General features: G+C 42.1%; 2 long non-coding RNA genes across 2 annotated transcripts; one reads left to right on the plus strand and one right to left on the minus strand.

The window, feature by feature from the left end:
- The first annotated feature begins 4643 nt into the window (after positions 1-4643).
- Positions 4644-5818, plus strand: LOC134435751 (uncharacterized). Its single transcript, XR_010032084.1, has 3 exons — positions 4644-4769; positions 5380-5477; positions 5654-5818. It is a non-coding gene; the product is annotated as an uncharacterized LOC134435751 (long non-coding RNA).
- Positions 5819-6846: 1028 nt separating this feature from the next.
- On the minus strand, positions 6847-7891 carry LOC134435752 (uncharacterized). The gene is made up of 2 exons (XR_010032085.1): positions 7680-7891; positions 6847-6980 (listed from the first exon to the last, which is right to left on the minus strand). It is a non-coding gene; the product is annotated as an uncharacterized LOC134435752 (long non-coding RNA).
- Positions 7892-72089: the final 64198 nt, after the last annotated feature.

The following is a 72089-nucleotide window of genomic DNA, read 5'->3' on the forward strand; positions in this document are numbered from 1 at the left end:
AGGTATCCCTCTCTTTCTGACCTCGCTTCAGCACACACATACATAGACACACACACACACACACACACACACACACACACACACACACACACACACACACTCATACACATGCAGGCACGGACGCACGCACATATGCCTCACACACACACACACACCACACACACACTGTGGATGCAAGTCCCTGCACATCTTATCATATCTCATCATATGATAATGGTGACAAAGGTACCAGGCAGGTACATGCTTGCAGCTGCCTAACTCTCAACCCATTGTCACCACTGTCACACAAGATATGCAAGGGCCTGCTTCTGTACTTACGTATGTGGCTGCGTTTCTTATGCCATCCAGGGATTCAATCATTTTTGTGTAGAAGTATATGTGAGGATGTGACACATGGACATGCATTAATGTGCTACGTGCCACGCGCTGTACATTAATGCCACCAGACACATGCAGGCATCCTGGATTCATTAATGCAACAAGACACATGCATCCTGGATTCAGAGAGAAAACGTCTTCAGGGTGGGCCAACTGGGCAGTTGCTCGGGGGAGCACCCAAGAGGAGGCGTCACCATTGCGAACTCCCACCCCTCGATATGTCACGAAAGACACTATAAATATGTTGAAATAGTTATAAACGTATTAAACAGTTTAAAAAGTGTTATTTCTACACTACTACTACATTGTTGTAATAATGGCATTACTATTACTATTTCTTGTTCGTTTTTTTTTTTTAGCATCTTTCACTTTTTTTTGGCAGGCACATTTCCTAGAGCGAAAGTCGTTGTATGACCATCTTGATAAGAATTTGTTAAATTTGTTGCGGCCGCATCCCAGTGTCTCATCCCGGTGATCCTTTTCTGTAGGCAGATGACCTACGCAAAGCACATTAATCCAAATGTATGTACTCTCACATGCATGGGTTTTTTCATATCAACAATACCATTTATATGCACACGCAAGTACACAGGTACTCAAAAAAACTCCCTGAGAAGCTAAGATGCATAAATAAATAGGCACGTAAATATGCAACACACACACACACACACACACACACCTCTTACACTCTCACATCTACTTACAAACACCAATAATGCAGAATGAAATACACTCGGACAGACACTTTAAAGATGATCAGTCCTTTACACACACACACACACACACACACACACACACACACACACACACACACACACACACACACACACACACACACACACACACACACACACACACACACACACACACACACACACACACACACACACACAACATATACAGTATATACATGAACACCCCTGAAGACATTTATTCTTTGAAGCCGGTGTCTGATTGCATTATACTCAAGCCTTCCGTCTCCACTTTATCACGCTCAGTAATTTTACCGGAGGGTACAGACACACACTTGGTGTGTGGTGGTACTGATGACGTGTGTGTGTGTGTGTGTGTGTGTGTGTGTGTGTGTGTGTGTGTGTGTGTGTGTGTGTGTGTGTGTGTGTGTGTGTGTGTGTGCGTGTGTGTGTGTGTGTGTGTGCGCATGTGTGCGTGTTTGTGCATGTTTGAGTATGTGTTCCAGCACAGCAGGTGTGTTGCAATGGCCAATGGGAATTTGCATCGACTAGTTCCTGTCAATACTTCAAATGGGGCTCCCACTGTATTGGGCCATTATAAGCCGTCAATAGCCTGAGGGTACAGAGATATCATTAGAAAACAATCAATTAGCTCTCCTTCCCCTCCCTCTCTTTGATGAAAAGACAACAAAAAGCAAGGGAGCAGGAAAAAAGATGAGAGTGAACTATACAACCACAGGAGTCATGGGAACACATTTTGACCTTAAGACATACAGCCATTCCGGAATTGACATTTTTCATCTCCTTGCGTCACTTGGACGGAGCAAACACAGATTTCAGCACCACGCACATGGACAGCTTCAGACACACCCGTTGAAGGTGTAAGCTCGCGTCACTCGGAGCAAACACATATTTCAGCACCACACACATGGACAGCTCCAGGCACACCGTTTAGGCAGAGAGAGTAGAGAATTAGAGTAAAGAATATCTGGTTTAGGTGTAGGCTCGCGCGTGGACAGCTCCCCACAAGAGTAACGTGGTGACTAAATGGCGGTATGATTAAGTGTGGAGGTGTGTTGGAATGGCAGTTGCCTCCCGGCAGATGAAGGTGATTATTGTGTTCCAGCTGCATCATGCATTACTGAAGTAAGAGCTATGTACTTGCATCTGACGTCTGCTGGATGTCAGCTGGACTTTCCGTGCATTTTTTTTCTTTTTTCTTTTATAAATCGGTCCTGCACGCTTTGTGCTGCAGCTGTGTAAATCACAAAAGGTAATAATGCATTGATTCGTGATTTTTACAATGGAGCGTTGCACCATATTCAAAATGCTGCACAGGGTCATTACTCAATCATGACCTGCTTGCTTGTATGCGTGTGAGTGCATGTACTGTCACTGAAAGGCTGCATTTGGTGGTGATTCTTAGTGGAGATTTGTCATTACTCTCGAGGCAGGCCCACATGCTTGGTGAAGGTGTTGTACTGTATGAATCATAATGAATGTCATTGTGTTGTATGCCATAAGAATGAAAAGCTTCTTTCTGCACTAATAGAGCTGAGACATGCTACTTCCGTTTTCTGAGATGCATTTCTGTGCCATCATCAGGGGATATTGTTAATTTATATAAAAATGGAGGTTTGGATGAATGTCAAAGGTGAGCGCTGCAGTGTTGAAATCATCAAAGAACAATAAGACACAATTCTGTGATCTGACCAAAAAGGTAATTAGTGGGAAGGATTGGGTTTAATACTACACAAAGGCATATGGTTATTCATTTTGTATACAGCGACGATTGGATGAAGTGGCACTGCACTGTGCTACCAATTTCACTAAATACGTTTGGCAACTTGCCAAATCTAAAATAATGTAAGCTAAGAATGCAGCTGCCTATTATGCTCAACACGAATATGTATTGTATGCTAATGGAATTTGTAGCTGTGGTCTCACTTGTGAATTTATGGGATGCCAAGCTCTCACAGAACTGTGAGCGTGAATAGCAGAATAGTTGGAATACGTTCATGTTACATAAGATGTACAATTCATTTAGAATGGTTTATCTACAACTTAAGTGTCCACAGGAGTATTCAAAATGCTTCACATAATTGCTATACAATGCATGGCCATGCAGTAAGAATACTGCAGTGTAACTGACCATAGAAGCTTACATGTTTCACCTATACCTTAAGATTGAACACACTGTGGCTCTCCAGTTCTGCATCGCTGATACATCCTTAATTACTTGCTCCCTGCTAAATAAACTCACTCCCGAAATGCCCTCCTCAAGCAATGTTAAGAGGTGACACGCTGCATGCATAAAATTATATAGCAGCTTGTTAAAAGACTACTAATCTGAATTATGGCTGAGATATAAAATCTATGATCCCACAGCCCAGCGGCTTTGGGATATACTTAAATGATTTTCTTATCTCTCTAACAAATAAGAGAGACGCACAATCATGTCAAGAGCGTAAAGCAATACTAATTACAAGGGGCGTCATATTTTCTCATCCTATAGATTTAAAGTGATATTTAAGAGTTTCGTTGCAAAATGACTTACTGTGTGAGATTTTTAGTTGTTTATTTCCAGAATTCATGCTGCCCACTCACTAATGTTACCTTTTCATGAATACTTACCACCAGCATCAAATTCTAAGTATTCATTATGACTGGAAAAATTGCACTTTTCATACATGAAAAGGGGGATCTTCTCCATGGTCCGCCATTTTGAATTTCCAAAAATAGCCATTTCTAGCTGCAAAAATTACTGTACGTGGACGTGCAGTACCTTTTTTGACCATTTCCTGCACAGTGTCCCTTTAAACACCGTTTTTGACTTTTGCCTTTTATTATTGGAGATACCCTTTCATCAGTGTGTGAATTCTTGCCATTCAAATATTTCAAGAACACACTTTTTGAACATAGCCTACCTTTATAAGTAGCCTATATAAAATGCATTTTGAAATGTAATGCAATTTAATCCCCATTCAAAAATGTAAATGTTCCCAAATGTATTTGACATTTTGCAATGAACCTCTTCAATTCACCTTTCGCAAAACCCCTCCCACAAACGGCTGCCAACCAATCCGAGCTCAGCAACAGTAACTAAGGAATTCTGGCAAAGTACTAAAAAGAGGTCTTCTGCTCCTCCAAATGTATGGTCCTACCTAACTTAAATGATGGTCTGGGATATCGGAACAGAAGGCCTATTTTGCCTTATTTATCCATCATTTGCATTGACGTCACAATATTACGTAATCGATTTTGCTGGACGGCAGAAGTACACATTCGTACATAGGAATTATATGCAGACGAAGACAACTTTGACCATAAAATACCAAAGAAACACGTAGTTCTTGTATTTTTTTAAACGGGATATGTACCTGGCGTTATCAGGCTATGTTGGCCACGGTGGATGTGTTCAAATCATAGATTTATTCAAATGTATTCTGCTCCACTAGATGGCATACAGGGACGGGCGGTACGAGAAACTGGGAGAAGAAGAGAAAGTTGTTGCTTGCTTCCAGCCATGAACTTACTCTGCCTGCGGAATATTTTTTTTCATCCCGTGTTTATTTTCTTCAGTAAAGTTGTGAACTTAAACCAAACCTCTGCATTGGCAAAATAAGCACATTTATGCACCGTTTCTTCATTGGTGGCTGGGCACCGCGGCTGCATCCTCTTCTTCGTGGCATGGCACAGGTAAGATAATGCTGCTAACCTAACTTACTAGGCTACAAGACGCACGGTACATTTTGTGTCAGGCATTTCGCAAAGTGGTGTTTTGAATAGCATATCTTTTCATCTCAGATGTATCTTGTAGGTTTACTTGAAATCTCTCGCTTCGTTTCATCCAAGTGGATGTCATTGTTGTTTCAGCCACGTCTTCACAATGTAGGCTATTGTGAAATATAATTCTATATCTTATCTTCTGTTTACATATCCAATATGTTCATTTGTACTGTATTATTATTGACCACTTATGTTACCAGTCCATCACTGCTACCTGTCCTGTCTTGCACTTTCTGTCTGTCTGTAATTGTCAGTCCTGTCCTGGCATGGTAGAGAGAAAACGTCGTTTCCCTTGTATGACCATAAGTGACAATAAAAGCTGACTTGACATACTTCAATGTTTCAAATCGGTGTTGCATTACATTGCACATGTAGAAACACATAGGACAGAATGTCGGTTACATACTTTGATTAAATAATTTTGATTTGATTAAATACATCGTTTGAAAAGATGACCTTCACAAGAGAAAGAAAAGCACAACAAACCTGTTATTTATCTTTTATTGTTTTTATTGTTTAGTAATTGCAGGTTCATCAGTCAGGTGGTCAGCACCCAAACTAAAACCATGAGTTATGGTGGCCAGGATGACGTCCAAGAATTGCATCCCAGCAGCACAGGTAAATACATGACTAGTAAGTTGGGATGAGTGTTATTTTCTGACATTTTACATCACATTTTAATTCAGACAATATTGCCAAGGGAGTTAATTATTCAGTACTGTACCAGTACATTACAATGCATGGCTAGATTCATTTTAAATAGCATGTTTGTCTTTTCTTTTTTTTCTAATTAGATGGGGGAGCCAACATGAAGAGGTGTCCAGAGAGGCTTCTTCCTCTTTGGCTTTGCAGCAGCACCAGGACCTCACCATCAGTGATGCTGTTCCCCTCATCCATCGGGCCTACCCTTACATTCCTCCCCTGATGCACTGATCACTTGTACCAGTTGTTGGAGTTTTCAGAAGGGCTCTAATCTCCAAACATACCGGTACATTAAATAATGGGTCAAAGTGCCAAGTATGTTTTCTTTTCTACCAGCAAAACTTAATTTTCCCAGCATTTGGCTGGTTGGCTGGTGAGCCCTGGTTGTCATTGATGGTGAGTAGCTGTGATAATAAATAACTGAAATGATGAAGTCCATCCAGACATGTCTTGCTTATTTTATTGTACTAATACAACAACGTAGAACATTTTCTGTGAAAGCCCAACTGGGAAACTCCAACTCCCATTGACATTGTGACACAGCACACAAGTGTTCACTGCACGAAATTGCATTTATGCTTCACCCGTGCAAGGGGGCAGCCCCCAAGGGAGCAGTGTGGCGGTACCATGCTCAGGGTATCTCAGTCATGGAGGAGGATGGGGGAGAGCACTGATTACTTAACTCCCCCCACCAACCTGGTGGGTCGGGAGTCCAACCGGCAACCTTTTGGGATACAAGGCTGACACTCTAACCACTTACCCATGACCGCCTGTCAATCTTCAGTCTAGTCTAACTAATTATATTGTCTCCACTAAATGTATATCTCAGGTGACATGGGTATACTGGTATGGGGATAGTGCTGTATGTAAATAATATTAACCCATTTTTTAAGAAAGGTGTCCTCATCCTATAAAAAACCCAAATAACTAAATAAGTCTCTGAAGCACATACAGACATTATATGAGTTTTAAAAGCTAAGACCATCCTCTTGCATTAGAACATGTTAATTCAGCTCTAACATACCCACATTTTTAATCTAAAAAAATCTAATATGTCATGCCTAAATGCTGTGTCGCTCCAGGCACCTAGGTCAATACAACGAGTACACAGCATCCAGCATCAATGGGTTGACTATTACAGGCCTAGTTCAGATAACCATTTATTAATATAAATAAGTACTTGCGCGTCTATTGTACATGTCCACCCCACAATATCCCCTCCCATCACCTACAAAACCTTGAAATGTATTTGTACTTTGTGTCTAAAAATAAAGTATTTGAGCCATTGAATGAACTGATTACTACATTGAGTTGGTGTGATTAAGAGGTTGAAATCGGCTAAACTTGACTTGGTGTGCTGGACCTCTGGCTCTTCCATACATCCAATGTGTCATGACATCAGATCATCGCTCTTCTCATCTGGAGAAACAGAAAGATAACACTTAGCTGACACTTATCCAAAGCAACTTCGTTACTCACAGTGAATTGTTAACTGTCCCTGCAGCATGGGGCTTGGTGCCTAGCTCATAGGCCTACTTCAGCCTGGATGGGAGGTGAAGGGAGAGGTGTAGGATGGGATTTGAACCTGCAACCCTCCAATCGTAATACCACTTCCCAATTAAGCCTCTGATGTGTGTGACTGATTTCAGAGGGCAGACAATTTGGATGACAACACAACAAAGTGGTGGACTTCATATTATTGACAACAACATCGACACTGGTGGGCCTATGCATGTCATTATAAATAGGCCAGCATGGATAAGGTGATTGGCATTTCATGACAGCATCATGCTGGAGAGTAGGCCTACTACTTGGGAAATCAGCGCTAGAGATGTACACATGGTTTATTTTTACATTTGAACCTTAACAGTATGAACGTCATAGCCTTGCTATTTCACCAAGAGCTTTATGAATTCCGTGTTTATGTTACAGCCTGCAATATCTTAGCATACGTCCATCATAGCGTAATGATGCTGATAATTAACGTTAATCATGGAAAGCATCTTACATTGACCTCACAGAAAAAGCCACTGAAATTGCACATTAGACTTAAATTAACTAGCGTTCGCGAATTAAGAGACAAATGATGATACAAAGGATGGCAAATGAGAAACTTACCGTGGTGCTCACCCAGCTACTTGAGTAGGCTAGTTTGATGGTTTTCCGGTTGGTTGCCGCGATTCACCTCAGCTTTCTCGTTTTATTTTGAGATCCAGTGAAAAGTCACGCCTGGGTTGTAACCCTATCTGTTTTTGTAACAAACAGCACAATGGGTGTTCACGGTGTTTAGTTTATCGGCGATCTAAGTTACGTTATGAGTTACTAAACGTTGCGAGTCCCATTAGGAATCAATTCATTAATGCGGCACTCTTGCCGTCCAGTAGCCGTCCACTAGAACGTTTGACGTCACATGCAAATCATGGATAATGAATTGTAGTTTATATGTTCTGGTGCTGCATTGCTTTTTTAATTTAATGTGGTACTTGGCATCTGCAGGGCCTCCGGCTGATGAAGGCCTACTGTGCAGTGGCAATTGAGTGCATGGAATACTTAAGAAAAGAAACCTTTCCTGAGCCAGATATAACATGTTAAATTATTCTTAATTAAATAAATAGTAAAACAGAACAGTTTTAGTGAAAATTAATGGAATCGCTAAGAGGACCAAGAGAATGAATAGCCCCCAGGGGATCACATATATTCTGTTGCCACATTAGCTATTACTAAATGTAGACTATGTGGGGTAAGATAATCACTGCATGTTGGCAGACTGAGGTGCCGTTTCCACGTAGCTGGATATTTTTATATATGGATATTTTTTTCTCCTGGTTGCATTGGTTTTGCATTGGTTTTGGCCTTCCGTTTCCACGTATCAGATATTTAAAATCCAGGTATAAAAAGCAGGAGAAAAAAATATCCTGATACGCATTTGTTACAATGGAGGATGTATTTATATCCACATGTTGCGTTTACACCTAAACAGGAGGAAAAAAAATATCCTGCTACGTGGAAACAGCACCTGAGACTGTATGGTCAAAGTAAGCATGCATGCATCTAACTAACATTGCTCTCTTCTTATATATGTTTTATCTGTTCTCCCTATGAATTGAGAATGCTGCCTCACATGTTGGCAGAGAATGAGCCATCTAAAGTATGTATGCATTTCTCTCTTGTCGTCCCCCTATCACTGTCATTCTCTTTGTGACTGCTTGTCTCTGACCTCTCCCTCTTGTCTGCCCCCTATTATGCTCTGTCATTCTCCATGCCGGTATACTTAGCACGTGAAGTTGTTTGCTGTACATGAACAAATGTGTGAAAGAAATGATAGAACATAGAGAAGAGGTACACTGTACCTTGACATATAATGTGTAAATGTGTACTGTACATTTGTATACTCCTACCTGTATTATGTGTGAATGCACAGTTTCCCACTCACTCTATCCATCCATTCCGCCTCTCCCCAGCAAATCACTGAGTCAACCCAACCAGAGAATATAAAAGCTCACTCAACCCAACCCACACAGGCAAGGCCGGATTAATGCACAGGCTAGATTTGGCTGCAGCCTAGGGGCCCCCACCTGCCAGGGGGCCCACAGTTGGTCGGTAGGGGGATCTAAGTAGTTGGAGACATGTAACATTGATAACTTAGTCTTCCATGTCAGGTAGACATATTCATATTATTATTATTATATTATTATTCATACTCCTCTTGGGTTGTAATTATGATGCCGTCTGTCATTTTGTTACAAAATTTGCCTTCCGTTAGGGCCTACAGCAGCCTGTAGTCTAGGGATCTTCTTAATCCAGCCCTGCCTGTAGCCTTGGACATCAGGTGCCGTTCTAAAAGAATAATCTTTTCGCTGACCGCAGATCTTGTGTGGGTGCCTCACTTTCATCGACATGAACGTTCACCAGCTATGACCTCACTGGACTCTTGGATTGGACTGGAGTGGACTGGACCGAACATCACACACCCATTTTACAGTGTATATTAACCCTTATAGCATTTACTTGAATAGCATACACAATGGAGTGGTATTTATCCAATACTTAACAAGAGAAGAGCCCTTTAAGTTGAATTTAAATAGCAGAACGGTAAAAGTTTTCTACACAGCAGAACCTAGACACTGAGGAATGCTGCTTATTGGTAAAGAAGAAAAATGCTAGAATATAGAAAATGTTTTATAGCTTGACAAACAAACAAACAAATAGCTCACCATGACACAAAATATGAATTGATGCGTTTCTCATCTTTTTTTCATGTATTAACCGCTGTACACAATACTAGTCTGGTAATAAGACAAAAGAAAAAAGATAGCTTTTATTTGAGCTTGAAAATTGTTAAAATACCATGTATCACAGCCATTGTGTCCTCGATGGTCCATCGATTTAGATGTTTTTAAGACTGACTGTGAATTGTCAGTGAGTGAATGGAGGTAGAGATATAGGCTACTGTATAAAGAAAAAAATGTATTCCCTCTTTTGACCGTGAACATGTTTGTGAGGTATGGCTGTCTACAATGCAATCCATTTCATGGTCTTTATTCAACATTGTTAATGTATAAGGGTGGTTGACAAGACGCCTTAGTTTTGTAGGTTTTTAACCAATGTTACGGAAAAACTTTATTTTTCCTTTAAAAAACAGATGTCAATGAAAGAAGATGTGGTACATTATGTTTCATATTAGTCTTAGATGAGAAGAAACATTTTTGTTAAGATTTATGTAAAGGTTTATATGTCAAATATCCTGCCGTGTGACTGTAACATTAATGAAACCTGGAATATAATATATATTTAAAATAACCAACAACATTTTGAATAATGAATGACGCATTTTGCATGATTGCATAAATATTAACTTTATATTAAGATATGTGAATGTGAAAAAACTCAAGACAGTAATATTAACTACAAGTTCAATTTCGTAACACAAATTGTGTCCTGTGGCGTGACATGTATGTCAATGTTTGTGAACGGGCAGCTATAAGGCCAACTATAAGGGTCTTAAAGACTGGCTCCTAACCAGTCAGTACCTCAGTTATTGGAGAGTGCTGTGGAAGTTTAAGGTGACTATTAACCTCTTATTATTATATGGTGTGATGTCATCGGTCGAATGCTCCATTCATTTCAATGGGGCTCCCCAACGTTCGCACGTCTGATATTTGAAATAACGGACGGGTTGGTCTATATCAGACCGCTGTCAATGGCAACAAGACTTTTCACTGCTAAAGCGACTTTTCAACAAGACTCTAATCAGCTGCTGTGATAGACAACACCTGTTGTCTAGGCTACCTGTTGCCTAGCGGTGTTCCACAATGGCACTGTTTTGTTTTGCGCAGCAACAATCTTTTGACATGAAAAAATATAATAAACTTAACATTAAATAAAGAAATGTCCCCGCCATGTGCGAATCATTTAAGTATATCCATATAATAAGCGGGTTAACGTTCGGCGAGTCGGTCGCTTTGTGGAATAGCAGCACTTCAGAGAGAACAAGACCCCTCCGCTCCGCGTCGGGGTCTAAAGATTCTCTCTGTCGTGCTGCTATTCCACAGTAGCGACCTTCTCGCCGAACGTTAACCCTTACTTATTATATGGTTGTGACGTCATCTGTCGAATGCTCCATTCATTTCAACGGGGCTCCCCAACGTTCGGACGTCTGTTATTTTTCGATAACGGACGGGTTGGTCTATAACAGACCGCTGTCAATGGCAACAAGACTTTTCACTGCTAAAGCGACTTTTCACTGCTAAAGCGACTTTTCAACAAGACTCTAATCAGCTGCTGTGATAGACAGCACCCGTTGTCCTGGCTACCGCTGTCAATGGCAACAAGACGTTCACTGCTAAAGCCACTGGCTAAAGCGAATGTTTCATATCACTCCGCAGGGGGTCCGGTCTTTTGTCACTCTAATCAGCTGCTGTGATAGACAACACCTGTTGTCCTGGCTACCTAGCTGTTGCCCAAAGAGGCTTGAGACAAGAGGGCTTACTCACGTCATAACAGCGTAGTAGGAAATGATGGCGAGGGGAGTACGGAAATGTTATTCACTGTGGAACAGGTCATAGGACAGCGTGAATGTCTGTCAGCTGTCCTTAATTACCCCCAGCAATTACTGCTGACCAACAGCTGCCGTTACTTGGCCACAAATTATCCATCATGGTGTCGCCCCCACTGACCATGTGCAAGGGAGTACGAAAATGGCATCCATCGCACCCACTGACCAATGACCATGCGCAAGGGAGTTAATTTTCCATCCACTCGTGTCCTCAGGCAACGCCCCCGTACTACACCGTGGCCAATGCATTCCCCGCCAAGAGATTGTTCTTTCTCTTGAGTTTCTTTGCTGTTGCCTAGCGGTGTTCCACAACGGCACTGTTTTGTTTTGCGCAGCAACAATCTTAACATTAAATAGGTCTAAAGAAATGTCCCCGCATGTGTGAATCATTTAAGTATATCCATATAATAAGCGGGTTAACTTTCGGCGAGTCGGTCGCTTTGTGGAATAGCAGCACTTCAGAGAGAACAAGACCCCTCCGCTCCGCGTCGGGGTCTAAAGATTCTCTCTGTCGTGCTGCTATTCCACGGTAGCGACCTTCTCGCCGAACGTTAACCCTTACATATGTCTTCATATTGCAATGTTTCTGTCATATGGTGTCCTGTGGTGTGACTGCTCTTATAGAAGGAAAAAAAGTGTTTTTATAAATGAAAACACATATTAAGATTAAACACAATATCATTATCAAGTTAGCATGAGCTCAGATGTACATGTCAGTCATGTATACAAAAGGATCAAAATGGCCATAATGCAGTGAATTTCCTGTGGTGTGACATGCCTATGCAATGTGTTGATGCAGGACACATTTTTCCAAAAATGGCAAAAATTAGGCAAAATTCCACGGACCACTAAGTGCTTTATTTTTATTTTATTTTCTCAATTTTTCCATCAATTTTTTCAGGAATTGGAATAACTTTTTTCTTTAATTGTTACGCCCTTAAACGTCAACCACCCATAAATACCAAAACTAAGAAAAAATAAAGGAAAAATACATAAAATAAAATAAAATAAAACAAAGGTGTTGTGTGCCTAGAGTACGTTCTCTATCCAGTAGCCGTGGCTGATGAAACGGATAGTTAGATGGTAATGAAATAAATAAACAATAAATAAATAAGAAGTGGTGTGGTGTGTGACAGTTTTGTCCCTTTAGTCCTGGACCAGCCCTGTAGACCCGTTCGCAATTTTGAGTTGAGGGCGTTTCTCACTGGATTTGAGTTAGTGGGTTCCTAGACATTAAAAATCACGGAGGTGCTCGTCCACCATAGTGCCAGATTTTTCACAATATGGCCGCCAAATATGGCCGCCATCGCCTATGACAAAAACCTGTGTTTTTTACTTTTAAACTGTTTATACACATGCCATACAGTGAGGAGAATAAGTATTTGATCCCTTGCTGATTTTGCTGGTTTGCCCACTAATAAACACATGATCAGTCTATAATATTAATGATAAAATGTATTCTAATATGGTGAGACAGAATATCAAAAAGAAAGTCCAGAAAATAACTTTGAAGAATATATATTAATTGATTTGTATTCCATTGAGGAAAATAAGTATTTGACCCCTCTAGTCAAATAAGACAAAATACTTGGTGGCAAAGCCCTTGTTTTCTCATACAGAGGTCAGATATTTCTTTCAGTTAATGACAATGTTTGTGGATGTATTAGAAGGGATTTTTGTCCACTTATCTTTGCAGATTATCTCTAAATCATTTAAGTTGTATGACTGTATCTTGGCAAATGGGAGCTTCTGTTCCCTCCACAGGATTATTATAGGGTTAATGTTTGGAAACTGTCTAGGCCACTTCATGACCTTAATGTGCTTCTGCTTGAGCTACTCCTTCGTTGCTTGGGCTGTATGTTATGGATTATTATCATATTAGGAGGCCAATCCATGACCCACCTTCAGTATAGTGGTGGTGGGAAAGAGGTTGGCATGCAACATTGTACGTTTACATGTCTCCCTCCATCCATTTCTTGACGATGAGAAGTTGTCCTGGGTCTTGGCCAGACAAACAACCTCAAAACATAATGTTACCACTTTCATGTATGATGTTGGAGAAGGTGTTGTTCTTGGGATCATAGGCAGCATTTATCTTCCTCAAAACACATCGAGTTGTGTTAATGCCAAACAGTTTGATTTTGGTGTCATCTGATTCCAGCCCCTCCCAATCATATCCCAATCCAGTTTGATGTTCATTGGCAAACCTCAGGTGAGCCTGAACAGGTTCCTTCTGAAGCAGGGGTACCATACATGCACTGCAGGATTTTAATCCGCTGTGGTATTAAGTGTTTCCAATAGTTTTCTAAGTGATTGAGGTTCCAGCTGCCTTGAGATAATTTCCTAGCTCTTCCCATACAGTTTTAGGGTGCTTTATCTCTGTTTTTCTGGTTATTGAATCCCCACAAGGTCAAATCTTGTATGGAACCACAGACAGGCCTAAGATTAATGATTGATTATCATTTTGTATGTCCTAAAATGTTTAAGAAATGCACAAACAATTTGCTCCTTAATATCCAGGAGCCCATTTCAGCCTTGTTGAGTTCTAAAATCTTGTCCCTGACATCCTTTGACAGCTTTTTGGTCTTTCCCATGTTGGTGAGTTTAGTTTGATTGATTGACTGATACTATGGACTGATTCTGCAGATTCAATGTGTCTTTTGTGCAGGTTACTATTAACAGGTGTGTTCAATTCAGATAACAAGTTGATTGGAAATGCCATTTGATCTGCGGGATCAGAACTCTTAATGGTTGGCAGGGGATCAAATACTTATTTCCCTCAATGAAATATAAATCAATTAATATATATTCTTTAGAATTAATTTCTGGATTTTCTTTTTGATATTCTGTCTCTCCATATTACAATACATTTTATCATTAACATTAAAGACTGATCATGTCTTTATTAGTGGGCAAACCAACAAAATCAGCAAGGTATCAAATACTTATTCTCCTCACTGTAGATAGCAGGAGGTGTGTGTAAGGTTTTGTTTCTTCTACTGTTTCTAGTACTATAAGCGTCAGCAGCTGATGAAATGGTGGTGAAATGGATAGAGTTAAATGCTAATGGCACATGGCAGCATTCTCAATCTCTTTTGTCTCATTACGGCCTTTCACATAGGCCCTCCTATCCTGTCTCCTCTTCTCTCCGCTCCGCTCACATCTACATCACAATTTCATTACCTGCCTCCCCACCCTAACAAGCCGTTGACAAATTAGAATGCAATTCCCTCTCTTCTCTTCTCCTCTCATGTGCGATCCAAACTCATTTTTTGATACAATAAACAAGAAGAGGCGCAATCAGAGACGAGTAAATTGGTCCCGCTCTGCCTTGATCAGGTGGCACAATTGTGTGTGTGTGTGTGTGTGTGTGCGAAGGTGTGCGTGGTGTTCAGGTGGTTAAGCCTCACAAATGCACCTCATCAACGATAGAGAACCACACTGGATGGAGAGAGAGAGAGAGAGATTTTACAAAACAACGGGGCTGGGGAGATGTGTGTGTGTGTGTGTGTGTGTGTGTGTTTTGTGTGCCACCTGTCTTTTGTGTTTGGTGACAATCCTCGTTTGATGGGCTTTTGTGTTTTTTTTGTTTGAATAAATACTTGTGTGCATTGGCACTGCCCTCACGATTCGATTCGATTAAGATTCGGGAGGTAGCGATTCGATTCTATTCTACAATGCATTGCAATGCATTACATTTCTACTGAAAGCAAAGCAAATGTTTCATCAGCCATGATGAGGCAATACAAGTAGTCAAATACTGAGCAACAATTTATTGGCTGTTTTCTGTATCAGTTTTGCAGTTTTCAATGCTTTGAAGTTCTTTAATTTAATTTAACATTCATTTGCTCCTGAAATATCAACGGAAGTAATTGAAACTTTTAAAAAATGCTGCATCGATTCTGGAACTTGTTGCATTGAATTGGATCGACCATGCCCCTCATGCCCCTTGCACCTCAGTTTGTGCTGACTCTTTTGTTTCATAGTCTTGCTCGCGCTGTACTGTAGATGGCAATCTATGGTAAACAAACCTTAGACAGTTTGTTAGAGAGATATGTGTGTGTGTGTTTCTGTCCGTGTCTGTGTATAGTCCAATGTAAGAACCTGTCTGCTTGTAGAATTTGATACAGGTATCCTTCATCCAAATCACGTCAGTGTTTCTTCTCCTCCTCTCATCAGAAGTATTGATCTCTCTGTCTGTGACACGAGTTATCAGCTAATGGGAAGGTCACAGACACTCAGGGTAACTTGCTGCCATTTGGCATTTTCTTTAGCTGAAGGCTATATTGACTCTGTACGTGTGTGTGTGTGTGTGTGTGTGCTTATGTTTTCATCAACGCGACATGGGCTTGGAAATGCCTGTGGGGATTGTCCTGAGTGAGAGCATGGCGCTGCTCTCACTGAGTGGGGCTGAGAGACCTGCTGTCTATCCTAATGACCATAATGCACCTGTTACAGACATGTCTTCCCTCAGTGCCCACTGATGTCAATGCATCGATTGGTACAAGACCCAAATAGTATCTTATTGATCAGGCCTGAGATCGAAGTACCTCTGCACGTATTTGCACGTGGCGCATATGGTAGATTCGATTCCCGGCCCTGGTCCTTTGCCAACCCTTCCCCGTCTCTCTCTCCCAACTCGCTTCCTGTCACCATCTGCACTGTACTATCATGAATAAAGTCAAAAAGACAGAAAAAATATCTTTTAGAAAAACTTCTTCAAAAGTTACAGTTTCATTATGACATAGGCCTAATACACGAAAAGAGGGATCTTCTCCATGGTCCGCCATTTTTGATTTTCCAGAAATAGACATTTTCAGCTGCAAAACTTGCTTGTACCAGTAAATATTCATGAAAAGATCAAAATTGGTAACAGACGTCATAGTTGTGGTACCCATTCTGGCCACGTTCTACACAGTGCACCTTTAATGGTGATTGTTTGCATAGAATTGTGAATGTAACACAGTCCAAATTGGGTTTGCTTGTTACAGAAATGGCAGAATCCCTGACTGAAATAATCAGAAGGACCATTACTACTGTGCTTCCTGATTTCTCTGAAGAACTTATATATTCATTGATCGATGCTGGTGTAGAGACTTTAGATCAGGGATTCTGAACCGTAGGGCCGCGGACCAAACTTGGGCCGCGCGCTCCACCTGGAGGGCCGCGGGGGAAAAATCATTTATCCACCAATGGGCCGCCAGGGCTATGAGATTGTTTAGCTTGTTAGCCACACACACATATACACATTTTTTTAAACTCCAGAATTGAAATTTGTCGGCAGCATACACAGTGATAGGCAACAACACAGTACATATTTTAAATACTATGGTTTTAATGTGATACAATTTTTGGATTTATTTTTTTTTTGCTGTGACGTTATATGACACGTTTGCCAACCGGAACTATAATCCTTGTTTGTAAGGCAACAGTAAGACGCAGAAAGATGGAGAGTTTTTAAAATGTAAAGAGCGAGAAAAGAAAGATGATAGCCCATCCAAAAGAACAAATGTAGTACGCAAATACAACCCCGACTTCATTAAATATGGATTCCTGAATGGGGGCAGCGAGGATAATCCACGAGCTCAATGTGTGGAGTGTGGGCTCACTCTCTCAAATGAAGCGCTGAAACCTTCAAAGTTGCAGCGGCATCTGAAAACCAGGCATCCCACTCTTGTTGGAAAGCCGACGGAGTACTTCAAACGAAAACAAAATGGACTGCAAATACAAAAGAAAACTATCGTGTCACTGACTGGCAGCTTGAAATCTGTGCTGAAGGCCAGTTATATGGTGGCCAAACGTGTTGCTCAGACCAAAACCCCCTTCACAATTGCGGAGGAGTTGACCCTTCCAGCCGTTGTCGATATGTGTCGGGAGCTGATCGGAGAGACTTTCGTTAAGAAGTTTCAGTCTGTTCCGCTCTCCAACGACACTGTCAGTCACCGCATTGTGGACATGGCATCAGACATACAGCAGCAGCTTCTGGACAGAATCAAAGGCAGCCCATTGTTCGCAATTAGAGATGATATAAAACCCGGAGGATCCGGTTGGAGAGCCGGGTAAAGACCTCATCCGAACAGACCGGATGGCTGTCGTGCATTGATCCGCCAAAGGCGGGTCAGACGGCATTCCATTAATATGTCAACAAAATGGCAGTTACAGCGCGATAAATGTGAAACCGGAATATTTCCTCTTTAGTTGACTACAATAGCCATTCTCTAATCTCCCTAGTATGCTGTTCAGTCACGAAAACTCACTGAGTAAAACTGAACCAACTCCCGCCTCGTCATTCATCGAGCCTGTTTGATCCGTCCAGCCTGTTGTGGCCAATTGAGTCGCGGATCCCCGCTCCCTATGTGTGTGCTTCTGACTCTGTTGAGCTCTAGCCTACATTTCTAAATGTTAACAGTGCTCTGCCAACGCTTTAACATCTCACTCTGTAGGCTACTCTTAGGGAAATTATAGTCTACAGACGTGACTCTATCACTCACTGCGTTACAGCGTAGGCTACAGTCTTTAAAGCCACTGCTGTCACTCCCCTCGTCCGAGTCACTCAGCAGCGGCGCCCTCGGCGACTCGGTGAGACGAATCCTGACTGAGTTGTTGGTAGCAGCGAATCCCCTACGGATCGGATCAACGCTTAAGTTTCGTTTTTGCCACGAGTGTGCGAGTCGCAAGGTAACTCGGCAGCGGAAGCGAGTGGTCATCTGCTGCTCGCCTCCTGACTATCCCTGCTCAACTAGACTTCTGCTCCCAAATATTTGACTTTTAGTCTTCTTAAATACAAACACACACATTATTTATTGCAAAATCAGGAACATGCCGTTTCACTGCTGCCAAAGGCTGTTCGAGTTGTGGTCGCATGTTTAGTGAGGAGAGGTGGGTCGGATCGCAGCATGAGTTTAGGAACTGTGACATTCATAAAGTGAGTTTTGTTGATCAAACTGTCTTACTCTTTGTTGTTCCATTTATCAATTCATGTTGATAAATCAAAGGCATAGCTATTTAACGGCAGAAACGTTTTAAAAAATACATTATTATTATTTATTTTTATTTAGGCCTATTTTAAATAAGTGATCCGTGTGATCCGAGTGATCCGTCTAATCCGGATACTCTCCTTGGAATGATCCAATCAATCCGGACGCCTCAAAGATTCGAGTTAAGCACCTCTATTCGCAATACAACTTGACGAGTCAACTGATGTCACTGCGCTGCTGTTAGGTTTCGTGCGCTATCGCTGGGACAGTAGTTTCAACAAAGACATTCTATTTTGCGGAGAGTTACCAACTCGTGCATCGGCACAAGAATGTTTCAAATGCATTGACAACTACTTCACAATGAGAATGACCTGGACTGGGTGAACTGTGTTGGGGTGTGCAGTGACGGGGCTGCGTCAATGACAGGCAGGCATCAATGTGTCATCAGACAGATCCTCGACCGCACACCAGAGGCCAAATGGACACACTGCTTTCTTCACAGAGAAAACCTCGCTGCTAAAAAGATGTCCCCTGAGCTGCACGAAGTGTTGACAGTATGTGTTCGAACAATTAACTTCATTAAAAACAATGCCGTAAACTCCAGATGTTTTGCCAAGCTCTGTGAGGATGCAGATGCAGACTATGTCCAACTGCTCTATCATTGTGAGGTGAGATGGCTGTCGAGAGGACTGGTCCTCAAGCGTTTGTTTGAATTCAGGGACCGAGTTTGCAGTGGATCCCGCTGCCATGGATGTTGCTCTGCCTTCTAATCTGGAAGCACAGCTTTTGGAGGTCTCCAATGACTGCAATTTGAAGTTGCAGAGGGATAAACTGGACCTGTCATCCTTCTGGATCCTTGCCTCAAAAGAATACCCACATCTTGCTCAGCGGGCTGTGAAACTCCTCCTCCCATTCAGCACTACTTACCTGTGTGAATCTGGATTTTTACATTGTGGCCACAACAAAACCCAAAACCGAAAACAGAGTCACAGTATCACTGGAGGCTACTCTCAGAATGAGCCTTTCCCCCATCCAGACGCGGCGTCACGGGGTTGCTTAGGGTTGTTATGGAAACCCCTCGAAATTAATCAGCAACTGCTGAGCAACCCCTGAATTTTCGTCAAAAATATATAAAATATAATGCAATTTCCATAAAATGGTATTGAGTATGTTCAACTTAACCTATGGCCGAATGACATTCGACATTCACATTCGTGTCATATGAATCAGATTATGTGCATAGCCTTATCAATGAGAAACGTCAATATTTCAGGGCAGTGCTCTGGTCTGTCGTTTCAACTCTAGTTACACTCACAGCAGCCTGGAACTATCCTCCCCTCACCGTGCCCAGTTCCCAAGTGTTGGGCATGCGCACATTCTGCTAAAGTGACAGAACAGATTAAAAAACACACACACACACACACACACATTTAACACAGACTATCCCAAGCAGTATATATAATATCAATTAATTATTATTTAATGTACATGAAACAATAATTTCATGATAGTAGTATAAAATAATAAATAACATTTCAAACGTATATGCGGACATCTCGCGAGATTATCAGTCAGAGATGTTCGTTGCCAGCTCGTGGGTACGTTCAGAAAAACATGGAAAAGTTTTTACTATTTCGTAGAAGGCAATCGAGTTCAAACACGACTCGCGGTGGTGAGGCTGGTGATGGGCTCGTTAGCCAGACTTGTGTTGGACTTGGCAGTGGTCTGGAGATGGATCATGCTGAGGAGTAGCCTGGACCAACCGTGCTAGCTAGGCCAGCTAGCTCTACCAGTGGCAGTGGAGCTCCACCAGATGATCTTAGCCAGACTCCGAGCGACGACCCGCGTCGTCCTGTACTGGGATCATATCCCAAGAAAAAATACGGCTCTGAAATGCGCGCCTTTAACCCAGGATGGTTTCAACAATACTCGTGGGTTGAGTATTCAACAACTCGAGATTCAATGTATTGTTACGCATGCAGGCACTTCGGGCGGAGGGGTTCGGGAGTCCATCAGGAAGCCGCCTTTACCGTGAATGGGTTCAGCACATGGGTGAAGGCACAGAAAACACTCAAACCCACAATGTGTCCACTGTACAGAGGTATGCTATGGTGGCATGGGAGGAATTTAAAACCAGGAAAGACACTGGCTCCAGGATCTGCAATGCGCTGGACGAGGGCCATTCTAAGGCAGTGAGAGAGAACAGAGAGTATATGAAGGCTATTGTTGAGGCCCTGCGTTACACCGCTTGCCAAGGGATCGCTCTACGCGGACATCGGGAGGGAGAAGATTCCTCAAACAGAGGTAATTTTTTGGAATTTCTCCATTCTGTCAGCAAGTTCAACAACACTGTCACTGAGAAAATGGCCAGTTGTGCACAGAACGCCAAATACACTCACCACACCATCCAGGACGAAGTAATTGCATTAATGGCCAACATGTTACGAGACCAAATCAGTAAAGATGTGTGAGACGCAGGGATGTTTTTTTTTTTTTTGACCAGCAACCTCTTGAATTCATACAGCAACTGCTAAGCAACTGCAACAAATTATTTCTGGCGCCGCCACTGCCCCCATCCCACCCAGACTGGATCTGATTGTGTCTCGGAAGTAGGCCCAAGTGTCTCATTAGTTGAAGGTGAAAAAAAGAACTCATTCAAGCGTGTGTAAGGCTATTAAGGCTATTTTATTTTGCTTTTAAAAATATGTACAGTTCATGAAGGTATTACTTTGATATGTTTTATGATGGGCAGTCATGGGTACATGCATAGGCTGTCTGTGACTGCTCCCTTGCACGGTTGAGACATAAATACAATTTTATTGTGTGCAGTGAGTACTCTGTGCTGTGGTGGGCTTTTCACTTTCTTTTTTAATCAATATCTTTTTATTGACCTGCTGATTTATTCTCTTTTTGTTAAATCTTAGATCTGAATATTGCTGTGCTGTGTACTGTGTGTTGTGGAGTGCAGTGCTGTGTCCCAGATGGGCTTTCACTTGCACTTTCACCTACTCATGAGTCTTTTTATTAATCTGATATTGATTTTATTGATCCGTTGATTGAGTCCATTTGTTAATTCTTAAATCTAAATATTGGCATTCATTATCAGTACGCCTGTTTTAAGCCTTCAGATTTTCCTTGATTTGTTCCATGATTCACAAATGTTAACATGGGTTTGATAATAAAAAAAATCTTAGTGCTGATCACATTTCATCATTTCATCTTATTATTTATTAAAAAATACTGATGTTTTAATTTGTTAGCTTATTAAAATATGAGGGGAATATAAATGAATATAAATAAATATGAATATAAATGATCAAGACCAATCAAATCTATACGCGCGATTATGTAGGGCCCCGGATCACTTGGCACTGAAAAAATTGGTCCTCAGTGTCAAAAAGGTAAAGAATTTAGATGATATGTGCTATGTCACTGAAGGTGATTTGGTCCCCACACTCAATCCAATTCAAGCCAGGAGACTTATGACCTGGGCTAAAAATGGTAAGAATGAAATCGAACTTTCCTGAACATTGACTTGACAAAACCGGCCTCACATTGTGTTGAAAAGTGGACAATGTTTGCCTTGTCTAATTACAGAGTCTGTCACATTACCTTTGTCCTCAGCGTGTGCATCTCCTCTGCCCAGCCAACGCACGTGGTGTCTTGCTCCCCATCGCCCACTTCCTCTGTGATGTCTTTGTCCTCGCCATGCAACACACCATCCTCTTCAGTGAACTGGTCTGAGAAGTTTGAAATTCCTTGGGCTAAACTCCCCGAAGAGCTCATGCAATGTCTGGAAAGACAGAAAAGGCCCGCTCCAAAACTTAGACGTGAAATGATCAGGGTTGTCGTAGCGGCTGTAATTAAGGTGTGCAACAGTCCTACCAAACAGAACATGACACAGATTGCCAAGAGGATGGTGGCTAAATACCAGAAGTCTCTCCAAGATGTTATCAATGGTGACGTCCTTGGTTCTGGGTATGACTCGATTGCCAAGCAGCTACAGACTCGTCTGGAGAACGTAAAAAGACCAGACACGCCAAAAATAAAAAGACGTAAACAAGACACAGAGGAAGAAGACACAGATGAACTCACACCAATCCAACGAGCAACTGTGCAGGACACATATGGGTGTGTGAAGTGGGATCCAAAGTTCATGCCAGTGGCTGAAACTGTGGAGAGTCAGAAGATGAAGAAGGAACAAATTAAGAAGATGCAAGAGGACATGAATTACAATGCAGAGGAGATCAAAGATTTGGTTGTGGCAACCTACTTCTCGAGGAGACATCAACAAGGGAGTGCCCTTAAAGCGTCTTCGCCAAGAGTGGCCTTTCCTGTTTTAAGAGCCTGGCATGGCCACACACTTTGAAGAATTGACTGGTCTTAAGGTCTCTGCACGCTTGCTGCGAGCCGCAAATTACGCACGTCACGGCGAGCAACCGACTGCACATTACATGCTTGCTTTAAAAGCAGTTGACCAAGACGCAAAATACTGGCGGTATCATCCAGGGGGCAGAGAGCACGCAGCATTGCGATGCGGAAATTGGGAACTCAGACGGCAAGGAAAACAAAAAAACAAAAAGAGGGGCTCCCTGGGCAAGGAAACAATACTGCTACTGCTCCTACATTTGCACGCTCCTTTTTCAAAGTGCAATAAGGAAGCATGATCACAAATGTTTGTAATTTCAGACAAACTCAATGAGACGCTCTTAAAAGTTGCTGGCATTGTCGTCTTCGCCAGAAGCGCACGTGTGGAACTGTGCAGTCTTTCTGACGATCGCCCCCAGCGAGTTTGAAGATATCGCAGCTGACGCACGCATATGGCTGCCGTGTCCAACACGCACGAATTTGACATTGAATACGCATGTTAACGTGTTCATGAACGAATCGTGCACATGCACGCATATCCTACAGCAAGCATGCCGACACCCTTAGTCTCATCGGCACCTTCATTGGAAATGTGGAAAGGAAGGGCAGACGTCTTCTGGAATTCTTCAGACATGTGATTACACCGGAAAACAAAAAGGTCCAGGACGTACTGATGAAGTGCCATGATGAAGAGCCATCATTCAGTTGCACAGGGACAATTGAGATGATTATCCTTCTGATGACCCATTTAGCTGAGAAGGACGAAAGCCTTTTCCATTTCGTTGATGACACTTGTCTGGCCCAGGAGATGGACCGAGAGAAGCTTCCACCAAACCCCTGCATCATTGTGTGTGGTAAGTTTGCCTAAACCCTCAAGGTGTAAATAGACGGTGGGCCCACCGCCCGTTGCTGCTTTCTTTCTTGAAAGTGATCAAAATTGGCGAGGGATAACCTGAAAATTTCCAGAGCGCCCTTTCATTCTTTATTTAACACAATAAAATTTGTTGCCACTCTTAGAGCGTACACATTTTTTTTAATATCATACTTTTAATCGAGTAAAGCGACACAGGCGAAAGCAGCAGCCAACTATATCTGCCCAGCCAATAGAATGCTCCGCTGGAAACCTAACAACATTACAACCCAACCAGATCGCGGTATTGAAACAGCTGAGCGGAAGAAAACAGCTCGAGAGAGCGTGTCCTCGGGCAATCGTCTTTTAAAGGTAAGAATCGTGATAAGAACTGTATTAAGATATAATAAACAGGTGCTTTCATACAACATTGAAAGCAAACATGTTATTGAGATTCTCTGTTCGTAAGTAAGGCAATGGTCTTTTGAAGATAGACCCAAGAACGTATTTTATATTTAACAATGTTTCAACATGCACACGAGGCGTGTGATTTAGGCAGTCTGCGTGTAATGTAAGATTTAATTTGTCAAGGGGTATTTCTTAATACAACATTGAAATGAAACATATTATGGCGATGCTTCGCTCGTATGTAAGACATTGGTCTTTTGAAGATAGACCCAAGAACGTTTTATTTAACGAGAAGATGTTTCAACTTGCACGTGAGGCTTGATCTGATACAGGTATATAGACAGTACGGTGGACAAGTTTAATCTAGACAGATACGTAAAAGACGTTGGTGAAAGTGGATTAGTCTGCGTGTAATATACAAAGACATTGGTCTTTTTGATAACCTATTTTATATCACGAGATGTTTAATACGGCATGCACATGGAGCGTGTTAGGACGCTGAAGGGTGCCTAATTAAATTAAGAGCATGTGGTTGTTGTGTACTCAATTAACAAACATTGTGAGTAAGGAATCTACAATGTGGACAAGTTTATTAGCCATGACCTCCTGATTAATCCAGAGTAAATTGTCTGAAATGATATTAAGCGGGGTGAACTAGGTAATTCCAACATTTTCTTGGCTCTTAAAATGTAATATGCATAATGCATGCTGTGTATGCAGTATTTTTAATGTGGTGCAGTTGTATTCTTTCCGTCCACAATTACACAAGAACGTAGGCCTTTTGTTAACCTTCATAATAATTATTTAATGAATGGTATTGTATTTCATCTTGAAAGGAAATTAACATTGAATAACTATGTACAGAATCCCCCCCTTTGTCACACACATTACATTGATTCATGTGTGTGCAAGGTAGGTCATGCAGCCTACAGGTACATCTCAAAGTTTTGCATTGTGTTTTCTTGCAGGAGCAGTGAACGAGTTCCAGGATTGTGTCTGGGGCTGGGGGCAGTGTCATCCACTCCACCTCATAGGCCTGACCATCCAGTTTCCATCCATGGCTAAGAGGAGATGGCACTTTAGGATTGGCCTCCAGGCTCCTCCGGTGCACCGCTGCCTGGTAATTTGCCTGCTGTATGTGTTTGTTTAAGCTGTCTAGGTTTGGGGGCAAGTCCCGCTCTGAGCATTTCCCCTTCTTGAAAAGATTTGCCCTCGCAATGTTTATGCCTTTACATTGTGATTGATCGTACAGTGTACAGGTAAAGGCCTCCAGAGCCTCATGAAGAGCCGAAGATGCTGTAAAGCACTCTCCCAGTGTTTCACAAATGAGGAAAACTGGCAGCATTCCAAATCTTGTCACAAGAGTAGAGAATGACTGATGGAAGGATTGTGTTGTGATATTCATTTTTAAAATCACAGGGCTGGACAAGATCTGTTTGTAATCTTGACTAAAAGGTGGCACCTGTGCGGCAGTCTTCAATAGGCCTAATTGTAATTCAAACAGGGTTGCAGATTGTGTCTTCGTTTCACTGTCACTAACTTCTATGTTGTATTTACTTAATTTGTCTAGGATTCTATCGTCAAGTTCTCTGAACATTACAGGTGCTAATCATATAATTAGAATCACATGTAAAAGTTGTTTTATTTCCACAATTTCATCAAGAATGTCAAACGTTCATTAATTCTAGATGCATGAGCCACATATTCAACTATTCCCACAATTCATTATTTCATTTGTGCACATGTTGGTCTTCCAGCCCAAAACTCACATTTTGCTATCTCAGAAAATTAGAATATTTTAAGGGTATTTTGAGGAAATCCCAATATTCTTCAGAAAAAAGGAAAATATTCGGATCCCATCCACTCAGTTGAAATATTGTACTTTCTAAACTACATTTCAATGTTAAAGTTTTGGTTAGGAATGTCTGCCTTAATTACTGACATGATGCATTTGCATTGAAGTCAATGGCAGTAGAGGTCATGGGAGTTATGGAGGCCCCGATATCTTTCATGCTTTGCTGTCAGCTATTCATGTTTTAGGATCTGGTTAACATGGAGTTTCCCAATGGGCTTTCACAACATCTTTTCCCAGATTACCATGGAGCATACAGTGGCTGCCAAAGCTTCTTTATTTTTGTACTTAATGCCCTCTGAAATTCCTCTTGGAAACATCCCATTGACTTTGAACCGTGTACATGGAAATTACTCAATGCAAGAGCACACAAGTCATTGAATGTAAAATGTATTACTGCAAATAAAAAAACGTTTTAAATTATGAAAACGGCTGTTTTTTTATTTTTAAACTTGAATCACTTTATTATCTATGAGCGGGCGGCGATGGTAGCCTCTCATCCACTGGTGTAGTCTACAACAATAAACGTGTTTAACATACCACAAACAGGATGACGCATGGAGAAAAATGACAAATATTTAAGTATTTAACATTCAATAATTAACTATTACCATCGAAAACAACAGTGAAGAAAGGAGTAATGTGAACGAAGACCAACTTCTGGAGATGTAAACAGTGAAGCTCGCTGGAGATGAAACACTTGACTTTACCCTTACGAAGGTCGCACCCCACTGTACAAAAACACATCACAAGACCTGTTGTATTAGATAGGGCCTACTCTTTATTTTTTAAGGATATAACTGAATGAGATTAGGATATAATTACATGATTTGACTCCGGAAGACGGTCTTCTTCGATAACGCTGAGAGTAAGTAATTACTTCCCATCTGCAGCAGCTGATTTAATACCATGCAATGTGATTGGTGTTTGGTGCAGTTCCGTGACCATCGGAGCATTCTATTGGCTGGTCCGATATAGTAGGCTTTCGCTTTTGCCTGTATCGCTTTACTCGGATAAAATTCTGATTTTTAAAAAGTTTGTTAGAACCGTGAGTGTCAACAAGCTTTATTCTGCTTCATTTAAATCAACAATGCACTGGGGAAAGTTGCCGGTTATCCCTCGCCAGTTTTAACAACGTTGATCGCTTATGCGCCCTCGGCCCTCCACCTAACATGTACTGGGGTGGGTGTGTGCTAGGGGGGTGGGGGTTGTTGTTGTTAAATGTGTGCTTGGTATGGAGTTTGTTCAGCCTGCTGCCATCATGTTGGAGGCATTACAAGTTTCGCGAACCACATTAACTCTTTATTTATTAGCTGTTTCTTTGTCTTTCGTTTTAGGGTCCTCGTGTTTTGCTGCCAAAACATTCATGCTCGCAATTGATCAGGAAGTGGTCAATGACCACATCAGTACCTTCATGATGGCTATTTGTCTGATGTTTGGGAGCTATTATGTGTTCAATATACACTACCCAGTGGAGCTCCGATCCATTCTGGAATTCCTGCAAAGGTAAGTTTCTCATTTTACAATATAACAACATGTGTTCACACTCTATCCTCCATTGTTTACACTGTAAATTTAGGTAAAACCTATCAGTTTTACCTAAGGTGCTTCTTCGGCATTAACCCGGAGCGGGGAACAAAGGTCGAGTGGAAAAAGCAGAAGAAGGTGCTCATGGTCAACCCCAGAGTTCTGACCCTGATATCAGACCTGGCAGAATGGAAATAGCCTCTACATGTTTCAAAGAAATGCCTCGGGTAGCTGTTGTTTAACGCTAAAGTTGTTGTTGATGGAAAATATTGTTCAAATCTGTTAACAAGTTCAGAGGATGAAATGTTGAATGTTGAAAACGTGGTAGCTCCCAAACATCAGACAGACAGTCATCATTGATACTGGCAGAGTGAGAGTACAAAACATTCTAGTATGCCTGCAAAATGTGCGCGCGTGTGTGCGAGCGCACGTATGTGTGCGTGAGGGAGCCCACATGCTAAATACATTGCTACTGCAATATCCAGTCACAAATCTCATCAACAAAATATTCCTGGTAAGCACTATTACTGGTGTTTAATGATCGGCTGTATTGTCAAATCTGTCGGCTGTCTAGTTTTACAGCAGAGAAGAAGATTTCGACCTGTACTCGTTAGCATCCTGCTAATGTTTATGGGTTTGACTGCTCATAAATTGAGCTTTGTGATTGTGACCCAGTATATAATAATCTAGTGGCGCAAAATAATCAAAACGCTACTCAAACGAGGTCTTATTATTTACAATGGCGGCTTGCATAGATGATTCACACTTTTACATCAATTCTCAAATTTTAACAGTATTATTGCATCTCTTGAAGTAATTGAAATAGCACATTATTTATTAAAAGCTATTTTACGGGCTTTTTCACCTCTATTAAGCAGGCAGGACAGTTGAGAGAGACAGGAAATGAGTGGGGAGAAGGCTCGGCAAAGGGCATCACGTCGGAATCAAACCCAGGTCGCTGCCTCTTGGCTCATTGAGCCACCGCACCTCCAAAGTAGCACATCATTAAAAAAAAATATTAGATAAGTGTTTCACCAATCACGTTGATAAAACCACACCTTCAGAGAGCTAATTGCACAACCATAATTCCAGATGAATGTGTGTGGAACCACGTTCATCTGGTGAGAGCCATTGTATCCATTGCTATGGATAATTTCACATCCGCATACCATAGAAATGGAGATTTGGTGACTTCTTGGACACACACACACACACACACACACACACACACACACACACACACACACACACACACACACACACAGTGGAGAGGGAGGGACATTGGGGAGGAGGATGGTAAAAGGCAGGGATAAGGCGGAAAAGAAGGGGGAGTGGGGAGAAGGACATTTTTAATGAAGTGCTGCTATCTATTCACATGGTCGTATTAAGCCGTGTCTATGGTAATTAATGAATTAAAGCCTGTCTGTGTCTTTTTCAGATGAACAATAATGAGACATTCTACCTGCTCAATTGCATTCATTTCATTTGTTCGTCAAGCATGAACTGTAAGGCCATAATGAAACTCCATTTCACCAGATCTGTCACAGGACAGCTCTGTTGCAGCACAGTTTTTTTTAAACATTGCCAGCGGGTAATTGGGTTTGAATTTGAAATTTCAGTTGGCTGTCCTCAAATGACTTTATAAAGTGAGGGTAAAATATTATCTTAAAACATCTTCTGTATCTTGTGGGTTTTTTGTAGCTTATGTGACAGAGACTCAAAAAAGCGTAATAATGTCTTGACGTTTTTTGAAACTTGGGAATGTTTGAGAAATTGGCTATCCTTTGAAGACCAGTATTGACACTCTTCTAAGATTTCATTATGTGCTTTCTTAATTTAATGAAAGCATAACTTCAACATTGTCTGAATTACTGTACAGTTCATCGATCTATGTTTGTATGAGAATCCTGTGAGACAGCTATTGGCACTTAATGATCCTTTGGAAAATGAAAAAAGTGTCAACTGCTCTCAGACCTGACTGGCATCATAAAAAGGTGCGTTACCAACACAGTAGTGCATTCCTCATGTTGGTCCAATGCCTTTTCTGGTTAAGTCATGCAGGGCAACATTTCTCGTGCAAGGTTCCTGCAGTCGTGGCGAATTTCTCACGGGGTCATCCCTATGTTCCCCGGGTCCTATGTTCCCCTCTACCGGGGAACATAGGACCCTTTTTTCAAAAAAGGGTTCTATGTTCCCCACTGCTTCAAAGTAGACTGCTGCCACAATGCAAAGTGCAGGTTGCTGTTGCAACTGTGACAGGTTTGGTTTAGGAATAGTTTTGGTCAGCGCACAAATTGAAAACTCAGAAACATTGCATTACGACAGGTTAGGTTTAGGGATGGTTTTGGGAAGGGCACAATTTGAAAACTTGGAAACATACAATGCGGGGAACTTAGGACCCTTTTTTCAAAAAAGGGTTCTATGTTCCCCGCAGCTTCAAAGTAGACTGCTGCCGCATGGCACAGCGCAAGTTGTTGTTGCACCTCTGACAGGTTAGGTTTAGGGATATTTTTGGTCAGGTCACAAATTTAAAACTCAGAAACATTGCATTACTGACAGGTTAGGTTTAGGGATGGTTTTGGGAAGGGCACAATTTGAAAACTTGGAAACATACAATGCGGGGAACTTAGGACCCTTTTTTCAAAAAAGGGTCCTATGTTCCCCGGTCCCATACAAAGACAGGGGAACATAGGACCCGGGGAACATAGGTACGCTCCCTTCTACACGACAAACTGCTAAGCTGTGCCCAGACGAAAACCATCCCTAACACTAACCAACCCTAACCCTAACCTGTCACAGATCTTTGTAGAGTCTGATTTAACATGCAAAAGTGTGTTGCACACATGCAGAGTTGGTAAAACTCTGTGTTGTATTTGTGCACATTGTCATGATGCCATGTTGCCCAGGCATCAGCCAGCTTCAGCTAACTTCATGTTCTCCATGCCATGGTGAAGATACATTTATAAGAACTACCTGGGCCCTGCAATATACAATACACCTGCGCTGCTTGTTGTTACTGTGTCAGTCCTGTGTACGTATGTCTATGTCCTGGCATGGTATGTAGAGAGAAACAATTTCAATTACCTTGTATGGTCTATACATGTACATATGAGGCAATCAATAAAAGCTGACTTGACTTGACTTTATGAACAAGCTGAATGTCCACTGGTGACGCAATATTCAGAGCATTCTAGAATTGAGTCTGCATGGCAGTCATCTTTTCACCTCATAGCAATCAGTGTGAAGTTCACCTGGTGAACAACTTCAGGGAAAATAAAATGGGAGAGAAAGAGAGAGTGGAGGGGGGGACAGGAGTTGATGAGACACACACACACAGTGACTCTCTCTATCTCTCTCTCTCTCTCTCTCTCTCTCTCTCTCGTGTCTAGTTCATTAGTATTCCGCCATCGATGAGGCCCAGATGTCTACATAGACAGAGATGGGGGAATTATGAATACCTACAGCTGCACCATCAACACCTATATTACTCTGTTTCTACACAGCAGCAACAACAACAACATACAGTGGCCTTGTGCACTCTTTCTCTTTTGTCTTTTATTTTGCTTTCTATTTTCTTTGTATTATAGCATCCTCCTTTCCTGATTGTTCACTTGCCTTTTTTGTCATCCTACAGATTCTTCTCAGTTGTTTAATTAACAACTACAAAACAATTTCCTGACAAAATTGAGACAATCACCAGGGGCAATTGTCAAGGAGATGGTGTTCTTCGTTTTTTGTTTTTTTAAGACTGTCTTTCAGTTGGCTGGAAATCTAGTCCAGGAGTTCATACGTATGTGAAGAAGAGGGGGAGGAGAGAGGGAGAGATAGAGAGATAGAAGTCAGGAGGAGAAAGAGGGACATCGAGAGAGAATGATAGAGAGATTCATTGTCAAACTGTCCTCCACATCTCAGCTCAACAGCTTGTGTACTGTAAGATGTACCCAACTCAGTTTTCAACCTTTTTTCAGCTTCCAAGTTACTCCCAATTAACCCCTATCACAACTTCTAGAAAGGTCGCAAACATACAAGCATATATGCACATAAATATATATATAGACACACACATACACACACACACGCACGCACGCACTTCCAAACACATCCCCCATGACTCAAAATACATACAAGCACACGTGAGACTTGCTATTCGTCCTCTACCATGAACAGGCAACACACACACACACACACACACATACAGAGATGCATTGTGTAAGGAACTTTAAAGCTCCACAACTCAAGGTTCTTTCTCAGTTCCTCAGTTCACACACGTGTGTGAGGCATGTGACTAAGCACCCGCATCATGGCTCTTGATCCTGAATCCATCTGGACTCCCTAAAGCTCTTTAATGGACAGACACGTGTGTAAGACGTGTGACAAACTAGCCACATCATGGTCAAATTACATTGAAGTCCTTGTGCACAAGTCGTCAGTAGTGCAGGTGCAGGTGAAAGGCAAACTTCAGAAAACACTGCACTATGGATACCATTTTTTTTTTTATTGTCCCCATTGACTTGCCGTACTGGAGTCATTATTTGAGCAATATTTTCCTTTCAGACGCATCGCTTATTATCTCATCCATCATGCTGTTTATGCTTATTTCTCTGTGTGCGTGTGTGTGCGAGTGTGTGTGTGTGTGTGTGTGTGTGTGTGTGTGTGTGTGTGTGTGTGTGTGTGTGTGTGTGTGTGTGTGTGTGTGTGTGTGTGTGTGTGTGTGTGTGTGTGTGTGTGTTTCTATGTTGGGGAATTGACTTACGAGCCACATTAAATCCCAGGAACACAGATCGGGAAAGATGTATTACTTCTTAAATTTCGCTGTGCATTTTGCTCTGCATAGCAATGCGTGCATTACATGAGGGAAACATTTGTAGCGGGACATGGCTCACCACGTCTACCGTGAGTAAGACAGCATAAAAATGTAAATTATGTGTGTTTCTGGTTAGTACTTTGAGAATTTATGAAATACTGCTTCAAAATTCTTTTTTTAAATACCTCATCAATATAGAAGTGTTGACATCACAACTGCTGGAGGTTTAATTGTTTTTCTTTGTTGGAGCTTGTTTATATATATATATATATTTTAACCCAGATTTACTGAGGCATGACTTTGTAATGAGAAACTGACAGCGAGGAAAAGTACTGAACATTTGCCAGATTGACAAATCACCCCAAACACCTTTGCCAATTAAAAAAACGAAAAAGAAATAAGAAAACAGAAGGAAATTACGTTGACTCAAACGAGGCTTCTGGCTGTTCTGTTCTCATCTGTATCAGTGTGTTTCTTCCATCTGTTTTACTGTGACATAGTTGGATAAAAAGGATTAACACTTTGTGTAATTCGTCTAAAAGCACTGTGGTCCCTTAAAATGACAACTCATGTGTAATGTGTTGATTATTGGCAGTGTTAGTTATTGATTGTTGATATGCAGAGGTTCGGACTCAGGTTTGGAAAGTAAAAACCACAGAGACTAGGCCCATAAAATAAAGAGGTGCCAATGTTGAATTGAGGTGCCAATGTTCAACTGTTTCTGGGTTCTAGTTTGGGTTCTATTTTCCAGTTCAAGGGGGAGGGGGGAAATTGCCCTTTATGCAGTTCCATAAAATGGACGCATGGATCCTTTCATACAAGACATCTGTCATTGTATCTTTCTGGGTTTGTTGAGGGTCTAGGCATACTTTAATGTATGATGAAGCCTAACTTGTAGGGCCAACTGTTTGAATTTTGAGGAAAACCTTTGAATCCTGCTAAAACAAGTGACTTCACTCACAAGTTCAAGTACCTAATTCAGTGCTAGTTGTATACGATTTAAGCTGGGGGTTTTCAACAACCCTGTATTCACACATCTGATCATACGCAGCAGTGGAGAAAAGTGACGGTCTAGGAAGGTCACACGCCATCACCACCACCACCACCACCACCCTGTCCCACAGCATTCTCCTGTGGTAGAGCTCTTGACATGTAAACCGCAGTAGTGTACAGTATGTGTGTGTGTGTGTGTGTGTGTGTGTGTGTGTGTGTGTGTGTGTGTGTGTGTGTGTGTGTGTCACCTCAATGGTCTTGCATGCTGGGTGTCCCTCCTTAGGCAGTCTGTGTGTGTGTGTGTGTGTGTCTGTCTGTCTGTCTGTCTGTCTGTCTGTGTGTCCACAGGCACACTATCAGATATAGTGTAGGCCGGGAACAAAGGCTAGTTGAAGGTTAATTCTCCTGAAAGTGCGAGGGCTTATCGAGATCAGCGGGCGGCAGTGGCAGGTTTTGGGAGAGAGCATGGAGGGGAGGAACAGGCCAGGCTGTGTGATATCGCTGACAAACACATGAGGCTTCTTCAAGTGGCCATGACAGACAAATGTCCACCCCAGTCTAGTCAGCTTGAACTCTGCTGTCCTTAAATGGACCTTCTCTCTCTCTCTCTCTCTCTCTCTGTCTGATCAGCTTGAATTCTGCTGTCATTAAATTGACCTTTTTTCTATTAGACTCTCCCTTTCTCTTTCTCCCTCTCCTTCTCTCCCATCGTTTTCGTATTTCTCAATGTATTTTTTATGTGTCTATTCCTCCCCTCTCTCTCTCTCCCTCCCTCCATCCATCTCCCCACCCTTTTTGTATCTCTGTTTTTTTTTATTTTATATCTCCTCACCTGCTATGTCTCTCTCTCTCTCTCTCTCTCTCTCTCTCTCTCTCTCTCTCTCCTTCTTTCTCTCCCCTTTTCCTATCTCCCTCTCTTGACAGGGTGATGTCGGTTTGCTTTGCGGCTGAAAAATGTTGCTGTGGAGAATCTTCTTAAAACAGGCACTGGTCTGCTTTCGCTGCGACAAATGTGCTATACTTTATATCTAAGCTTCTGTCGTGTGTGTGTGTGTGCGTGTGCGTGTGTGTGGTTTGTCCTCCGTATGTCCCACATGAAGGAGCCATTAAGGCTTGTGTATTGTTTTGCCCAGGGATTTACTTTATCACCAAGTGCAAGTCATTTTACAGCTCAGACATGCTGACATTAAGAAGTTGTTTGTTGTTTCACTGACTGAAGAAGAAGTTGTTTGTTTTGTTCCTTTGTCAATATGTCAACACAAATGTTAGAGATGAAGCGCTTTGTGCTGCTGGCTTTTTACAAAGTAACACACTACACAGTCTCACCCCAAGTAGTCAATATCTGACTACCTTTGACCAGACTGCAATTTTTGACGTCTGGAACACACACACACACACACGTGTGTGCAGGGCCGTTGACAGCTTTCGCTGGGTCCAGAACAAAAGTAATCTGTAAGGGCCGCCTACCTAATATATAAAATGTAATGGAGACCCAAGTAAGGGCCCCATATCTCCCTGAGCCTGGGACAACATACCCCTTTGCCCTCCCCTGCCGGTGGGCCAGTGTGTGCCTGTGTGTATGTGTACATGTGTCAATACGTCCCAATCTACTGTATGTGCACGTGTACGTGTGCCTGTGCACATTCTCGTCTTTGATGTCAGAGGGCTTAAGACACAGAGGTCCATTAATATCTCATATTCTGTCATGTGTCACAATGTACATGTGTGTGCACATGTGTGTGTGTTTGTTGTGACAGGGGCCGTCACAGGGCAGGGGATTAGGCTGTGCTGCTGATATCACCAGGTCCTTCATCCCTCCATAAAGGTCACACACTAGTTAATTATCCCTGTCGAGCCCTGGCATTACGGACAAGAGCCTTGCCAGCACTTCAGATGTGTCATGTGGAATAATGGGGGAGGAGAGGAGAGGAGAGGGGAGGAAAAAAGAGGAGAGAACAGGAAAGGAGAGGGAAAAGGAGGAGAGAAGAGAGGAGGAGAGGAGAGGAGAGCCATGCCATGACTTCAGACTTGGACTTCAGCCTCCTGCAGATGACTAATCCCCTTCTCTTCTCTTCTCTTCTCTTCTCTTCTCTTCTCTTCTCTCCTATCATTCTCTTCTCTTCTCTCCTCTTTTCTTCTCCTCACCTGCCACTTCTCTGCTCTCACCCCCATCGCCTGGGGTCAACAACCAATCAGCCACCAGACCACGCAACGCACTTAAGGCTGACCACACGAGAGAGAGAGAGAGAGAGAGAGAGAGAGAGAACATTATTTGAGATCACCACTTGTAATGGAATTCAACCTCTTGAATCAGGTGGTTTATGCAATCATAATGTAAATGAAGTTTGACACAAGCTGAAATGAAAGGATGAATATTTATTGAAGTTAACAAAGCACGTGTCTGTTTGTGAAATGAAAGCCGTGAGTGAAAGTGGACATGTGAAAATGAAAATACAATCAGTAATCTCTGTTTCTGAGGACCTCTTTCTGTTGTGTTATTACTTCCCCACTGGGAAGTATAAATGTTAACAACAATAGCACATCTTCAAGGCACGTTCCCAGGATGCCTTCAATAAATACCGTCAGAGCGCAGGTTTGGTATTCTGGAAGGTACAACTTTGTACCTAGGCTCCGCCCTTGCAGTGAAACTTAAAAGAACTTAAAAGAAGTAGGTTCATGAATAACTTCCGAGCACATTGAAATCCAGGTTAGAGGAATATAAATGCATGTTTAGTTAAAGGGGCACTGTGTGAGATTTTTAGTTGTTTATTTCCAGAATTCATGCTGCCCATTCACTAATGTTACATTTTTCATGAATACTTGTCACCACCATCAAATTCTAAGTATTCATTATGAATGGAAAAATTGCACTTTTCATACATGAAAAGGAGGATCTTCTCCATTATCTGCCATTTTGAATTTCCAAAAATAATAATAATAATAATAATAATAATTGTATTTGTATAGCACGGTATCATGCAAGGCGTGCAACTCAAAGTGCTTAATGGGAAAAATCATCATTGTTAGATATTTAAAAGGATAGGTAGAGAGGAGAGGCAGAAATAGCAGGAAGGCAGAGGAAGAAGAGATAGATAGAGATTGTAGAGTCATAAGGTCAACGTAGGTTAGGACCAGGATTCTTAGAGGTGTAAGGTCCATAGTGGCTGGGTCTAGCATAAGTCATAGATAGTCACACTGAATTTGGGCACTCAGATGCGGCCCCTGGTGGCATCAGGGGTGAGGAAAAACTCCCTTTCGCTTGATTCATAGTTTGTAGGGGGGAAAAGCTCAATGAGGTCTGAGAAAAAAAAAACCTATAGCCAGGAAGAAACCTCAGGCAGAGACCAGCGGCCACCTAGGGGAGCCCCCTGCCAGGGCTGGTTGTGAACAGTAAGGACGCTGCGGCAGCTGGGACACTGTGACGCCTTGGCAGCTAGGAGTGGGCAAGGATGAAAAGGTGGGTCTTCAGCTGCTTCTTGAAGGAGTCGACGGAGCTGGCTGATCGGATCTCGATGGGGAGGGCGTTCCATCTCTTGGGCGCATAGCAAACGAACGCGGCGTCGCCAATCTTCTTTTGCGGGGGGTGGGAGTCCTTAGCAGCTTGGCATCAGTGGACCTGAGAGCTCGAGCAGGGGCATAAAAAGAGAGCATGTCAGAGATATAACTAGGGGCAAGTCCATTTAATGCTTTAAATACTGTCAGCAGAATCTTAAAGTCAATTCTGTATGAGACAGGTAACCAGTGCAGGTCTGCCAAGACAGGAGTGATGTGCTCTCTCCTTCTGGTTCTTGTTAGGATTCTTGCAATTTGTCAATCAACTTTTTTGGCAGGTCAGAGAAGAGAGCATTACAGTAGTCTAGGCTAGCCTACTGGTGACAAAGGCATGAATACGTTTTTCAGCGTCTTGTCAGGGGGCCAAGCCGCACACTTTGTTGACATTTCTAAGATGGAAAAAAGCAGATTTTGTTATCTTGTTGATGTGAGGCTCAAAGCTCAAATCCGAGTCTATGACCACACCTAGGCTAGTAACCTTATCTTTAATATGCATGCTTAGGTCACCTATCTTGAGTGGAGTTTTGCACATTTTTCCTTTGGGCCAATGAGCAACACTTCAGTTTTATCCTCATTTAATTTTAGGAAGTTACTGTTCATCCAATCTGTGATGGTAGACATGCATTTAGTCAAGGCATGAATGGCAGTGGTTTGGCTAGGCTCAACAGAGATATATAATTGTGTGTCATCGGCATAGCATATCAACATTGTGCTCTCTGATGATGGAGCCCAGGGGCAACATATAGAGAGAGAAGAGGAGAGGGCCCAAGCAACTACCCTAAGCAACTCCAAAAGGCACATCATACTTGTTGGAGACGTATTCTCCAATGGTGACAAAAAACTGCCTTCCAATAATATATATTTTGAACCACTCTAAGACATGGCTGGACAGTCCTACCCAAGATTCAAGGCGGTCAATTAGTATGTTATAGTAGGGGCTCTAAGCCGAGAAATCGTTACGCGCTGGATAGAAGCATATAATTCGGTACACGTGTTCCTTGCCTGATTTGAAGACATCCTAGAAGGGGTGCCCCTTGAAAAAAAAATGTCTACCATGTCATATACAATATGTCATGTTGGTAACGCATTACATTGTTATTACATGACATTATACTTAGCTGACAATGTTAATATAGTCCTCAGAAGAGATGAAGCAAGGGTAGCCTGCTAGACCAGATGGATAAAACTACAAAATGTACATAGTGTGAAAGTATGGGTGAGTCTGTGCTTACGTGCTTGACAGCATGTAACATTGTGAACGATTTGAGAAGATTCTTGGTCTGAATTAAAATGAGCATTGCCAACACTAAATCTATGGTGAGAATAGACTGCTGCTAATGCTCGATTTGAATGGGATAGTGTCAGTGCAAGATGCCCTAGGTAGCAGGTTCTCCATCCTCTAATTTCCATAACAGATATACGTATTTTATTTGTATGAGGGAGAGTAAAGGACAGGACCTTTCCATATGTATGAAGAACCCCATAAGATCACCTAATTCTATATTTTTACAAGTGCATATTGTGAGAGCATTTCAGTCATCTTTAGAATGGCATTACAGATTACTCAATATAGGCCTACATGTAGGCCACAGTATGGCTTCAGTTCAAATTAAATGGGAATGATTTCTTAGTGTATGTTGAGTAAGAAGACAGAGATAAAAAAATGTTTATTTGCAGACAAGTCCTCACCTAGTACTTGTGTCAAAAGTTGTATTAGTTGGCTCAGTAATCATTGAGTACTTAAACTGCTATCAAAACTGACAGCTGATGGACAACATGTACTGTAGGTCTTTTGACACCCTTATCCATAGGAGAAATATCTATATAGAACAACACTTCTCATATGGTATATACTATAAAAGTAAATCATGACCTGGACTCATTTTCTTGATATGCAAGGCACATAAATAGTCTGGGCGGAAGAATAGTCGATCATACCCCGCCCCCCCAAACAAAATGCCACAAGACTTTTTTTAACCTTCAAGATTTTGAGTGGTAACAGTAACATAACTCATTCCCACTACACCTTTTTGCATAATATTGTACATGTCCTCAGAATGCTCTACATCAGTGGTTCTCAAACCTTTTGTGTGAAGTACCCCTTGAGAAAATATTGAGCTCTCCGAGTACCACCTTGACAACCAACATTAGAATATCGCAGTAAAGGCCTTCCATATTCACTTTTGCCAGTCAGTACAGGAGAGGTTCATAATGGCATTCCAAGTACCACCAGAGATGTCTCAAGTACCACCAGTGGTACGCGTACCACAGTTGGAGCACCACCGCTCTACATGTTTCAGTTCTATAGTTGTACTGTACAGTACAGTGCAGTGCAGTGGAGTGCAGTACAGTACAGTACAGTAGCATACAGAATGGTGCAGTATAATAAAGTACAGTAGAGTATAGTACAGTACAGTACAGTAGCATACAGTACGGTGCAGTACAGTACAGTAGCATACAGTACGGTGCAGTATAGTACAGTACAGTACAGTACAGTACAGTAGCATACAGTACGGTGCAGTACAGTACAGTAGCATACAGTACGGTGCAGTACAGTAAAGTACAGTACAGTAGCATAAAGTACGGTGGAGTCTAGTTAAGTACAGTACAGCAGCATACAGTACGGTGCAAGTACAGTAAAGTACAGTACAGTAGCATACAGTACAGTGCAGTACAGTACAGTATGGTACGGTATATCACATTACAGTACAGTAGAGTAGAGTAAAGTACAGTACAGTACAGTACAGTACAATACAGTAGAGTACAGTATAGTCTTATAGACGTTAGCCCTCCAAAGCCAATAGGATTTCCACATGCTGTTGTTTTAAGTTTTTGAAAGACTATTTTAGTAGCCTATGTGAGAGAGGGAAGGCAGGCAGACATGTTTTAAACAAAGGACCACATCCACAAATAAAAAATAACGAGCAAACAATAAATTAAGTGGTTAGGTAGCCAACATGTCATCTAGATTAAAGCCAAAAGTAGATGGAAAAACAGACATGTTACCATTTTGCTCTTTTAAAACAAAGTATCTGTCAATATACTGTATGGATGGTGTATTGCATATTGATTATTCATAATTTCCTAAGCATAAATGCCCTTATCACTCCATTGTACACTTTGGACTGCGATATACATATCTGAACATTAATCAGCATACATTTGTCATTTGACAGCTGTCACTGACACTTGATATGTACATGTATTATTGACTTGTTTGATATGAATATATTTCAGTTGGACTCCTAGGGTTAAATCATTGAGGGGGTCCTAAGGAAGAAGTAGTAGTTTGTGTGTGTGCGCGCATGTGTAAGTGGGATTAAAATTATTGTTTGCCATCTTTATCTGAAGAGCAGACTGAGTGTCTGAACCTGCTAATGCTAGCATGCTAACATTGGGACAGTTATGTGTGGCCCAGTTCAAGGGTTTATCTCTTCTCCCCTAAATTTTCTAACCACAATTTTCTTTTTGAATGTTATAGATATGACCCACTGCAAATTTTTAAAACTCTTAAGGAATGTTGGTTCAATAGCTAAATGCCCAGAAATGAGCTCTCAATTGTAGAGTGATCTCATTCTGACCATGGTTTTCATGATTTTCCTGTTTTTGAATCTAAATAAGACATATATAACATTGTTTTTATGGTAAGTTTTGCACATATTTTCAAAATTTAGCTTGTATACATCACACACAAATAGGTGGATTGGCCCATAACACCATTATGTCCAAGCAGTACAGCATTTTACTACTATTGGCTGGTTTTGGGCAGCCATCTTGGATTTACCCCATAAAAATGACCTTAATGACATTGAAATTTGGGGCACCCCTTCTGAAATGATGGAGAACACCCTAAGGAAGGTCTACACCGATTTTGGTGCTTCTATCCAGCGCGTAACGATTAGGCCCTTTTTGGACGCTAAGAGACCCAGCTATTATGGTCTATCTTGTCAAAGGCTGCACTGAGGTCGAGGAGGATAAGTGCTGAAACTTTGTTAGCAGCAGTGCTGAGCCTAAGATCACTTATTATTAGGGTTAGTGCTGTTTCAGTGCTAGGATTGGCTGAATTTTTCCAAGATATCATTCCCAGCCAGGTGTTGATTAAGCTGTTTAAATACAACTTTTTCTAGTACCGTTCTTATAAAGGGGAGGTTTGATATAGGTCTATAGTTGTTTAAAGAATTCTGATCTAAATTAGTCTTTTTGAGGAGTGGCTTTACCATGGCTGTTTTGAACGAGTTTGGAAAAATGCCCGTAAGAATGGAGGTGTTAACAATTTGCAGTAAAGGTGCTGCTAAGCAACCAAGTATGTATTTTAGCAGATATGTGGGAATAGCGTCAAGGCTGCAGGTAGACTGCTTACTTTCCCTGACTATTTTACAGAGGTCGTCCTCTGTAATTGGACTAAAATTTTGGAAGCTGTCAGGTCTCCTTGGGGGGTTTAACCCTCCCCTCGGTGTGTCGCCTGAGTGGGCGCCACAGGTTGCTGCGTGTTCACCTTGGATGCCTTCTCTAATGTCTGCAATGTTTTTATTTTAAAAATCTAGCAAATTCCTCGCACTTAGCATGCGATGCTGCATTTAGGTTGTTATTGCTATGTGTTGGATTAAGCAGGTGATCACTAGTGTCACTAGATCACTAGTGTCACTAGTGTTCACTAGTCTCTAGTCAGAAATTTGCTTTCTCGCTCGCATGGACCATCTCCCTATTCACTTTCCTTCCCCCGATGTTCAATCTATTTGTCAAGTGTCCAGCCCTAGCTTCCTCTCCAGATCACTTTGCTCCTTTGCTGTCTGATCATCATCGGCCGGGGGGTGTCCTTGCACATATCTGCGAGCACTGATACTGCCTGAGCTGTCAGAGGTGCCCCGTACTCATTATCTCGATAACGATTGTTTGCTGTGTAGACATTTCTCTGTCTTGACAGTACTTCAGCACCACGGCCAGCGATCTTGCCCAATACACTGTGTGCGGTTCTCCTACAAGAGCGGCATGATCACGAAAAGCCGCTCTCCAGCGAGATCAAAGCTGTATGCATATGTACATGCTTAATCAAAATATCAGATTGTGGACTAATGAATATGTATTGAAACTTACTAGCATTATAACTAGTATATATTACAGCGTACACTACTGCATTACAGCAAAAAGTAATGCCTTACATTGCTGAAAGGGAACCTTTACAATAGCATGAGAAACTTGATTTTTTCTACATGCACCACCCACACCAGTTCTAGATTTGACAACTTTTCCCTGAACTAAAAAAAATATCCTTTCATTTTTTGTGACTCAGTTATCAGAGGCTTTCTCAGCGTAATCAATGTCATCTGTGAGGGTTCAAATGCCTTGCACTGAATCATTTTCTGCCATTAGGAGTAGATTTTCAGAGGGAAGAAAAGAGGAAGGGGGTAATTTAAACTCCATCATCTACCAGCCTTCTGAGTGAATGAACCTTGAGGACGGTTAAATTCCTCCATTGTATTTCTCCAGCTGTGTCTTGGTATTTGTGCTTGTCTTGCAAATCAATCGTTCCCTACCACTTCATGGCACACGGGATGACAGAATGCACTGGAAAACATCAAAAGGAGCTACAGGAGAAGTGAAAAGAATAAAGAGGAAGAAAAAGAAAAGTTAACAGAAAAGAAAATAATAGAACAGAACCAAATAGAAATGTAGCTTAATGAGAGAAGAGAAGAGAAGAGAAGAGAAGAGAAGAGAAGAGAAGAGAAGAGAAGAGAAGAGAAGAGAGACAACAGTGCAACAAAATAAGAACAAAGATGAATGTGGTGACACATGCAGGCATACACTCTCTTGAAAAAGAGACATTATTTCTTTCTTTGGTGAAGAGATTATGCTTGAATGATTTTCTTCACTATGTATTTCAGAGAGAAGAGAAATTGCTTGAAAAGGGGAGACTTGCTTGAGAAATATTTCCATGATTGCATGTGAATTGTTAAATAGTTATTCTGAAGCTGTGAAGGATGAAGGCAGGGCTATATTATCTGGCTTGATTAAATGAAGAAAGAAGAAAATACCAGCCAAGTCATTATTGTTAGTTTACATTTCATCTGGAATTTTGAAATAATAAAGACATGTCTGAGATCGCAGTACAAAATGAGGTTACTGGGTGAGCGGTGTTGGGGACCCTATATCTGCGCATATGTTTTATTTAATAGTTTATTAAAGGATCCCCATTAGCTTATGCCATAGCAGTTTGCTAGTCTTCCTGGGGTCCTAATTCAAAATAGATCACAACATTCTAGATTAAAAACAAAATAGACATGCATTGAAAAATAGAGCTTTTCAAAGATTCAAATATTAAAATATACAAAGTATATGTTAAAATATGGGCACCACACTGCCTGTTAAATGGAGTTCCAGCAACAGCTAAATATATTCATTGCATGCCTTAATATGGCTTTTAACTCTGTCACACTGCCCAAATGTTTTGATAAACACAACACCTGAATCATGTTTGTCATCCCATGTGTAATGACTTACCAAATAAAATTACTGTTTTGTAATGGAACATTTGCAATAACAATATTAAAAATATATATTTCTGACTGCCTGCTCGTACTGAAAAAGCTTTTTTTTATTAAAGCTTTCAAACAAAAGACACTCATCCTGTAACTCTGCCCTGTCAATGACAAGACAGTTTGTAGATAAGAAGACTTGGGGACCATTCCACCAACGGCGATAACCCCAAATCCGAGTTCAAGTCTGTAAACTGCGCTATTTTTAGACACAGATCCGTTCCATCAGTCTTGCTAACCTGAAACTCAGCTGAGTTGCCACGGTAATTTATGCTTCAACTCTAACCTGGTAGCTCCCAGGTCCCTCCATCATTTTACGAGATCAAAGCGAACCAGTCACTCTATTTTAATAGTCCATGATGTGATAATGCCAGTTAAAATACGCCTTTAAAGACGAAGATGTGAATGGCCCAGTGGGTAGGTGCGGTGCGTAATGTGTGGTCGTGCCGGGTTCAAGTCTTGCTTGGCGATATGTTATAGGTATGAAAATTTAATAACTTTTGCCTCTTTGGCCTCTCAACCAGAGTGCGGTTGCGTTACCGCTCACCGACAAATGCTCGCATTTCATCTCTGATAAAGACTTGATTTGACAAGGCATGCCCGAGTCTACAACATAATCACATTTTCGACAATCGTTGATATGGACTTCCCCTGTACAACGTGCACGAGTGTAACGCCAGCTTTGATGAGCGCGGCTGAAGTGAAACTAGCCAAGGCGCAGCTGATCTTCAATGGTGGAACGGCGTCCGCCTCAAGTTTAAGCTGCCGTTAGTTGAAACTCGACTTTTGCGCGTAAGCGCCGCTGAATTCAGCGGCAATGATGGAATGGTCCCTTGGCATGTCATATAGGAGGGCTTAGCACAGGGGTCAGGAACCTATGGCTCTAGAGCCACATGTGGCTCTTTTGGGAACTGTATATGGCTCTTATCTAGGGTTGTCAACCATCCCTTGAAATACGGAATCGTCCTGTATTTATAAATAAAAGTACGGGTTTCATATAGAGTTGAAACGGGACATGGGACGTTAAAATGAGTTAAAATGCAGGAAATTACATCTTAGAAATACATTTTTTTCAGGGGGAGGACTCCCAGACCCTCGCCATAATGATGTTGACAGTTGGCAACCCTCTACTGACATGTCATCAATTACAGTAATAACTTCACAGTACGATTGTTGGGCTTTTGATTGCATTCAGTGTTTTTAAAATGGTATGGCTCTCATGAAAATGTCTTTTTAAAATATTGGCGTTTATGGCTATCTCCACCGAAAAGGTTCCTGACCCCTGCCTTAGCAGGTGGGGAGGGGTTGCAGTTGTATGCAGTTTGGCAGAAACTTTCAGAGCTGAATGCTCTGTTTTTTTACTTTCACAAGTGCACAGTCAAATGGCTGTTATGGCTGCCAGTCTACCCCAGCCTCTGGCAATCAGTCTGAGAAACCTCAGACACCCAGGCCATGTGTTTCTGTACTGTTTTCTCCGCTACGTCAATTAAATGCTGCAGCGTGTTGCCAACGCTGTATTAAGATATTATTGATGTTTGTTTTTCTGTAAGTAGTGTTTAAGTGGCTGAATTGACCTTGGGTGGTGGTGGTGATCTTAGTGTGTGTGTGTGTGTGTGTGTGTGTGTGTGTGTGTGTGTGTGTGTGTGTGTGTGTGTGTGTGTGTGTGTGTGTGTGTGTGTGTGTGTGTGTGTGTGTGTCTTCCTGAGGATGTGGCATTAATTAATGAAGGCCATTTATCACTTTGGGCCACAAGGGCAGCCTGCAATGAAAGCAAATAGGGAATTCCTATGATTAAATTATATTTTAATGCCCAGAAACACTTTTAGGGTTTTCACTTTCCTTTCATTCTTTGTTTTATTTGTCTTCTATTCAGTGCCAAAATATTTTAATCCATTAGCCATTAAATTCTCTCTCTCTCTCTAATTATATATTAAGTATTTATTAGCAAACATTAATATAAAGTGTTACCCCTTCTTTCTGTGCCCCTGTGCTTGCTTGGCCTCTGGTTATGTGACAGTTATCGTTGCCCCCCCCCCCCACACACACACACACAACAATATGCTGACACAATGCTCGTTTGTGCTCTCTCTCTCTCTCTCTCTCTCTCCTCTCTCTCTCTCTCTCTCTCGATCTGCTCTGAGCTTCCCTGTGGTGAGCAGGGTGACTTTAGGTCTGACTAGATCAGCTCATTTCAACCCAAAACACAAACACATGAGCACACACACACACAATTTTATTCTCTCAGTTTAAACCAAGTTTGGCTGCTTCGTTGTCAGCTTGTGTTGAGGTTAGTGTGGAGGTGAAGGGGAGGATGTGATTTCTCTGTGGGCCACATTCTTCAAGTCATATCCAATGATGTGATAAGCCTCACAGTATCTCAGCTAGTAGGGGAGGGCACTGAGGGTGACTCAACAGAATATGAGGGAAAGATCAGTAGAAAATCACTGTATCAAATCCAATTCCAATGTCCAATATTGTTGCTTCTCACAGCACAATATCAAAGCAGCCAACGAGCGGAACCTATTTCGATGGAGAGCTTAGCAAACACGATATTGCCTTATCTTGACTAGCTTCCGTCCCCCCACCCCCCGTAATCACAAACGGAATATCTCTCTCTATATCTGGCTTAGGTCTTCAAAGAGGTGATATAAGGGAGCTGTAAAAAAAACATGTAGGGGGCTTAACTGAATGTTGACAGTGACAGCTTGCAGTGGATGTTTTCATGGGTGAATTTCTAATTGGGAAACATGCGATAGCAGATAATTAGCCAGCAATACCAGAGACAATACACTAAAGTGAATTAGCGTTGAGCTAACATGAATAACAAAACAATGCTTAGCAACAGTGTTCTTGTTAGACACGGTCTCTTTAAAGTTAGCCAGAATAATTTCAGATACCAGAGCTAAACAGAAACAAGAAATGTTGGGTCATGTAATGAAATTTGAGGGCCACTACATACAAAGTAGAGATGTACCGGATCCTGATTTTTAGGATCCTGCTGGATACCGGATCCACTGCTTAAGATTCTGCCGGATCCGGAACCGGATACCGGATCCTACGAAAGGGTTGAAACACATAGCCTACTCACACACGTGGGCCCTTTTTATCACGTTGGCTCAAACTATTTTGACTTAAAAGCCTGGAACCGGATCCGGATAGTCTGAAAAAACCCTATTATCCTGCCGGATCCGGAACCGGATCTTGGATCCTGTACATTTCTAATACAAAGACAACATTTTTAATTGCAAAGGACATTTAACCCTATCCAGACCGGGGGGGGGGCTAAAAGTGCCCGCACCAACTTTGATGTCGTATAACTCTTGAATGACTTAAGCTATGACTACGAAACTTTCTGACTTTTCCTAGAATGAAGTTGGCTACAATGTGATACCAAAAGATTAGGTCTATCATTTTTGCTGTTGCCATGGCAACGGTTTTCTGACGGGTACACCTGACCAAAAATCACTGATCTAAGTCTCATCATCATCACTTTTCATATTTTTTTACATTTTCATTAGCATCAGACACCCTTGTGAACATTTGAAGTGGTCTGATGCACATAATAACCAAAATTGATATGCATTACCCAAGTTAGATGGAAAATACATTAAGGTGACATTTTGGCCATACAATCAGGAAATGGCATCATAATGACGTCATAATATCCAATAATGACACCAAACTGATGTCATTCATAGATCTTTGGCTGAAGATCATCCCCTCCAAGTTTCGTGGTCATACGCCATTCGGTTCTCAAGTTATGAGGGGGGGGGGTCAAAAGAGCTTCAGTAATACTTCAGTAATATCCTATTTATTTATTTATAATTCATATCATAATATTATATTGTATTATATTATAATCTGAACTAATATAATATATTATATTATCATAATATAATATAGTCATATTTATGGGTAAGGGGCCCGGGACACTGTGCACTTGTAAAATGGGCCTCGACGTCAAAACAGTTAAGAATCCCTAAGCTACAGGACACCTTGATTTCCCCCAGGGATCAATAAAGATACTATACTTACTCTACTTGGAAAATTGAACAGCCTCAACAGCCAATGTGGATTATAGATATGTGTGATGTTTGTTGATGGAATACCATCTAATGGAACTATGGAAAACATAATGGAAAATGCAGTCGTTCCCACCTCCCCTTGTTATCCCAACAGCACTACATTGACAAACAGAGGAAGGCTAGATTTCTAACTGGGGATACATTAAGTCTGTCATATGAGATGGTGACACGCTGGTCTTAATCTGAACCCCAAGACACCCCCACAGCTCATTTACAAGAAATAGTCTGTGTCAAAAAAAGAGGACCTTTCAAATTGTTTTCTTACTTATCGAGTAAGCGAAATTGATGGATGCAGAGGCACATAATGAGCAAAGTCACTGAATGGAAATGCAAGTCAAATGAAACCTTGATGTAAAGGCAACCAAAGAGAAATCCATCTAAAAATAGATAGCGGTTGGCGTTCATATATTCATAAGATAAGGCATCATTGAACTCGGAAGGCAAACTCAAGAGCCTTAGGGTGCTATCGTTATTGTCGGGTCGTAAATTACAGCTCGCCTCCAAACATGAACGAAAAAAAGGAAAAAACTGTGTGAAAAATAGTAGAGACAGAGAGGAAGAGAAGTAGAGGAGAAAAGTGTGTATGGCGGGAAAAAAGAAGAGTAACAAGATCATGTCTTTCCCCAGCACATACATCTTTTTACACGCAGGCAGGCAGCTCTCTCCCTCTCTCTGTCATGTATAGACCAAAGAGTCATTTCAGAGACAGATAACAAAAAATATTTACTGTTCATTGATGAAGTAGGTGGAGAGTGTGTGTGTGTGTGTGTGTGTGTGTGTGTGTGTGTGTGTGAGTGAGTGAGTGAGTGAGTGAGTGAGTGAGTGAGTGAGTGAGTGAGTGAGTGAGTGAGTGAGTGAGTGAGTGAGTGAGTGAGTGAGTGAGTGAGTGAGAGAGAGAGAATGTGTGAGAGAGGGGGGGGGGACTTAGAGAAATGGGAGAGTGGCAGAGAAGGAGAGACGGAGGGTCTTTCTCAAAGCCTAGGCCAGTGTCCTTCCAAGTGTATCAGCCCAATTAGTCACGCCCAGTGATTTGATATTCTGTTGTTCACCAAAAAGTATCCAATCACGTGACTAATTAGGCCTTCCTGATTAGGAAGGACACTGGCCTAGGCTTAGAGAAAGTCCCAGTGTGTGAGAGAAAGAAGATAGATAGAGATCCATTTGTATAAAGAAACATTGGTGAAGAGAAAGGGCAAGAGAAGGAAAGAGCAGATCATGTGCTCATGGGACACACAAGACAGGAGAGGAAGAAGCATGTGAAAGAGAACTCAGGAAGGAGAAAAGGGAGAACTGCAGAGAAAAGTAGACGACTGGGCAGGCAGTTTGGGCTGTGAGAAAACGGCACAAAAGGGAGAAGGACAAATTGAAGGAAGGCACAGAATGTAGAGGGAAGTATGTGGAGGAGGGAAGGGAAGGCGTGTGGAGGAGAGAAGGCGAAGAGGAGAGGCAGAGCGTGGAGGTCAGTGGAGTGAATTATCTTGGCTGTACTCTGTGGTTGATCTGAAAGTAACTGCTGATTTTAATGGATGGGGCTGAACCTTTTTATTATCGAATGTGATCCTGACCCTTGTAAAATGCAGCAGCCCTATCGAGACAAGCCAGTTATTTACTGTTCTCACTCCCTCACAGGGCTCAGCACTTAGCCACCTAATTGGAAGTGAAAGGCATCTTCAGGCCACTTTTAGCACCACTGGAGCTACAACAGCCAGTGTTGAACAATGTCAATAGGAACAGACACAGACACAGCTATTGCATATGTCACAGTGTGTATTTTGTAGTGCTGTGTTTATTGTGTGGTGTGCAGTTTTTTGGTTTTGTGTGTTATTTTCTTCTCTTACGTTTGCTGTACATTGCCGTGATTTTTGTTTGCTGTGTACATTTTGAGTGACACAACCATCAGCCATCTCCTGAGAAAGAGACTGACAAGCTGATTGGACTAATTGACTGTCGTACCTACAAAAAATACGTTTTTATGTTTCCATTGGAAATTTTGTCAGAACCTTTGCCCTTAACATGTGGCGTTCCTCAGGGTTCGATTCTTGGCCCTCTTCTGTTTAACTTGTACATGCTTTATTTATTACTTGTTTTTAAATGTCTCCACAATCAAGGACCCCTTTGCCTTACAAATATGCTCCACGTTTACTGCCCTAGGTCACTTCTAATGCTTGTCCAACCCTCTGCCCGTACTAAGCAGGGTGAGACAGCTTTTAGTCACTATATGGTCTGTCTGTGGAACCGCCTGCCTCCGGGTGGTTGACATAACACCCTATTTTTACGTAACATTAGTTAAAAACCTACAAAATTGACATTTTTCCTCTTGAAAACAAATGTAAATGAAAGAAGATGTGGTACATCATGTTTCATATTAGTCGTAGATGAGAAGAAACTTTTTTGTTCAGATTTATGGAAAGGTTTACATGTCAAATGTAATATATACAGCTATAAAATAAACCAACATCATTTTTAATCATTTATAAAGCATTCGGCATGATTGCATAAATATTAACCTTATACTAAAAAAAATATGAATGTCAAAAAAACTCAATACAGTAATATTAACTCAGGGATTCTTGAGAGATGGGACAAAACGCGTTTTGAAAACCTGATTTTGAAAATGCAGAATATGTTGTTGATGGTTATATATTCATGTAGATAAAGATGTGTAGTTTCCAGGCATGTAACTACAATACACTAGCCTCGCGACGCCATCCTCTGTACTCCACCCAAAGATTTTGGCTCCGCACATCGTCTGGCAAAAGCCTCGAGCTCGGTTCTCTCAGTGTTTTGCCAATCAGCAAACAGTTGAGAGTGGTGACGTAGAACTCACCCACGAGCTCCGTTACTGATTGGTTAAGGTAACTATATTCACACTTTCGTTTTGTTATTTGTATGCTTTTGCGACGCTATAACGTAACAGGCATGCTAATAAAGCACAATATGGGTTTTAATTCGAGTATGGAATTTCAATTGATTTAAATGATAGAATAAGATCAGACCATCTCCCATCGTCCACGGAGACGGATTCCTCATGGCTTTTGCCAGACTGATTGACGGAGTCAACAGTCGGCTATTTGCCCAGGCTAACAATACACTACTATACGATTGGAACAAGATGTGAGTTTGTGAGGAGAGCGCACAGCTGTCACCCATGATACAGTACGTGACCACTGCTGTGGGGTAGATTAGCATGTCTGTAGACCTGTATACACATATACACATTATTGTAAGCACCCAATATACACCAAAACAACATTCTCATTCTGAACACAGAGTTACTGTATATCACATCATCATATTCATGAGTCGAGTGACAGCACTGTCATTTCTGGAACAACCCACTCACCCAACTCCAGAGGAGAAGAGAAGGAGAGGAGCAGATGTGAAGAGAGGAAAAGAAAATAGGAAAAAAGAAAAGATGAGAAATATTTTACAATAACTGAATTGTATAGCAGGTGTTTATGGGTTTTGTTGTTGATGACATTCTCAAAGACTTACAATATTTAAATTCTTCAAATTGAAAGAGAAAAAAAAGTGGCAGTGGCATTGCAGTATGAAAAAAAATACTTCCATAAGTGACACATTCAGTCTTTCCAACCCAGCGGTGACGGATTGGAACAGTCAAGGCAAACAGGGTTGATGGGGTCATGTCACTCTGTGTGTGTGTGCGGGCGGGCGTTTGTGTGTTTGTGCATATCAGTGTAGGTGAGCAGTGATGATGGGGTTAAGCGTGTGTGTGTGTGTGTGAGATGGGGTTATGTCAGTCTGACAAGTTGACTCACTCAGCTGCCACTCATGCCAGAAAGTTCCATGCAGATGAGACATGTAGCCTGCTTTAGTTCTGCCAGGAAGACTCAAGTCACGCGTGCATTTTGCAGAGCCAATCAGCGGCTGATATTTCATTTATAGTGACGTGTCTAACTCATGGAGGTGGTGTAAGAACTGGAGAGAGTGAACAAGTCCTGCCTCCAGTCACTTCAATGGGAAATGCTAGGCTAGTATAGTGAATTCAGCCAAAATTGAACAAATTTCAGCTTCAAAGATGGAGTCGTTTCCGCCGCCTGTTTACTCAGCCAATTACATGCCACGTTAATGACTGACTTACGATTGACCAGAAAGATATATGGAAGACGGGCATTGGATGCATGGAGGTGCCCAACCACACACCTGTATAGGTATGTGTGCCCAACACTAAACTTGCGCACCCACCCTCTTTGAGCAAAGTGGCGTCGGAAATGAGTAAATTTGTGAGAATTGTGACGAGGAAGTGCCTTGCTAATCAGCGAAGCTGATTGGCCACGGTGTAGTACGGGGGCATGGCCTGAGGAAAATTAACTCCCTTGCGCACGGTCAGTGGGTGATGGATGCAAAACACGGAAACTCCGCAAAAATATGCCGAAGACGATATCCGGTTGTCATTGTTCAGTGTGTGGCCAAATTAACTGGAGCTGTTGGTCAGCAGTAATTGCTATGGGTAATTAAGGACAGCACACATGACACACATTCACGCCATCCTATGACCTGTTCCACACTCCGACCCTCGCGGAAGTGGCATTGCACTTGACCATGCTTCCAATACTCATGAACGACCATCCGGGTACTTTGCTCTTAAATTTGCGTTACGCCCCTTTATGGGTGAAAACAAACCGAATGTCTCATTGACTTACATGCTAAATCGGCTAGCCTAAATGAACACATTCCATGCTTCAGCCACGGCTGTTTGGCTATATTATTTGAACAGCCGGCAACACAACACGTTTTCGGCATGTTGCGCGTGAACAACGATAGTCTACAGGTCCGTAGCTTACGTTTATTAAACCCCAACATCACCAATTGACTTGCATGGGTTGTTTTCCCCCACAAATGGGCGTAACGCACATGGAAAACGTCACGCCGTTCATGAGTATACTGACCGTAGAAGAAGAATTGAACTCCCCTAGTCATCATTCCGTACTACGCTGTTATGACGTCAGTACACCCTCTTGTCTCAAGCCTCTTTGGTCATTACCATTCTGGTAACAGCATTTTTTAACAGGGGCCATGTCTTAAAAGGCTAAGGAATTTGCCTTACAAATAACCCACATTTTGCTGACTTAGACTGGAAGCGACTGTGTGCTGTGCATTCTCTGTATATCTCTGTGTAGGCCTACTTCTGGAGATGATTCGCATCTTGCTAATAGGCCCAGGGCCACTGACAGCTTTGGTCAAGCCTGGGACAAAATCAACTAAAAGGGCCCCCGACCCAATATACTTAACGTATTGAAGACCCAACTCTGGGCCCCCTTTCTCCCTGGGCGCGGGACAACTGACCCCTTACAACTTCCCCACCTCCCCGCCGGCTTCCAGCTGAATAGACCCACCACTAAAACCCAGACCTGTAGGAATACATTAGATGATGGAAAACAAAGGAGTATCAGAGGACATGACAACTGATGGTGGCTGATAACTGATAATAACACGAGAAGATTGCATGCTGTGTGTGTGTGTGTGCACTACTGTTGACATGCTGAGATTTCCTTTAATTTAGGAGTCAGTGGTGTGGCCTGCTGTTGTCCCACTGGAGCGTAGTGCTCCCTGCTCAGTTGGAGGTGTAGGCCTTGTAACTCTTTGAGTGAGTAAGTCTGTCTGTGTGTGTGTGTCCCTCCCTCCCTCTCTCTCTCTCTCTCTGCCTGTGTGTCTGCCTATTTGTATCAGAAAATGAATTTTTACAGCCACCCTGTGGGAAATAAAGCCAAGAGATTACTATGTGGAAAATAAAGAAACAAAGAGTAAAATAATCCAAAAAAGCAAGTCAGATAATTTCAGGCCAATTTTCAGTGTGTTTGTGTGTGTGCGCCCGCGCATGTGGTAGAAACAGATATCATTACGTTTCTGTCACTGGAGTCGATGTGCTTCCTTGCATTTCTGCCGATTGTTTTTGTTTGATTTTTTTCCTTTCCTTCGTGATGATGTCCAATTTTGAGAGAACACACTATCGACTGTCAGAGATATTCCCTCTGGGTGAAGATCCAAAGGCCTCTGAACATCACACACACACACACACACACACACACACACACACACACACACACACACACACACACACACACACACACACACACACACACACACACACACACACACATTCCAGGCTGAGCTATTCTAACTCGTTATCTTCTCAACTGAGATAACCTCCGGTAATGCTGCCATGCCTTTATGTAAACTCTGGTAATACTCAGTTTCCTACATGATTTCCCATGTGGAGATCATTATTCGAATGAGAGGAATAATATTTCAGAACACACTAGATCATGGTACCCTAATAATGACAGCCAGCTGTGGCCTTGAGGTTATCTCCCTTTGCCCATCGTTTCCTCTCCCATGCGTCTATTTCTGTCTGTAAAGAAAGAAAGAAAGAAAAAAAGTCTGTTTCACACCAGTCAAATTCATGTGTAAATTGGCCTTCGTCTACAGTTCAAATGGGGCGCGTGGGTATTAACTTGGCCATAAGATCACAGATCACACAGACAGTGTTTTCTATTTGTATGGCTAAATTGAGCTCCATATCTGATGAATGTCTCCCCTGATGGACTCCTGGCAGACAAAAGCAAAGCACGGCGCTAACAAGCCCAAGGTCGACTGTGATTTGTGTGATTGCCATGCAAGCTGTGCCTGCACGATATATGCTTTTAGTTGTAAAAAGTTACCGCCGGTATTCAAGTGTGTTGAATATGTTAAAATAGCAGATAAGTGCTGCATTGTGCAAATTGTGTCACACTACGAAAGAACATAAACTGTCAAACATCCTGGTTTTCGCTTTACTGTCTACATGTCTATATTACTATTTCCACCACTCAATGGTATCTTCTGTTTTAAACAGACCTAGCACCACTCTGCTTATGCAAATTACTGTATGTATTCTATCACCCTCCTGTCATTTCCAATGTTACTGACAATTGTTTTTCTTGACAAAGTCAGTGTTCAGCGTGAGGCTCAGCATGAGCCACACCATAGCTAACCAGTGTTGAGCCAAACCTGGCAGCAGCATCAGCATCAGTCTGGGCCTCAGCCTCCCTGGCCGGCTGATCGTTTCTCACCCACGAGGGGACGGGAATCCAATTGTTAGAGCGTCCATCGGCAAATGGCCATTACTCACGCCCCATCCATCCATCCATGCTCTATCCATCTCTGTGTGTGTGTCCTCCATACATTTGTCTGGGTGTGTGTGTCTGTGCTCATCCGTCCAGCTAGCCTTCATTAGTGTCCCACCCAGAGATCCCCTGAGCTGACAGCTGTCCCTAATAATTTCTGTCCAGAAATCATCTCCCTATGGGCAAATCTTGTAAACACGCTGTGCGCAAAGCTGCGCATGCGCCAGAAATGCTGGGTGGCAAAAAGAGCTGAGATAACAGCATTCTCTCTTCGGGTACATTGCGAAATCCCTAGCATGAAATCTCACATCTCGGCAGAAACTTAGCCAGAAATATCACGACTTGTTATACAATATAGGCTATTGGTTATGTTGGGTTATGGTCTCAATTTATTTAGCTAATTGAAGATTTGGCCAGGTATGGAATGTGCTTAAAACAGTGTGTCACTGAATGTCTTATCCAGATGTTCAGACGAGCCGTTGCATCAACTGAGACAAACCAGTTTTGTTTCTGAAAGTTAGCCGTGTAGTTTGTTTACACAGTATAATCGTTTTTCATGTCACAAACATACCCAGATAAGCCTCATGACTCATTAAATAACTGTGCAATGAAATCTAGTTCCACACATCACCCGGGATAAGGCTATCATTATCTACCGTCACCAGCTGCAAGCCCAAACATTGGAATTTGCTAAGATGATTTTCATTTTATTATATAGCTGTTTGCATACCGATGGCACACCAAAATGTGATAAGTTACTTGCAATATCAGTTACTTAACGTGGACAAATGAAGGGAAAACGTGCAGAGCACAATTCATAGCTCTGGGAAACTAGCTATTTTGTTAGCTTGCTAGCTAACGTCAAGATCAGATTCCAGTGTATTCCACTTGTCATAAAAGCAAGCTGTTACACCAAACAGATGAACACTACCCTAGGTTGCCTAAAACCATTGTGAATAACGGTCTTTACTTTGTAGTGTTGACGTGATGTAGGGCTACCGTGAGTGTGTATGCAACTCGGAGCCAGCTAGGTTTCTGATGGCTACGAGTCTTTCCCATGATATTTCAGACATTTTAAAAATAGGATGGAGATAATAATTATACCGGGTGTGATATGGAACTAGATTTCATTGCACAGCTCTTCAATAAGTCATGAGGCTTACCTTCTGGGTGTGTTTTGTAGTGTTTTCACAAGAACAAGGCAAAGTGACCTAGCTCTTTCTTGCCACACGGAAGAATGAGCAATGTAAACAGTGACGTCACGCACAGATTCGCTCATTCCCAGCCTCAGCAGCAGCCATCTCTCCTTCCCCAACACCCATCCCTTAGCTACAGCCAACATCTTAACCACCCACTACCAACCCCTTTCCTTTCCTAGGCAGGCAATTTTATTGTTATTGCGCATTTCATTCATAAAAGCAATCCAAAGTGCTGTAAAGTAAAGTAAGACAAAACTTCTATGGAAAACATCCTGTATTGTACCAGTGCCTAAGAAACTAAATGCCAGGGCTTGAGACTCATTGCCTTGACCTCTCATGTGATGAAGTGCTTCGAGAGGACGGTAATATATTTTTGTATGAAAATATATTTTTAAATTATATAAAAGTACTATAGAATCACCCCCAAAAAACTAACAGGACAGACTGAGACAGGTCTGTGAAATGATGTCAACAGTAGAACCCCAACCAGATCAACCTTGTCAGCCAGAGAGAACACAGAGAAAAAAAGGGAGGAAAAAGATCATGTTGATTGATGCTCGTTGATGGCCTTAACTGACTGTGTGCTCTCAATTTGCAACCTTAATTGAAGCCAGGTCATGTGACTTCTGATTTAAGCGTCACCTGTGACCAATAAACGAGTCTGCTCATTTCACCCTGAACCAGTGTTGGTGCCTGCTCATTTTATCTTTGTATCCAGTCAACAGTTCAGTTCAGTTTGTAACAGATAAGAAGATCAAGATTTAAAGTGTACAGTGATCTATATGAAGCAACTGTAAAGTTGGAGAATGCCTTAAGACAGGTGCCTTGATGCCTTTGCCTAAATAATAAAGTAAACCCCCAAAATGAAACCCCACAAACCAAAACGGAAGAGTAGCTAAGGCAAAGACCTGACGAATTACGAAGAACACTGCTATTCCACAACAGCATTATTTCAGAAATAAAACAACAAATATCACTGTCAATGGCAAGATTCGACTAGTCATTTCTAGAATTGTGGCAGAAAAGAATTGTGAAAAAATACAGTGTAGCTTTGATGGTGGGAAAAGAGTTTGGCTTTCCCATGAAGCTACAAAGGTCAGATGTGGGAAGGGGCAAGAAGCTGCAATAGACGCAGAAAGCCCATCAAAATAAAGTCAGTGAAGACGTGAAAAGGACAGTCACAGAGGTTTTTTTAGCGTGATGAGAACAGCAGAGCAACGACCGGGAAGAAGGAGACTATAACAAAGAGTGAAACGGCAAAAGCGCTCAAGAAAAAAGCTTGCCCGGTTCCTATGGTACATGGCCAACCAGAACAGCTTCAGGGAGATCACTGACAAATTTAACATTTCACAGTCATCAGCACACCGATGTATTGTGCAGGTCCTGCAGGCTCTGCGTGGCATGGTACCTACCCTCATCCACTAGCACACCGATTATGAGAGGATGGGCTGTGCTGCGGCATTCCATGCCAAATGTGGTATCCCTAATGTAATCGGAGCCATAGATCGGTTAACCATCAAGGTACAGAGGCCACAAAATGGCGACTACCTGAACAGGAAAAAAATACTATTCAGTAATCCTGCAGGGTGTTGTAGATGACATGGAGAGATTTAGAGATATCTTCGTGGGAGCACCTGGAAAGGTCCACGATGCCAGGGTCCTCAAGAAATCCCCACTGTTTGAGGCTTGGGTGGAGAAGATGGGTAGCTACAGGCTGCTGGGGGATAGTGCCGACATTGGCCAGGCCTATCCATTCATCCTTGCCCCTTAAAAAGGACAATGGAGTCCTCACTGTTCAGGAGCTGAACACCAATACAAAAAATAGCAGAGGCCACGTAGATGTTGGACAGGCGTTCGGCAGGCTGAAGTGCAAATGGAGGAGGAGGAGGCTGAGAGACCTCCAAAACACAAACGGGTCAAAGACGTCCAACATGAAATTGTCCTTCAGTGCAAACGGATACTTTTGCTTACTGCAACTGTGAAAAACATGATTATCAAAAAAAAATAATTTAAAAAATATATATCTTTTTTTGCATTTACAGTTAGCAAAAGTATCCGTTCCACTGAAGGACAATTTCATGTTGGACGTCTTTGACCCAAACATGGAGATGGTGGTCATGATCATTGTGGCGGTATGCATGCTTCACAATTTGTGCGCAGGTGGCCTTCACATCTGTGAGGACCATGCAGATGGCTGTCCACAGCAAGAGGACAAAAACCTATGAACTGCAATGGAAGTAAAGTCTGTTTTTTTCTGTTTTGGGATTTATTGTGATTTATGATGATTTAGGATTCGTGTTTAGAGAAAATCTTGGTTCTTTTGGCATTTTTTTTTTACTTCCTTGTTCACAATGTGGGAATGTATGCGTTTCACCACAGACATTGAAAAAAAAAACCCATTAAAATCACAATATACAAATCTAGCACGTTCCACTGCAGTTTTGTCCAAACAGAAGAAGAGACAAGAGCAAAGCCCAACACTGTAGCAGTGTTGGATTTTGGCCACTAGTGGAAGGAGTAGCTGGCCCGGACTTGGCTGGGTTTGCACTTTCTTCTGCATTTGGCCTATTCACAACTATGCCCTTTGAGGTGCCAACGATAGGGAACTCGATATCATGGTGACCCCCCAATAAGGCCTCCATCCTCTTAAAGAACTTAAATCGTATTGGACCCGGCCTGTTGAGGCATTGTGGTCCTTCACCTTCTATACCTATCCACCAAGGTGTTCCAGTTGCGGCTCGTTTTGGTTTGGTTTATTTATGGATATAGGAAGACAAAAGGTATCCAAGGGATAACATGTAAAAGCGTAAACACGTATTTCCAACATGGTCCCTGGGTCGAACACTTCCTTGAAGTGATCGGTTAGGGCAGACCAGAGCCATACAGACAACAGAGTCAGGCGATCTCCGCTGTATGCTAGGGCCGACTTCCTCATTAGCTGTTTTAGCTTCTCAGTACTGCTCAGCGTTGCGAATGTTAGTTCCTAGTAGTGGGCGTAGCACACAGCAAATGCAATGCGATGCAATGCAGGGAATATGACAAGACTTGCTGTTCGTAGTAATAACTTCAGATAAACATCACAGGTGGTAAAACTGTTGTGGTTATCACCACCGAGACAGTTGATAGTTTACATATTTGTGTTGATTACCCCGCAGTATAGTTTGTTAGTCCTTATTTTTGGCTGTTAATGTGGTGGTTCTATGTTGAGTCTATGGGAAGACAGCTGCTTTAGGCACAGCCTTATCTCGTTGAAAGGTGGGGCTGCAATTTAATTCCTGGTCCTCCAATCGCGTAACTCTGTTGTCTGTATGGCTCTGGGGCAGACGCCATGCCCTCCCACATTATTTTTTTGGAGCCTCTTCCTCCAAGGATCCTGGAGATGAGCTCCGCGAGGCTTTTGGGGAGCTCGTCGCCTTTCGTCTCCAGGTGTCTCCGCATTAGATCGATCAGGAACAGGGTATGGTCCCTTGTGAAGACATCATGGGTTGTGGATGCGGTTTGGCTTGTGGATGCGGTTTCCTCCTCCTCCTCCATGCACACTTCCTCCGGCACCTCCTCAGGCTGTATGTCTGGCTGGCAGATATTGAAGCTATGGTATATATTTTCAACATTTCCAAAGTATAAGCCAAATTGCCAGGGATTTACATACTTCAGCTGCTAGGACTGACCTGGTAAAACGACAGCACAGCACAGTCTCATGGCATTATCGAGGTACAGAACTCTGGGCTCTTCTTTGGCCTCATACAGAGGGCCCTTTAGGGGTTGCCTCGGTTTGCGCATCTGTATAAAGGTTCATCCCTTCATCTGCATATACTGATAGAAATCAGGTCAGTGAGGAGAGGAAGGTGTTCAACACACAATATTACTGCATGCAATACAATCATAACGCTGAACTCGCTATGGTCAAGACCTTAAGAAGTGTACCCCCAACAGGAATATGATATTCCCCATCGGATTTACACCTTAAAAAACAAAAACAAAAAAGGAAGCAGTCTTCCTACACCAGAGACAGAGTACGTAATTAACAACAAGCATTCTCACCTGGATGAAGACACATTTAACAGTATGATGCCAAACGGGATCCCTGACGAGAACCCTAATTCATGTTATGACCCGGCTCGTAAAGAGCAGCAACATGAAAAGGGAGACCACAACAAAATTCAAAGTTGAAGATTATTTATTGACATTCACCAGAAATCAACAATTAAATAAGCGTCTAAAGGGTGGGTTATACTTCCTGGCAGTGCCACGGAGTGAGCTTGTTGCAGCCATGATGCAGTTAATTTTGATTTATGCCCTGTTTTGAAGCGCGGCCTGCGCGATGTCATTCCACGCTCAAACTGCCTTCAATAAAAAGAGTAACCTAGACGAGTCGGTTGTTCTTTTAGCTTCACAGACTCGACGACAATGAAAATGAGACATTAAATCTTTATGTCACATGCATTTTTGATCGCACTGGCAGCCAGCGCGTAGTTTGGAACAAAGAAGTGGCTCATTTGTCGAGGATAGGTCGCACGAGCGGAATGTTTCCTCGACCTCGGAAACACTGTTCAACTGTCCACATAACTTCAGCGTTGTAACTTTGCAAGCGCACGTGTTGTCTTTGGTTCGTGTAAATAAATGAAACGACAAAAGCACGGGCAACTTATTTAATGAAGAGCTCACACAGTCCGTAGCCCGACGAAGGTTAGAACAAGGAAGTAGCTTGTTCTCGACTCGAGGACAGAGCAGGCTGGTCGAGAGGACCAATCAGAGACCTATTTTCGCCCTTCACTCCGTCGCTGTCTGCATCATACCTGCGTCGAGACACAATCTTGGGGAGGTGCCCCAGAGTACCTGCGTGATGGGGGGGCCTTCACTCCATTAACTGCGCGGCTCACTGCATCACGACGCAGGGATGCTGATCTCGAGGCATAAAACACCCTTAAGGGTATGGGTGTATGTGAGTGAATGATGTATTCTGTGTGTGTCAGTATCAGTATAGTTAGCTGTAAAGAAAGAAACAAAGAGTGAGGGGAGACAGAGTAGAGCAAGAGAATGAAATGAAAAGCCAGTGCTGAATTTGAGGTCAGAGTGCCTGGGGGAGAGAAGAGGACTGCCTTTTAAAGCCACCACCTGAGTCGAGGTGGACCTGATCATGCAATTAGCCTGCAAGGATGGTAGTTCTTTCAGTAATGGTTTAACAAAAGAGTCTATGAATCTAGAGGTAGGTTCCGTAAGAGTTCCATGACCTGATATAATCGGACGGCCAGGGGGATTATCTTTAGGTTCTTTTTGTACCGTGGGTAGAAGGTAAAAGGCAGCTGTGACTGGGATTGCGACTGTCAAAAAACCCAACTCATCTGATGTAGAAGGTTCCTGTAGACACTTTGCCGCAGACGTCGTCTTGACCGCAGCTCTACTCCTTCTGGGTCAAGAATCTTCAGCAGATGCCGAACTGTGTTCTGACTACGTACTAAGCCAGCCTGGACGCATTTCAAATGCATGAATTTGTAGCCATACAACATACCATATTGGTTTAATTGATCTTGCGCGAGCAACGCAACTTCCAGCAGGTCAGATTGGGCTTTCCTCCTGTACAACCCCAATGACTTCAGTCGCCTTCATAATGTTTACATGCTTATGTTAATCCCATCCGCATTAGAGTTTACACTGCTAAATATGCTGTGCCCCTACCGGCTGAAAAGTCCACATACAATAGAATCCCAGATGAAAGGGCCTCACAGCAGGGGCTATTTCCCCACTGAATTTTGCCTTTCCCCATTTTGATGAATGGCTCACTCCCAATGTATTCATGTGTTGGTTTATTTATTCATTGTTTGTTTATTTGTATGTCTTGCTTTGATTTCTTTATTCCTTTGTTTTATTGTGGTGTGTGGTTCTCGGCTGCAAAAGTTATATATAATGTTTTATTTGGCAGTCATGCGGGTAATATTTAGTCACTATTTGTAATTTATTTAGTTATTTATTTAGCCCATTATTCATGGGCTTGCAGCCACAATTTTATCCCCAAGAATCCATCAGCCCCCAGTTCTCTGGGTGTACAGTATGTGTGTGAGTTGAGAGTGTGCTTTTGTGTGCGACGCTTGAACCTGTGTATGCAGGGCCGCTGACAGCTTTAGCTGGGCCCGGGACAAAGGCATCACAAAGGTGTCCCCATTCATACAATACAATGAGAACCCAATTCTGGATCCTCCATCTCCCTGGGCTTGGGACAACGGTCCCCTGTTGCCCCTGTGTGTGTGTGTGTGTGTGTGTGTGTGTGTGTGTGTGTGTGTGTGTGTGTGTGTGTGTGTGTGTGTGTGTGTGTGTGTGTGTGTGTGTGTGTGTGTGTGTGTGTGTGTGTGTGTGTGTGTGTGTGTGTGTGTGTGTGTGTGTGTGTGTGTGTGTGCAGCCATATGCTTGAGCCCATGTGTGTGTTTGGTGGAAATGTGTAACAGTAACATTTTCCTACATTTCCCCCCCAAACTGATGTGTGTCTGTGTGTGTACTTAAGATAAGTCTGGATCATTATTGGATGTAATAGTGTATAATTAGCACCAATAGACAAACACATGGCCCAGTGGCCTGGTGCTCAGAGGGGCAAAGCGGTGGATTTGTTTAAACATGCCACTGTCACATCGCTGTGTGTGTGTGTGTTACGGGGTGGCTTATTAAAAACTGTAACAATAATTGCTTGTTCCCTCCAACACCATTCTGAACAGAGGATGAAGCGGGCGGCGACCGGCTGGAATAAACTTGCTGGGACCTGGGACACAATTTGAATAATTATAGAATTTTAGGATGTATTTTAGTAATTATGGTATATACTGTAGTTTATAATGTGCATCGACATGTTTACTGTTTATAGTATTTCAATGAATGTAATAAATAGTATGTTCATATCATCGTTAACATTCTGTTTTCTGGTTCTGGTTGTTGATTGATTGAGTATGCTCCCTGGTGTCCCCACCTGTGACATTTGTGTGGGCTTTGTTTAAATATGATGCTGTCAATCATGGACCTCTTCGTCTGGGTCTATAATCACAGCATCATTTGTTCAGCAAACCGGATTTCCCTCCAAAATAAGATGCATAATTAAAGATAATGAAGTGTGTGTGTGTGTGTGTGTGTGTGTGTGTGTGTGTGTGTGTGTGTGTGTGTGTGTGTGTGTGTGTGTGTGTGTGTGTGTTAATGAAGTGTTCATTTCCAATCGTCTGCTTCCGCTTGCGTCGGGAGGTGTGCATGTGTGTGTTTGTGTGTGGATAAAGACTGATGATGTGTAAATAACTGCACCGTCTATTCAATAGAATATTATATCCCCATATTGTCTCTAGAGTGTTGTGGCGTCTCCAAGTCCCAGTAGACATACATGTCCTCATTTGATTATCATCATGGAGGGGAGGTCTGGAATAATGCAAATTCAACACCTGCAATACCAAGCACACAGTCTGTTGGCATCATCCATGCCACGCTGTAACAAAAACAAGCCATCATGAGCATCCATCTCTTTCATTTTGATACAGCTGTGCAGTGTATAACTACTTCGTCACAAGACAAAAAAGTGGATTTGAAACGTGCACATACCCATGTGAGATGAAAGAGGCACTTTGTGTTATTGTTGGATTTGGTGATGCAAGTTCTCATCCTGCGTTGTTGTAGTTGTCATACGTACTAGGTGGACTTCAGAAGACAGGTGGCTCTTTGAAGGTGTTGTTCATCCCATACTTGGGGCATACTGCACATATGCTACGTTTACATGAGACATTTAAAGCAGAATTAACTCAATTTCATTCTGAATAAAGCTTAATTCTGCTTTGGAAACGTCATGTAAATACCTTAATTCGGAATTAAAGGAAAGATCAACGTGAACTCGACAGAACAATTTAAGTCTGAATTAAAAACGTCACGTAGTGATAGTCTAATAATGAACAGGCAATTAGAAGGTGGTAGGCTTTATTTTCCGTGACAGAAGAACACAACATGGTTTTTGGGGGTGTGTGGTTGTGATATGCATCCATGTCTGATATCCAGTCTGGGTCATTTCCCAGCCCTTCCCCATCTCCTCCTGTGTGTTCAGGTTAAATATTCTATACTCAATATGTCTTAATGATATTTCTATGTGTCTAAATATAGTAATACTCATCACTCAGTTTTACATTTGACTATGATTTATATTCCCAATCGCCTTTTGTCTCTGGTCTGACTTTCCTATGATGAAAACTGCCCATGGAGTGATGTATGCTTTTTCTAGCTGATTTTAAACACTCAATTACCTACAAACGCAGTTGAACTTAACTTTTTGCGTTAAATCGTCCCTACCGAACAGGATTAAATTCAGAGGAGACACATCTTAGGATGCCAGCTTCATTAGAGAGGGATCATGAGTTGGCGGAACTGAATGGTCGATGAAAGACTTCAAATTAGTGCCAAACCTTATCCTCATACAGGCGATCTTTGTAGTCCGTGACCAAAGAAGTCATTCTGCACTGATAGAGATTTCAATTTGCAGCTACAGGTATTTCAGGATTTTTTTTTTTTTTTTTTACATCTCTTCCTGTTCATCTCCATTTTTTCTTCTCTTAGTTCTCTTCTCCATTTTCACTTTCACACGTTGCCTTCCTTCACATTCATCTAAAACCTTTTTAACGTCTTCTTTTTAAACTTCCTTTTTGGAGATTAATGGTCATTTGTTCTTTGGCTGACTGGCCTCACCCTGATTTATAAAAACAACTTCTTCAGTCTTTCTTGAGAAGCAGCCATAGTGCCATTTTGCCTTGTCAAGTGTTTTTACAGGAATGAGATGGTGGCAGAAAAAGCTATTGTAAAAATAAAAACACAGCACCCTATCACTTATTCAACGAGAGGCTTACGGCAAAAATGTGAAAACGTCAGTAGATCTGCTCAGTAGCTGTGCTTAAATGGAGCTGAAGTTGCCATGGGGATAAGTGACTGTCAAACGTCTGCGGCTTAATGACATTTTCACATCCAATGTTAACACTGCATCGAGATTAGCATGCAACAATGTTAACACTGCATTGATGCTAACACAGATGTTAACACTGCACTGTACTGTAAAATAGAAATGAGAACATTCAAATACACACAGCACATACAGTACACCGTCGTGCAGACCCAAATTTACACATAGGCTACTGTACACACCCACACACAGAGGATCCAAAAAACCTTTAGCTGCGCTGATCAAACGAAGGCCATTTATTTCCGTCTCTCTCTCAAAATGCTGTGGAAAGACTGTTGAGATATCATAGTATCACTTTTTGTTGTTAAAGAAAAAGTGGTGATTTAAACAGGTCCAACAACGACAAGATGATTGGTGAAATAATCTCCTTGGTGAAATTTGATTAATTGTAAGTGGCATGGAAGGAGAGGCTTTACACACGGAGAGAGCAAATACACACACACACAGTTTACTTTTATTTGGATCGCAGCCCATTAAAAGTTACACAGATCCAAATACTGATGGAAATCACAGAAGAGTTGTAGAGGGATGATCATACAGTTAGTCAGTCCAATATTGTCTATGGGTAAATATGACTTCTCCGTCTCCAGATGCACAAACTGCCCACGATGGCAGAGATTGAACAATATTTTGCCAGTCTTTTTGGACTTTTGCATGCAAATCTCCCACAACTTGGTGGTGAGGTGGTCACTATGTGGAGCAGGGCATTGCCATCCTGTATATAAAAGCAAAGAGGGCATTGTCATCCAGTAGGCTATATAAAATGGAAGAGGCATTGCTATCCTGTATATAAAGGGTTGAGTAGAGAAGCCAGCTGAACTGGTGGGTACAGCAGGAAAGCACTTTAATCAAAGACTCAAGTTAATAATAATTACGCATGGGCTTTCAAACAACCTCTTCTTCTAAGGCAAGGCAAGGCAAGGCAAGTTTATTTATATAGCGCATTTCATACACAGGTGCAACTCAATGTGCTTCACAAAGTTAACAAATGTAAATGAAAGGAAACAGGGAAGAAAGAAGGAAATGAATTAGAGTCAAAAAACATTTAAAACATTAAGATAAAACATAAGGTAAAAATAATAATAAAATAAAATAAAACAAATTAAATAAACATAAAAATAAAAATAATAATAATAAATTTAAAAAAAAAGAATGATAAGTAATTTAAGCTAGGGGAAAGCATCTGAGAACAGCTTTGTCTTGAGTCTAGATTTAAAGCTATCAATAGTGGGTGCATTTTTTATGTCATCTGGAAGCTGGTTCCAAAGCTTTGAAGCATAGAAGCTAAAGGCTGCCTCTCCACACTTTGTTTTGACTTTTGGAATCACCAGCAAATTCTTCTCCGTTGACCTTAGTGACCTAGTTGGTGCATACAGCTGAAACATATCCAGTAGATATGTGGGTCCCATTCCATTTAGTGATTTAAACACAAGTAGCATAGCCTTAAAATCAATTCTGTAGCTTACTGGGAGCCAATGCAGCGATCTTAAAATTGGAGTAATGTGGTCGAACTTCCTTGTCTTTGTAAGAACCCTTGCAGCTGCGTTTTGTACAAGTTGAAGCTGTTTAATGGTCTTATTGGGGAGGCCAGTAAAAAGACTGTTACAGTAATCAACTTTACTTCTAAGTGTTTCACAAGGCCGTCATCCATTTTGCTTTGATGGCATGCCTTGCACAGTGTTCCTTCCAATTAAAGACAAATTAGTAGAGTTGGAAAGGGGGTCCACGCGTTGCAATCTGTGGAGATGATAGAATGATGCTTGGCAACTATTAGGTCCAGGAGCTGCACGCAAATCTGGAGGTAAGGTGGTCACCATGTGGAACAGGGCATTGTCATCCTGTATATAAAAGGGAAGAGGGCATTGTCATCCTGTATATAAAAGGGAAGAGTGCATTGCCATCCTGTATATAAAAGGAACAGGGCACTGCCATCCTTCTCAGCAATGTCCTTTCCTGACATTCCACACATTCTCTCCTTCAGAGCTCTCGTACTGTGTGCAGTGTAGTGTAAGCAGAAGGTCTTTATTTGCACCTTGCCTACATCCCACCATTGACTTTGGGACGGAAACTTACATCACTCCTCTCTCCATGTGCGACAAAAGGAGGTAAGAGTGCACAAAAGAGTGGTCCTGCAATAATCCAGTATGGAAGTGCAAATGAGAGGAAAAGTGTTTGCCAGGAGCAGAGACAGAAACAAGGATATAGTGATGATCTGACAAAAAAAGTAGGATAGATGGAGCTACTGTGAAAACGGACTCTGTTTTCATCCTCTACAACATAAAACCTATCAAGTCTAGCCCCCATCACCCGAGCAGAAGTCATTTTCCCATCCTGTATAAAAAGGGAAGAGTGCATTGCAATCCTGCAAATAAAAGATAAGAGGGCATCACCATCCTGTATATAAAAGGAACAGAGCATTGCAGTGTATATATATAAATATAATGTATATAAAGGGCATCCTGAGCGTGTAGTACTTCGTTGTCCTTCACAGGGTGATGAAGAATGGTGGTTGCTTTATTAGTTTTGGCAAAATAGTCATCATGAGGAACAGGTGAGAGAGGATACCGCATGACTTCTTCAATATTGATGGACCTATCCATAATCTGTGGCTTATCAAGAAGTTCATAGGCTAGGTTACTCTACTCCTAGTACACGACTCAAAAAGGGGCTTAATGTTCAAAACAGCATACTTGTCCTTTAATAGCAGCGATGACTCTGCACAGCATCAGCAAAGACTTTTTGATCTGGTCAGGGTCCAGTTCACAGTGCTTTCCTGCCTTTGGCATTTCAGGGTCATCAATTCTGCCACACATCTCCAGAGCAGAGCTCGGCCATGAGGTTGCACACCACCGCTTCTGGTATGTGCCCCAGTTGTTGAACAGGCCGACAAGACCATCTGCAATATAAAGTAGAGTCTGAGGGCCATCATCACAACTGAAGATTGAGAAGCTATAAAATATTGGTGGGCAAATTGATAATACCATTTACAAGTGAAAGGTTTTAGCCCAAACCCTTAACAAATCTGTGCAGTGCAGAGTACAATGCATGTTTTGCTGACTTTACACTCATGAAAGTGTAGACAATTACTTTCACAGGCAGTTGCAGTTTTACATTGACATGATCCCTAGCTGACATGCTGACTAAAATGTGACTGTCCTGACCATAACATTGGGAAGGCAAGAGCTCTCCAATGGTTTCATGCATTATTTAGCCGAATATGTCTATGCAATCCATTTTATGTGTGTGATCAATGTCTGGACATGGTAGGTTGGATACTACACATTGACACCACACTGCTTCCACCTCTGGCTGTCCAGTTGATTACCATGCTGCCATCTGAAATTATCCAATGGATTGGAAAAGTTTAATTGCACTAATTGCACAATTAAATTGGCAACATTCACCGGTAATTTTCAATAATGTTTTAGTATTAGTTAAACTGTAGCCTTCTGGGGATAGATAGGCTACCCTGACCAAAAGCAACTGGGACAACAGCTGCATTTGTTGTCTCTGTGTTGCTGTCAGCAAGACAAACAGGGCCCATCGTTGTTGTTGATGATCACCCATAATATTTGTAATGTTGTTCAATAATGGTCCGTTGTTCTTTCAGATCTCTTCTTTTGTGATTACACATGTTGTTGTTTTTTTTTCTTTTAAAATCTGAAATTGACACGGCCCATTACTGCCAACAGCTGTTCGGGTGTAGAACTTCACCGGATGTGGGTGTTCAAGTGGAGTTGGAAAAAAAAGAGAAGATTACCGAAACGAAACCGGGAATCTATACCGTTCATGCGCCAAAGACCAGAAGTTGGTTGTCACATGAGCAGTGTCGTCAACTGTCTCGAGGGGTCCCGAGCCTGTGAAGGCACCATTTGTTTTGCTCCTCTGTGATGTTCTTGTGTTTTTCAGGGGCAATTGAGAGGGACTTCGAAGCCTTCCTGTCTCTACGGACTAGGGCCCTGGCGGGCGAGCAGACGGTGTGCGCCTTTGTTTCCCACTTGGAGGGTTCAATGAAAGGCTTATGTTCGTATTTCTGGTCATAGTCAAAATGATCCAGAATTTTAAGGCGCCTGTGGTACATATGTACGTCGCATCTCTGTGTCACTACACACGCTCTCTATCCGGAGTGGGAACGAACGTGAGGCCTCTCCAATAGGTCTCGCTGTGTCACCGAAAGCCTGAATTACGCTTCAAGTTTGTGACGTTTGACTCTTCGGAGTCTCGGGGCTCGACCAAGTGGTCCTCCATGACGACTGGGTTTTTGACTTGACAACCAGATGCGATAGAATTATTAACAGGGTCTTGACTAGACAACCAGTTGCAATAGAACTAACGACGCAGTCTTGACTAGACAACCAGATGCGATAGAATTAGTAACGGCACTTCGCCAGTAAGTTAGAAAAGAAGCAACTTGGACGCCCGCACGCCCGCATGACATCATAGGTGTCCTGCTACCGGGGAATAAAGGACACCTGCTCAGCCAATCAGAAGACGTTCCGTCTGCTCACTGGGTGATAAGGAGAGATATTGATCATTGGGATAAAGTGTCTAGCACTAGGGAAAGCGTCTTGCGCCGACTTGAATAATTTTAAAGGACCAGTTCAGTCAATTTCAATATGCTGTTGTATTGCTCACGCTACCCTTGACTTGTCAGTACCCGGAGATGCCACATTTTTCGGCCAAGCCCTTTCCGAGATATGAGCTATTCTAATGGGGGCAGGGTTTGTTTACATTTTTTTTTAAATGAACATAGGCATACTAATATTTTCCCAAAAGGTACCGCTGTTTGCTAGTTGTCTGCTGATGTTGTATAACCTTTCGGATGTTTTTTGGGAAAAATAAAAAAAATTTTTTTATGTAAACAATGACCAAGATCTCGGAAAAGGCTGAAGAAGAAGAAAAAAAACTTCAGGTACTGACAAGTCCAGGGTAGTGTGAGCATTACAACTGCATGTTGAAATTGACTGAACTAGTCCTTTAATATGGCCTTTCTGAGAGTGGTGTCTTGGTTGCTGTTATAAGGCCGTTATTTAGGCCCACTGAGAGAATAACGGTTTTAACGCGTTCAGGTGCGGGCAATCTCCTTAATAGTTTCACTATGTGATCTACCATAGACAAACAGTCCACATCAGTGTCAAAGTCAAAATTAAAATCAAAACCACAGGATGTCCCAGGAATGCCGTCACTTACATTATATTAAGCAAGACACCTTTGACCGAAGCAACATGTGCTACTACCTGCTTTAGCTGGCTGCATCGTAGCCAAATATGTGTGCGCCCAAAGAGTCAAACACGACATCCATTGCAAGATGGGGTAGGCTACAATACATTTTCTCCATGTCAACATCCAAGCATAGACCTATCGGTCATACTAACACGAGATGACGGCCTACAATGCACATGCAATGTACTGCTGCCATGTAGGCTACAGTGGCCTACGACATCTTTTTTTTCAGAGAGAGACAACATTTCAGTAGCCTATGTTTCTCATCTCCATGTCCACAACCAAAGTGTGTAGTTGCAGTCAAGTGCTTTGCTTTAATCGGTCAACACAGATGCAAATTTAGATTATCGCTTCAAGTTCCAGTCCAATACAGCGTAGACCAGTGTTTCCCAACCTTTATAGTCCTGAGTACCCCCTAAGCTATTTTGTCATATGATAAGTACCCCTATCACTCATGCTCTTTATACAAATGTGACTATACTCCATATATTTGTTATTATTATTAAACTTTTCCGCGTACCCCTAGTGGTACACGTACCCCTGGTTGGGAAACACTGGCGTAGACGATTTAAAATTGCATTCAACAGCATGTCAACCACAACCTATTATCGCCTCGTCCGCCACTTCCCCCTTCTGTCCGAGCCAAACAAACAAAAGCGCTTTTGAAATAGACCTTCAATGCACAGCTATAGGCTATAGGCTACTCACCTTTATCAAATGTCGGAGAAAAGCACAGCAGTCTCTCATGCATGCAATGTAGACTCCAAAGATTTCGTGCAAAGCGCTGTCGGGTAGCCGCCATGATGTTTTTTCTGAATTTCGCGGCAGATTTAACACAACAATGAGACACCGCTGCCCTATAAGGGCTGAGTTCCCCCCGGACTGCCGTAAGCGCATTGACCAATCACTGTCTTCCAGCATAGCGGCAGCGACGGACATTTCAGCCTGGGAGAACCATCCGTGTACCGCAGCCAGGGGTTGTTTTGTCGCTGCACAGGGGGGCGTGGTGGCGGCTTTTCTGTGCTGCACCTCCGTGGAGGTGCTACCATAAATCCCCCTTGAGTCTGATGAGAAGTGTCACCGTCAGCACTTGCCTGCCCATTGTGTCCGGGTGAATGTGCCAGTGCACGGTGATGCAGAGGTAAATATTGCCCATGACCACATACGTCACGGACTTCGCCTGCCCATTGTCCTACCCCTGTCCCCTGTCCCCTGTCCCCTGTCCCGCCCTTGAATTTTCGGCGGGAAAAAACCCCACCACGCCCTTTCCTGCATTCGCATGCAGGACGACTATGAGGAAATACCCCCCGCTGACAGTACGTCTATGCTTTACCCCGCAATCGGCACCGCATGACTATGTATCAGGCTTTACAAGGCGGAAACGAATCAGTGCAGGGTACCGTTGAGAAGATGTGCCATCATCGAGTGTTACAATAACATCAAAACAGGAACTACTCTGTATACAAGACTTCAGTGTTTACAGTTTATTTGTATGTGCAAAAGAACCTGGACACAAAGCGTACCTTGTGTCTGAGGGCAGGACACTTCACCTCACTTCACTTGCGAAAGAGGAAACCACCACCTGATATAGGGATAAAACTAATTTAGAAGCATGCAACCAAAGCTTTACAATTCCTTTTAAAAATGGCTATGACGGGAAACAACAACACAATGCCTTCATGAACAGTCTTTTAAAGTATAATATTAGTCTAGTTCTACACTGATGCGAGGAAACTAACCGGAAGTACAGCGACCGCCGCCCAATCTTGGAATTGTTGCAGAGAAGCGGCAGTTTCTTTCAGGCAGCAATGGCGTCTCACACTGATTACAACTGTGTTGTAGAATCTACCACATATTCCTTCTTTAAAAGCTGTATGGAGAAGACATTTATTGGTTGTAAGGGTGTTTTGCTCTTTTTAGAAGATTTGGTACCGGGCCTGTACCATGCAGGAAGAAGTTTATTACAGTATTCCTTTTTGAACATCCTCCCCGACTGCAATTCCATTTCCTGTT

Source organism: Engraulis encrasicolus, chromosome 20, assembly GCF_034702125.1.
Source record: "Engraulis encrasicolus isolate BLACKSEA-1 chromosome 20, IST_EnEncr_1.0, whole genome shotgun sequence".
NCBI classification, from domain to species: domain Eukaryota; kingdom Metazoa; phylum Chordata; class Actinopteri; order Clupeiformes; family Engraulidae; genus Engraulis; species Engraulis encrasicolus.